The sequence below is a fragment of the Gracilinanus agilis genome, chromosome 1 (assembly GCF_016433145.1).
Source record: "Gracilinanus agilis isolate LMUSP501 chromosome 1, AgileGrace, whole genome shotgun sequence".
NCBI classification, from domain to species: domain Eukaryota; kingdom Metazoa; phylum Chordata; class Mammalia; order Didelphimorphia; family Didelphidae; genus Gracilinanus; species Gracilinanus agilis.
In genome coordinates, this window is record NC_058130.1 from 700,874,304 (window position 1) to 700,943,070 (window position 68,767).

At 38.8% G+C, this 68,767-nt stretch overlaps 1 protein-coding gene across 1 annotated transcript; it reads right to left on the minus strand.

Annotated features, from left to right (window-relative positions):
* Positions 1–36,574: 36,574 nt before the first annotated feature.
* On the minus strand, positions 36,575–43,882 carry LOC123231986 (lymphocyte antigen 6H-like). The gene is made up of 3 exons (XM_044658311.1): positions 43,831–43,882; positions 43,319–43,435; positions 36,575–38,315 (listed from the first exon to the last, which is right to left on the minus strand). Exons 1-3 carry the CDS (start codon positions 43,880–43,882, stop codon positions 38,080–38,082), a joined length of 405 nt encoding a protein of 134 aa, XP_044514246.1. The 3' UTR covers positions 36,575–38,079.
* Positions 43,883–68,767: the final 24,885 nt, after the last annotated feature.

Genomic DNA, 68,767 nt, shown 5'->3' on the forward strand with positions numbered 1-68,767 from the left:
GAAAAGTAAGGACTTAGAAGAGGACATATTAGCTGTCTTCACACATTTAAAGGACTGACATTGGGAAGAGTTGTTGGACCTGTTCTCTTTGGTCTCAAAGGACAGAACTCAAAACACTGGGTGGAAGAGGAAAGGAAGCAGATTTGAGCTTGATAAAAGAAAAAAAATTCTAACAATTAGAGCTATCTTAAAGCAGAATGAGCTTCTTCAAAGAACAATGTATTTCCCATGCCTGGGAGTTTTACAACATAAAGGATGCATTGCTATTTTCATGTTATTGAGAAATTTCAACTCGGATAGGGATCAGAACAGATGACCTCTGGGGTCTTTTTTGACTCTTTTATTTTAATGTATTCATTTGTTAGTTTGATCCATTAAAGTTTCCAGGTACCTCCCTTCTTCCCTCCTCTCCCCCAACAAGAGAAGGCATCATTTGACAAAAAGATGTATATATATATATATATATATATATATATATATATATATATATATATATAAAACTATCTTCCTTGTTTCTATTTATCAGTTCTTTCTAGGAGATTCTGTGATTCTGAGGGGAGGTTGAGAGTTTAGGCCTTTGGATTCCTGAAGCCAGTCTACTGTCCCCTGCCATTGACACCACCCTGACAGAGTCCCTCATCACCTCACATGTGAATTCTTGCAATAGCGTGCTGGTTGGTCTCTGCCACAAGTCTTTTCCTGTCAAGTCTATCCTCCACTAAGCTGTCAAAGTGATCTTCCCAAACATGCAGCTTTGGCCATGTCACCCCCTTATTCAACTTCACCAATCTTCCACCTCCAGGGTCAAATGTAAAATCATCTGTTTAGCATTCAAAGCCCTTCATAATCTGGTCCCTTCCTGTCTTTCCAGTCACTTTATTCCCCATGTACTATGGTACTGGCCTCCCTGCCATTCCCCATATACCACATTCTATCTCCTGCGTTCAGGTATTTTCAGCACCTGAACCCCATGCCTAGAACTCTCTTCCTCTTCATTTCTACCTGTTGACTTCATTCAAGTCTTGCCTAAAGATTCATCTTTTCCAAGAAACCTTTCCTGGTCCTCTTTAATCTTTATGCTTCTCCTTTGAAATTAGCTCCAATTTAACCAGTCTATATCTTGTTCACACTTGGTTGGTTTGCATGTTATTTCCCCCATCATTCAACTGTGAGGTCCTTAAGAACAAAGAATGTCTCTGTTTGGTTTTTTTACCTTTCTTTATATCTCCATAGCTTAGCACAGTGCCTTGAACACAATGGGCATTAATAAATATTAGCTAACTGACTGACTACTCATTCCTAAAGCCTTGATCATATTGACCTGTGTGGTTGACAAGTAAAATATGTAGGTTTTACTAATTCTTATGCTCAAATCTATCATTTCCTGCCCCTGACTTTTTTCTCTTTTTTTTCTTTTCTATAAGAACCAATTCCCCAATTCAATAAGGTCTCTCTCTTCTATTTAGCAATTTAAGAACCCACCTCTTACTCCACCCACTCCTCTACCTAGAAGAAGCTTTCTCAAACTAAGAAGATAAGGGCCAATTTCCCTTGAACCTACCTTTGCCTGATCCCATGACTCCATCTTATTACTTGGCCCATGGAGATGCCTCTTACCATCTTTGCTTCTGGGTTATTATTTTTATGCCCTCAAAGTTCATGAAGAAGAAGGGAAGGACCCAAATCTGTGTCTTTATTTGTACAGTCCAAAGAAAAGATTGAGGGGAATTCAAAAAAGAAGTTGGTGAGGAGAATGAAGGAATTCAGTTTCAGGGAACAATTCTTCTACTGACTGTTTGACCCTGGAAAAATCCCTTTTCCTCTCTGGTTTCAGTTTTACAATCTGCCCTATGAGAAGGTTGTCTTAGGTATCACTATCTGCTTCCTATCTGCCTTTCCAAAATTAATTTCACATTACTTTCCTTCAAAAACTCTGTTTCTGTAAAATTTGACTATTATCTGATCCCTACCCAAAACATTCCATCTCTATGCCTTTGAATAAACTGTCTCCCACATCTAGAATGAATTCCTTCCTCCCAGCCACTACAGAGAATCTTCAGATTCCTTTAAAGCTTGCTTTTTGTGCAACTTCCTATGGGAAGACTTCCCTTATTTCCCTAGTTGCTAGTCTCCTCACCCTTATCCTAAAATTATCATGTATGTGATTTTTACACTTTGTATCTGTCCTTTACAATATTAACTCCTTGAAAGCATGGACAACTTTTGGCTTTGTCTCAGGAACTGAACACATTGTCTGGCACATAGATGGTACTTGATAAGTGGTTACTGGATAGAATTAGAACCAGCCTAAACAATGCAACGACAATAACGATAACATCTCATTTCCACATGACTTCAAGGTTTACAAAGTATTTCCCTCACAATAGTCCTCAGAAAAACAATCTAAAAATAGTAAATAATCCAAAATTCAACAAACATTTATTAGGCACCTATTATATACAGGAACACTACGTTAGGTGCTGGGGATGCAAACACAAAAATGAAATATCTCTGCTCTCAAAGAGCTTACATTTTCACAATTAACACCACAAATAATCTTAGAATACAAGAATCTCAGTGTTAGAAGAGACTTGAGGGAGTATCTAGTCCTATGCATATATACCTCAATAGGAATCGATGCCATTTTTAAAAATCCTTATCTTCTGTCTTAAAGCTGATACTAAGTATTAGTTCCAAGGCAGAAGAGTAGTAAAGACTGAGCAATTGGGATTACGCAGCTAGGGAATATCTGAAGCCAAATTTGAATCCAGGATTTCCTATCTCCATGCTTGGCTCTCTATCTACTGAGCCAACCAGCTGCCCCTGCACCTTCTTTGATAAGTGTTAAAAAGAAGATGGGGATGAGAGGACACACACCCACCCACTCAGACCTCTGTGTGAGTGTTACTGGTAGAAGGGCTATACCTTGTTGTATTGCTTTCTTGAGACCTCAAATTCCTTGAATGATTGTAATTATCATAGCCAAGCTTGTAGGCAGGTATGACATGAATTCTGCCATGGTGAATGCCAAATACTTGTAGGAATCATATATAGTTAGGAGTTTTAGACAGTATTCAGGAATCACACAGAAACAAAGCTGAAATATTCCTTGCATTGCTGAGTATATGAACAAGGATAAGGTGGTAAAAATGAAAGTAGCTCTAGCAATCCCATAGTTCTTATACCCTTTAGGTCTTTGTTCCCTTATGGCTCAGCCAAAAACTGTTAAAAAGAAGATGGGGATGAGAGGACACACACACACTCAGATCTCTATGTGTTACTGGTAGAAGGGCTATGCCTCTCCCCACCTGACAGGCTCTGCTGGACTGAGCCTGCCAGCTGTCTCCTTTCAACAGCTGCCCAGGCAGGGAACCACTGAGAAGTTGTGTGTATTGTCAATTTCTCTAGTTCCTCAAACCTGGCGTTGGTTTGAATGTTGATATGGGCTATTTGTGCGCTGATTGGATAATGCTATGAGTCTGACTACATGACTATCTTCCCCTTCCCAATGGCTTTAGATGTATTCACCACTCTGGAAAGGAACTTTAATCTTTGACTTGGTATCAAAAAACTATTTTTAATTCTGGCTTAATAGGGTTAGGAACAAGAGAAAGGATGGAGGATCTGGGAATGCTATTGCCAATTATCTAAATAGATGATTGAAGCTATAGAGGTTGCTGCATCAGATAGAAGCTGGAGATTCTTCACCCTCTCACTAACTCTGGCTTGACCTGGCTGGAGCCAAGCCAAAGAATAGGGAAAGCTGTTGATGATCTTGAATGACAGTGGTACTGCTCTCTCTCAGCCCTATTGATGGTAGATATAATAGCTCTCTACATCTCTCAGGCAAGAAAGTTGAATTGCAGATATAGGGCTTACCCTCCCTCTCTTGAACCTCCCACCACCCAAGATTGCTCAAGAATGAGCTTTCTTGTGCTATGCATGATGGGTATTTATAGGGTTGGCTCCAACTGACTTTTGGCCCTGGCTCACAGCACCTAGGTACATTCCAAGGTCTCCAACTGATGATCTTGTCACTCAAAGTGATGTCCATCTTGTCCCAGAAATTCTTTTATCCTAGAGAGGAGGCAGGTGGGCTGTCGTAGGGTCACAGGAGTCACTCTAATCCTAGGACAGACAACAAGTCATCGGAGCAGAACTAGGTAGCCCTTTAGTCTCACCCAGCTTCCTACTATCACATGGCCCAGGATCAGGTTTCTGATAAGAGACCTGAGGGATAGGGTAATACTCTCTGACAATCTCAAATTTATAGTCACAGAGTTAAAAGAAACTAGAGATTATCCACCTTACTTAGGACAACCAAAAATATTAGAGCTAGAAATTACCTCAAAACACAGAACAGCTAGAGATTCCAGTGGGCACTTCTTGGGAAAAAGGCAGAAAGAAGAGGAAGAAAGAGGGAACATAATTAAGAAAAGGAAGAAGGGGGGCAGCTGGGTAGCTCAGTGGATTGAGAATCAGGCCTAGAGACAGGAGGTCCTAGGTTCAAATCCAGCCTCAGACACTTCCCAGCTGTGTGACCCTGGGCAAATCACTTGACCCCCATTGCCCACCCTTACCACTCTTCCACCTAGGAGCCAATACACAGAAGTTAAGGGTTTAAAAAATAATAATAAAATAAAAAACCTCTAAAAAAAAAAAAGGAAGAAGGTATCCAAGATGGCCAGTCTGGCAAAACCAATTCTTCTATGCGCAGCTGGTCACTATAAGTCAGAGAGGGAGTCAAGGACAAGAGTAAAAATGGGAGAATTCCTGAAGGGAAATAGGCTTGTCAGGTAAGGATCTTAAACTTTGGTCTAGCCCTACTTCCTAGGAGGCTGAGGACTAGAGAAATGCCAGTCTGCATTTCTCTGTCTGCACATCTGCTGTGACTGCCCCACACCTACAGTGGTGGGCACAGGAAGGCAAGAAGAGCTAGAGGGTCAAAAAGTCAGAGATTTTTTTCATAACTAGGGATCCCCAAAGAATAGAAAAATTACTCTTGGTCCTTACCAATCATTCATAAATAATGAATAATTAAAACAATCTGGATAAACTCCAAACAGCGGCTAATTCAGCCTCTGACTCAATTTCCTCATCTGTAAAATAATAATAGCACCTTCCTCCAGGGGTTGTTGTTAGAATCAAATGTGATATCATATATAAAGTGTTTTGAAAACCTTAAAGTGTTTTATAAATGCTAGCTATCATCTTTTCCAGAAATATACAAATTTCTTACATCTTTCAGGGATTCTTATTCCTTATCCTCTTTGACTCAGTTTATATAAGATATCAGAACTGGAAGGACTATTAGATATTTATTCAAATCCCTTCATTTTACAAATGGAAAAACCTTGAGGCCCAGAGATGCCTTGTCCAAAGGCACATCTCTACTGCATTACAAGTCTAATGTTATTTCCACTACATCAGGTTGCCTTTCAATATCCTAGATAAGTGTGCTCTGTTCATTTAAAGACCCTGACACACCACACCAAACCCATGTTCTCATCCCCATCATCATACCCAATTCCTCAGTCTCAATCTTCTTAGTTTCTCTGTAAGAATATACGTTCCAATTTGTAATCCCAACCTCAGCCTCTCTTCCTGCCCCTTTTCTGAAGAGGAAGCGTGGAATAGTGTTAAAATTGGATTTGGAATCAAAAAAAGACCTAGGCACTTAGCCTCTCTGGAGCTCAGTTTTGTGATAATTAAATTAAGTCTACACTGCCCATCTTTAGATTTAATCACCAAAGGTGAGAGCACCTTCCAATTCTGGGAGGCCCTAATCCACTGTGTGCTAGAGTGAGTAACAATCAGAATCAACGGACCACCCCCTATGCTGGGAAAGCATCTGTTGTGATTGGACATGAAGGCTAAGGGAAGGCACTGGAAGTGATATATATGTGGCCCTTCCAAAGAGGGAGTGGAGTGAGTGAGGCGGCTTCTGTTTGGTGAGGGAGCTTTGCTGGTCCATGACAGACACTGTTCCACGTGGTGAGTTTAAAGACTGAATCTTCCTGAACTTCTATTAAGAAACTTCCTTTTATAGACTCTGTGAAGGAAGTTTGCTCCATTCACCTCCCCAGCCTCAGGTCCTTTAACCCTCTGCTGAGGGTTAAGATCTACCTGGATTAATTAGTGAGATTCTTATCTCTGTACTTTCTTCTTATGTAAATAAATTTCCATAAAAGTCAATTTTGATTTGAGATTATTCTGAATTGAGGATTGATAATAGTTCAATCCTCTGGCGACCATCTTTAATATATTGAACCCATAAAACCCCTTTTTCCCCCTTACAGTTTCCATATCTTTGAGGGCTGGACTAAGGTCTAGATATTCTAAGTCCTGTTTTCTAATTCCTATTCCAACTCTGACCCATGACTCTGAGGAGTCAGCCCTCAAACCTAGGTTATCTGATGGAAAGGGCTGATAACCTCTGTGCCCAGCTGCCAAATCACTAGCTTCCCCTGGCACCCCCCCACTTCCCACTTCAGTTGAATCCAGATTAGATTTCAGAAAGCCAGTGAAAGGGTAGAAGGAAGAAAATTAGGCCCCTGTTGCTCCCATCCCCAGAAAAGAGCTCAGGGAGTATCCACTACCTTCTCTCTTTATCAAGTTCTTCACTTCCCTTCTCTCACTCCAGGATCTCTCTCCTCAGGATCTCTCTCCTCCTCCCTACTCTTTTCACTCTCCAGACTCGATCCACTACCTCTCCCACTGTAAGAAGAAAGTCTCTCCCAAGCAAACTGAAAGTTACTGGTGGGGAAGTGGGAGTGGACAGTTAGGTGACTCAGTGGTCTGAGAGGTGGACCTAGAGTTGGGGGGTGACCTGGGTTCAAATCTGGCTTCAGACGCTTCCTAGCAGTATAACCCTGGGCAAGTCACTTTTCACTCCCACTGCCTAACCCTTACTGCTTTCCTACCCTAGAAGCAATACATAGTATGGAGTCTAAGACAGAAGGTAAGAATGGTTTTTGGGTTTTTTGGTAATCACTCCCCTTTAGCCCCAGCCCTCAAGAACACCAGTAACCACCACCACCCACCCCGCAGCCCCCAAAATCTAAGTCCATTCTCCCTGTGGCACCCATAGACTTGGCTGTTCCTTCTCCGGCCAAAGCTCCTCCACACAAGTCCATGCCGACCCCACCCTTTAATCCAGGGCCCCGCCCCCGTCCACCCGACCACCCTGCCCCAATCTCCCCAGGCTAAGCAAACTCGTTTTCTGTCTCCATAAAAAGCGGTGGCCTCACTCCCGATCTCTCAATTGTGCCAGAATGGGTCACCTGGCTCAGCAAGGTGCTCAGGAAACTCAACCAGCCTGAGAAAGAACTAGCAGTGGCAGCCTGAGGTGGTTCGGGGTCCCTCCCGATTAAGAGAGGGGGCGGGGCCACTGGACACCTGGGCGCTGGGTGGGACTTGGGAATAGGCGTCGGAGGGAAAGTAGGAGGAGGCTAAGAGGAATGAGGTCGAAAAGAGGGTGGAGGTGGACTGGAGAAAGGAGAATCTCCAAGTATCTGGAAGGAAGAGCCAGGGAAGAGGATGCTGAAAAATGAAGGAGACAGAAGTCCAAGTGTGTTTTCTGGAGTGGGGAGTGGGGAGTGGAATGTGACAACTGGAGGGCTCTGGTGGCACCAAGAGACTCAGCCCATTCTTAGGCTGTCTCAGGACAGGAAGGGATTCTTGCTGAGACAAAAGAAGCGAGGAGAAAAGATCTTTCAGAGTTTGTCCCGCCATGCCAGCCACGTATTCCTGGGCCAGCAGAGCCAGGCTGGGAAGGGCAGCCAAAGCCCTGAGCCAGCCACTCAGAGCAAATTGCCCAAGATGGCAGCAGGTGGGGAGACAAAGACACAAGGCCCTCTAGCATTGCTAGCCCACATCAAAGAAGGCGGTGTTCTCTGTGAGCAAATCAGAATTGCAGTAATTCAAAAGAATGGAGAGATGTGCAAATTTAGAGACATCTCCATCCCAAAAATCCAAAGAGTTTATTTGTGCCTTGTGGTAGAGCCTTCTGAGCTTATATTGGTCTGATCAGTCACAGCAGATCACAACATAGAGATACTATTTTTGTCCTCTTCCAGTAATAATAATAATAACAACAACAATAACAATAATAGCTTTATCAAAGCTGTTGCATAGTTTAGTAACTTTCTAGGGATAGGGTTTATATTGTATTCCAGAAGAGCAGAAACAATTCACAGCTTCACAGAGTATCATTGTACCTGTCTTCCCACAATCCCTCCAGCATTTGATATTTTCCTCTTTTATCATCTTAGCTATCTAAACATCTTAGCTTAAGGTAGAACCTCAAAGTTCCTCTGTTGCATTTCTCTAATTATTAATGATTTCATCTATTTTTTTATGATCATTGATAACTTGGATTTCATTTCTTGAGAATTTCCCATTTATATTCTTTGACCAATTATTTATTGGGGAGTGACTCTTAGTCTCATAAATCTAAATCCATCTTCTACATGTGTCTCAAATATGAGCCCTTTATCAGAGAAATTTTCTTCAAAAATTTTTCTCAGTTATGTTTCACTTCTTATTTTAACTACATTAAATTTGTTTTGCAAAAATTCTTCAATTTCACTTAGTAAAAAGTGCTCAATTTGCAGAGCCAGAAGAACATTGTACACAGAGACTGATACACTGTGATAAAATCAAAACTAATGGACTTCTGTACTAGCAGCAATGCAATGACCCAGGACAATTCTGAGGGACTTATGGAAAAGAACACTACCTACATTCAGAGGAAGAACTACAGGAGTGGAAACACAGAAGAAAAACAACTGCTTGAAAACATGGGTTGATACGGACATGATTGGGGATGCAGACTAAACGACCACACCAGTGCAACTATCAATAATATAGAAATAGGTCTTGATTGATGACACATTTTAAAACCAGTGGAAATGCACATAGGCTGGGGGGAGGGGGTTTGGTAGGGGTGAAGGGGAGAGTAAGAACATCAATCATGTAACCATGGAGAATTTTTCTAAAAAATAAAAATTTTGAAAAAATTGCTCATTTTGTCGTCTTTGATATCCTATCACTTGCTTGATCATGAATGTTGCTCCTATCCATTACTGCAAAATATTATTTCTTCCTTTCTCCTCTAATTTACTAATCATGTATCCTTTTATATCTGTCATATATCCATTTGGAGCTTATCTTTAGAGACAGTGTGAAATGTTAGTCTAAATCTATTTTCTTCCAAGTTAATCTCTGGTTTTCCCAGTAGTTTTGTTTGTTTGTTTGGTTGGTTGGTTGGTTGGTTGGTTGTCAGATAATGAGTTCTTCCTCCAGTAACTAGACTCTTTGGGTTTATCAAACATTATGATAATGTGAATATTTACTGTACCCAATCTGTTCTATTGATTGACTTCTTTCTTAACCAATAACAATTCACTTTTTTAAAACCCCTACCTTCTGTCTTAGAATATCCATTCTAAGTGTTGGTTCCAAGGCAGAAGAATGGTACAGGTTGGATAATTGGGTTTCAATGGCTTGTCCAGGGTCACACAACTAGGAAGTATCTGAGGTCATATTTGAACCTAGAACCTCTCACCTCCTGATCTGACTCTCTATTCACTGAGTCACCTAGCAGCTCTTTTTCTAATAATTCATTTTTATTATTGCCACTTCATACTACAATTTGAGATCAGACCACCTTCCTCCTTACCATTTTTAAAAAATCATTTTCCTTTAGATTCTTGACCTTTTGTTCTCTCTATGAATTTTTGTTACTATTTTTTCCTTCCTCCCACATATGAAGTTTATATAGCAATAAAAACCCTGAGTTCTCCTCAGCAAAGAAAAAAAAATAATAACCCAAATTACTTGAGCATCTTTGGCTTCATTCTCATGCAGTAATACTCTTTTTTAAACTTTTTAAAATTTAATTAATTAATTAATTAGTTTAGGATATTTTTCTGTGGTTACATGATTTGTATTCTTTCCTTCTCCTCTCTCCCCCCTCCCATAGCCAATGAGCAATCAACTAGAGTTTACATGTATCATTGATCAAGACCTATTTCCATATTATTAATTATTTGCAATAGAGTAATCAATCACCTCCCCATCAAACCATGTGATCTTTCTTCTGTGTTTCTACTCCCACAGTTCTTTCTCTGGATGTAGACAACATTCTTTCTCATATGTCCCTCAAAATTGTCCTGGATCATTCCATCGTTGCTAGTAGAGAAGTCTGTTATGTTCAATTGTACCACAGTGTATCAGTCTCTGTGTACAACGTTCTCCTGGCCCTGCTCCTTTCACTCTGCATCAATTCCTGGAGGTCCTTCCAGCTCACATGGAATTCCTGCAGTTCATCATTCCTTTTAGCACAATAGTATTCCATCACCAACAGATACCACAATTTGTTCAGCCATTCTCCAATCAAAGGGCATCTCCTCATTTTCCAATTTTTTGCCACCACAAGAACATGTCTATAAATATTTTTGTACAAGTCTTTTTCTTTATTATCTGTTTGGGATACAAACCCAGCAGTGGTATGGCTGGGTCAAAAGGCAGGCAGTCATTGAAAGCCCTTTGGGTATAGTTCCAAATTGCCTTCCAGAATGGTTGGAGCATTTCACAACTCCAACAGCAGTGCAATAATAGCGTCCCAGTTTTGCCACATCCTTTCCAACATTTATTACTTTCCTTTGCTGTTATATTAGCCAATCTACTAGGTATGAGGTGGTACCTCAGAGTTGTTTTGATTTGCATTTCTCTAATTATAAGAGATTTAGAACACTTTTTCATGTGTTTGTTGATAGTTTTGATTTCTTTATCTGAAAACTGCCTATTCATGTCCCTTGCCCACTTATCAATTGGAGAATGGCTTGATTTTTTCTGTACAATTGATTTAGTTCCTTATATATCTGAGAAATTAGACCTTTGTCAGAGTTTTTGTTATAAAGATTGTTTCCCAATTTGTCACTTCCCTTCTAATTTTGGATGCATTGATTTTGTTTGTACAAAAACTTTTTAATTTAATGTAATCAAGATTATTCATTTTGCATTTTGTGATATTCTCTATTTCTAGCTTGGTCTTAAATTCTTTGCTTTCCCATAGATCTGACAGGTATACTATTCTATGTTCATCTAATTTACTTCTTTATATTTAAATCATTTACCCATTCAGAATTTATCTTGGTATAGGGTGTGAGATGTTGATCTATACCTAATCTCTCCCATACTAGCTTCCAGTTTTCCCAGCAGTTTTTGTCAAACAGTGGGTTCTCATCCCAAAAGCTGGGGTCTTTGGGTTTATTGTATGCTATCTTGCTGAGGTCATTTACCCCAAGTCTATTCCATTGATGTTCCCTTCTGTCTCAGTAATACTCTTAAAACATGTGTCCACAGCCATTCAATATATGCTAGGATAAAGCATAGCTGCTTTTAACCAATCTCCTGCTCCTCCCTGCCCCATCTTGTTTTCCCATTACTCAAGAAGCCCATATCCCAGGACTGCATCTCTCAGTGCTAATGCAATGTTCCATTGGCCAAGAAGTGATTTTATACCTGGTCCCCTATCTTTCCACTACAATTTTCCCTTCCTACTCCCTTTCAAGATGATGAAAGAGTACAGGCTCTGGAGTCAGAGGCTCTAGGTTCAAATACTGCCTCTGATAATTACTAACTATGTGATGCTGGACAGATCAATTACCTTTTTATAGCCTCAGTTTCCTTATCTGTAAAATTAGGAAGAGGATGGATTCATTGGTCTCTGAGATACCTTCTACCCCTAGATCTGTGATCTTATGATCTAACCTTGGAGCATTTGACCATCTCATTTGGTAAAGGGACTCTGGTTTCTAAAATATGCTATTGATCTCCATTGACTCAAAATCTAAGTCTCTGAGTCTTAAGTATCACATGGGGTGGGGAGTAGCAAAAAGGGGTGCCCTGGATTGTGGTTTGTCCTGAAAACTAAGACACATGGAATATATATGAGACTTAATATGATCTTGCAGGTAATTATTATCTGGCTGAGAGGGAATAGTGTGCTAGGTGGAGTGTCAGGAAGACATGAGTTCAAATCCTGCTTGAAACATGTATTATCACTGTGACACTGAGCAAATCACAGTCTTTGTTTTCTCACCTGTAAAACAGAGATAACATCTACCTCACAAGATGTTTGTGAGGATCAAGCAATAATTATGCAACAATATCCAATTAATATTTTGTCCATGCGTATGTGCACACAATTTAATGCAAATATTGCTGGGTTTCATTTTAATTCGACAAACATTTATTAAATATAAGCTTCTATCATTTGCCAGACCCTGGGTGAGGCACTGGGAAAACAAAGATTCCTATCCATCTACCTGTGGGTTTTTCTTCTTTAAATATTTCCCTCGTTTCCTGAATATATATGTTCCTGATACTTACTCATGCATATCCTCTCCAAATAGACAGTAAGAGTAATCACTATTTTCATCTGAATGCATTCAGCATAAGTCTCCTACATCTTCAACATCAGTTGCCATCTTGGAATGGTAGCTATAAAATCAGAAACCGAAGAGAGAAATTGAAACAACTCCTGCCCTCAAGAAGCATACATTCTACTGGGGTGAGAGGTGGCATTGTAAGCCATACATAACATACAAAGCAATAAAAAGCCACATGAAGGTGAGAGAAGCTACTAACTGCTAAGGAATCAAGAAAAAGCTTTATGAAAGATGTGGAACCCGAGCTAGGTTCTGAAGGAATCTAGGAGGTGTTTAGACAGAAAGATGAGGAAAAGCTGTATTCCAGATTGGAAAGGATCATTTATGGCAAGGCACAGAGTTACGAAGATAGATCAGGTAGGTAGGCCAATGTGTAGAGAATAGCCTAGAGGCTAGATCAACTGAGAGAATTCAGGAAGAAAAATAATATAAATGAGATGGGAAAGGTAAGAATCAGTCAAGGCTATGCTAGAGCTACTTCTTACTAGCTGGTAAGAGCTAATTCTTAAGTTTTCAGTGTGAACATTTTCGCCTCAGAAATTGACAAATATTACAAATCAGGACTTGACTTTGTATAAATCAGAAATTCTTGTACCCTGGACTTCATTCCCCAGAAGCCCTTCAGTATTTCCCAGAATTCCTTTTGATCTCTCCACCACGCTGGGTGGTCACGTTTTGTATATTGTTTGCTGTGAGGGCTTTCTCCTCCTTTTTTCCTCCCACATGTTGGGGCTGAGGAAGGTGGCTTTTTGCTCTAGCTTTTTTATGTTAGTTATTAATAAATCTTATTAAATATAATACTTGGAATATTGGATATTAATTTTGAAACTCACAAACTTCTTGTTTTGTGGATCATCTATATTGAAGAAAGTGATGAGGAAAATGTTAATAAAGCAGATCAAAAGTACAGAATTTACACTTTTTTTTATAATGCTGATTGCTAAACATTTATCAGCACACCCCTGGAGGGAATCATTTTATGGGAAGCTTTAAAAATGTTAGATTGATAGTTTTTGTTTTATCCTAGAGATGATAAGGGGCCAGTTAAGTCTTATGAGCATGGGGCAGGTATGGTCAGATATAAGTTTTTTGTTTTGTTTTTTAACCCTTGTACTTCGGTGTATTGTCTCATAGGTGGAAGATTAGTAAGGGTGGGCAATGGGGGTCAAGTGACTTGCCCAGGGTCACACAGCTGGGAAGTGGCTGAGGCCGGGTTTGGACCTAGGACCTCCTGTCTCTAGGCCTGCAGATATAAGTTTTAAGCATATTTACTTGGTACCTATGTAGGAGGTAAATTAAATTGTAATCAGGGAAACCAAGGAGAAATTCCAAGCATGTACAGTTACATTAACCCAGAATTGAGGTGATGAGAGTTTAAACTAGGCTACAGGCTATTTCACTGAAGAGCAAGGATCAGATATAAAAGACATCAGAGGGGGCAGCTGGGTAGCTCAGTGGATTGAGAGCCAGGCCTAGAGACGGGAGGTCCTAGGTTCAAATCCAGCCTCAGACACTTCCCAGCTGTGTGACCCTGGGCAAGTCACTTGACCCCCATGGCCCACCCTTACCACTCTTCTACCTTGGAGCCAATACACAGTATTGACTCCAAGACGGAAGGTAAGGGTTTAAAAAAAAAAAAAAGACATCAGAGAGGTAGAATCAATAACACATGACATATGACTGCATATGGGGAAGGTAGGTTGCCTCTTAATAGAGTAGCCAACTGGAGTGGTATGAAATATATCTTAACCACTAGGTGGTGATATAACTACATGCAAAATAACTATCTCTCCACCAGTTTGACCCTCATCCCTACAAGCTGCCCGGGTGGCCCCAGGTTCTCTATAGATCTAGGAATGTAACAGTGAATAAAGTAAGAAGTGATCCAAATAAGAAATATCCTTAATTTCTTTTCTGAGTCCCCACTTTCACACATTTGAAAACTTCCCTTCTCATTCATAGCTCCTCGTTTATAGAATTCAATCATTTACTTGTGGTTTTTTTTTTACTTAGTAGCCACAAGATTTATTAGAATGATGCTGTCGTTCCATCATTTCATTTGTGTCTCACTCTTTATGACCCCTTTTGGGCATTTTCTTGGCAAAGATACTGGAGTGGTTTACTGTTTCCTTCTCCAGCTTATTTTACAGATGAAGAACTGAGGCAAACAGGGTTAAGTGACTTGCCCAGGGTCACACAACTAATAATTGTCTGAGGCAGATTTGAACTCAGGAAAGTCTTCCTGATTCTAAGCCCAGTGCTCTATCCACTTCACCACCTAGTTGCCCAGTTGGAACAAAAAGGTAACACAAATGGCAGCATAGCAAACCCAAAAATATGGAAAAGAATTGTTTGAATAGTAAACTTTAATGAAACTGCTGTGTAGAACTGACTTTCCTTTCCCTTCTACCTCCTCCCAACCAACAGAAAGGCAAGGATATGGCAAGTGGAAGAACTTACCAAGATCCCTTTAGCAGCCATGTGAGGAAATAAGTAATGGGAAGGGAAAAGAGGAGTAAAGGCATTTGGTAGGTTTGGGAAAGCAAGTTCTCTAAGGGAAACAGGGAGAACAATGCTTATATCATCTTTCCTGGGTGATAGATAGGCTTCTCTGAACTCTTATCTCATTAGCCATGAAATTGCTCTAGTTGGTTCCAACCCCATTCTTCTTACATTCATCCCTGTATGGGCCCCACAATTCTTCACAATCAATGTGGCTCCATCAACACCGAGTAGTTGAGATCCACCATAAGTCTATATTCACAGCTCTTCATTGGTTCCAGTTCTTAGTTTGTTCTTCATTTCTGGGAAAAAAAAATCCCCTTTTAATACTTCATTCTCTACTATCCCAAGTCACTTTAAACCCTCATTATTCTGTGATACACACAAGCCTCCAGATGATGTGAAGATTTCATCTCTAAAGGGGCCCTTTGTATCTTTTTCCCTTTTATTGGTTTTTTTTTGTTTTATCTTTATTTTTTAATTACAAATTTACACATAAGTTTTCTAAAGCTATATGATTCACGTTGTCTCCATCCCTTCTTACCTCCCCCTTCCCAGAGTTGACAAGCAATTCAATCTAGGTTATACATGTTTCCTATTTCCATATTATTCATTTTTGTTAAGTGAATAATCTTATAAACCCAAAACCCCAAATCATATACTCATCCAAATCATTTGCCTTCCAACTCCAACAGTTCTTTCTCTGGAAATGGATAGCATTCTTTGTCATAAGGCCCTCAGAATTGTTCTGGATCATTGTACTGCTGTTAGTAGCAAAGTTTATCACATTCGATCATCTCACAATATTTCAGTTATTGTATTTTTCTCCTGGTTCTGCTTATTTCACTCTGCATTGGTTCACATAGGTCTTTCCAGTTCTTTTTTAAATCATCCAATTCATCATTCTTTATAACACAATAGTATTCCATCACCATCATATACCACAATTTGTTCAGCCATTCCCCAATTGAGGAACATCCTTTAGTTTCCAATTCTTTGCCACCACAAAAAGAACCGTTATAAATATTTTTGTACACACAGATCCTTTCCCATTTTTTTTGTGTCTCTTTGGGATACAGAGTCAGTAGTAGTATTACTGGATCAAAAGGTATGCATTTTTATAGTCCTATTGGGATAATTCAAAATTGCCCTCCAGAACTGTTGAACCAATTCCTAACTCCCCAGCAATACATTAGTGTCCCAATTTTGCCATATCCCCTCCAACATTTATCATTTTTCTTTACTGTCATATTTGCCAAACTGTTATGTTTTATGTTGAACTCAGGAAAGTCTTCCTGATTATTTTAATTTGCATATTTCTAATCAGGAGAGATTTAGAACATTTTTCATATGATTATTGATAGCTTTGATTTTTTCATCTATAAACTGCCTATTTATAGCCTTTGGCCATTTATCAATTGAGGAATGACTTGAATTCTTATAAATTTAACGTAGTTCTTTATATATTTGAGAAATGAGACCTTTATAAGAGAATTTTGTTACAAAAAAATTTCCCAGTTTGGTGCTTCCCTTCTAATTTTGGTTACACTGGTTTTGTCTGTACAAAAACTTTTAAATTTAAATATAATCAAATTATTCATTTTATATCTTGTAATGTTCTCTATCTCTTGTTTGGTCTTCTGATTTCTTCCCTTCTCCATAGATCTGACAAGCAAACTATTCTATGTTTCCCTAATTTACTTATAATATCACTTTTTATGTTTAAATCATATACCCATTTTGACCTTATCTTGCTATAGATATTGATCTAAATCCAATTTTTTACTATTCTGTTTTCCAATTTTCCCAGAAGTTTTTGTCAAATAGTGAGTTCTTATACCAAAAGCTAAGATCTTTGGGTTTCTCAAACAATTGATTGCTGAGGTCATTCACAACCTCGTCTATTCCATTGGTCCATCCTTCTATTTCTTAGAAGCACCAGATTGTTTTAATTATCACTACTTTTTAGTACAGTTTAAGATCTGGTTCTACTAAGCCATCATCCTTCACATTTTTTTTATTAGTTCCTTTGATATTCTTGACCTTTTGTTCTTCCTGATGAACTTTGTTATTATTTTTTTAGTACTATAAAATAAAAATCTCTAAAATGATAGTTTGATAGGTATGACACTGAATAAGTAAATTAATTTAGGTGGCATTGTTATTTTTTTATTAGCTTGGCCTATGCATGAGCAATTAATATTTTTCCAATTGTTTAGATCTAATTTTATTTGTGTGAAAAGTGTTTTGTAATTGTGTTCATTCTTTTTCCCTTTTAAAAGAAAGAGCAGATTTTTAAGATAGCATGAGGTTGTGGGGAAAAGGTGTCAGGAGGTGGGTTCAAACCTCAACTTGGCAAGTCATTTAACCTCGCCCTGGGCCACATTTTTCTTATCTATAAAATGAAGGCATTGGTCCCTTTTAGATCTAAATCTGAGATCTTATGTCTGAATATAAGGAATATATTGGATCAAATATATCCCAAACAACTGAGAAGTTCCGCAATGAAAAAGGCTGCCTTGCGAAGTATTGAGTTTCTTGTTGTGAGACGTGAGATGTATTTAATGTAAGGCTAGATGACTACTATTAGAGGATATTATAAAGGGTTTTTCTCACACCTAGCTAAGAGATTAGCCATGATAAGATCCAAAATCCCTTCTATCTATGAGCATCTATGAATGAGTTCATAGGGGACCTAGCTTTCTAGTGGTACACCAAAAGTGCTTCCTTTTCTCAGACCTTTTCTTACTCAGTCTCTGATGCAGGCAATGCCTCAGAGTTGCTGGAGAAGGTAGACCCTTTTGTTGTTGTAGCCAAGAATCACAGGCTTTCAGAGTCAAAAGGAACCTCAGCTGTCACTGAGTTCAAAACTAAGCAGGAAAAACCCTCCACATATAACTCTCCAGGGATAGAGAGCCTAAGTCCCCAGAGATATCCCATTCCATCTGCACTTGTGCCAGCTTGTTAGACTTTCTTCCTTACATCAAGCCTAGCTCAACCTCTTTGTTCCTGGTTCAGCCCTCTGGAGCCAAGTAGAACAAATTTAATCCTTTTGATCCTTTAAATCTAACCCCTCAAATACTTGTAGAGAGGTATCGTGTTCACCCATGTCTTCTCTTCTCAAAGCTATACACAGCAAGTTTCTTTTACCGATCTTATATGTGTAACGTGAGCTTCTCTAGTCTCTCCCACAGAGAATATGGATACTGTTACTGCATCTTTAAGAAGCAATCGAATAATGAAAGATTGTCGATTTAACCTTCATTCTGCAGAGACTGTTCTATATCATGGTTGGAGAAAGACTGTGAGAAGAGAGAGAAACAATTTATTCCCTGAGAGCAGTTAACTGAATTTGACCCTTACATTATGATTGAATGAGAAAAGGATTCTGGAGAGACTTTGGCTACTATCCTGAGAACCAAATATTAGGATTGTACTCCAGAAATGAGAAATCAAAAAAAGCAGTGAACATTAAAAATGACTGGCTATGGGGCAGCTAGGTAACACAGTGGCTAGAGCACTGGCCCTGAATTTGGGAGGATTTGGGTTCAAATTTGACCTCAGATACTTCCTAGCTGTGTGACCTTGGGCAAGTCCCATAACCCTAATTGCCTAGTGCTTGTCTTAGAACTTATACTAAGACAGAAGGCAACAGTTTTTTAAAAAGAAAAGAAGCAGCTGCCTAGAATCAATCTTCTGAAATGTTATAAGTAATTATTTATGCCTTTGTTTCATTATTGTTACATGTTAATAAAATGTATAAATGATAACTTTGATTTTTATTTAAACCTAGGAATTCAAAGTTTTGATATATAGAAAGAGATATCAACTATCTATTAGAAAAGGTTAATTCAATTTATCATTATTTGTTGTTTTTGTTACTAGACTCGCCATTGCCGCTTCCAGGCTTTCCCTCTATCTCCTTCATTCAGTAATTTCTCTCCCTCTGAGTTGTCACCCAATTCATCAGACAAAATTCTGGAACTGTTATCTATTGATTTCCAGGATTCTTCCCCTCTTTTCTTAAAAAATTCAGTGCTTGGCTCAGTCTTTCTTTTCTCTTCAATTACTACCTTCATACTAGAGAACTTCAACATACATACACTTATACTCCCTCAAACACCCTAACCACCCAGTTCCTCAATTTACTCATTTCCTATAACCTTCTCCTCCACCCCACCTCAGATACTCAGAGGTAGTCAGTCATACCTTTGATCTTGGCATTACCCACAAATGTTTCATTTCCATGCTCATGAATTGTAAAACTGTCTTATCCAGTCACAATTCTCATCTTACCCTATTGGGTATCTCAAAATGAATGTCCTATAGACATCTTAAACTCAACATATTCAAAAATGAATTCTTTATCTTTCTCATCCTCTTCTGGAAGAGAATAAGAGATTATAAAATGAAAGGGTGATATTAAAGCACATTCCCAGAAGCCAGTTAGGTGGCCCAGTGGATAGAGAACCAAGCCTGGAGATGGCAGGTCCTGGGTTCAAATGTGACCTCAGATACTTCTTAGTTGTGCAACCCTGGGCAAGTCATTTAGTCCCCCCATTGCCTACTGCTTTTCTGCCTTGTATGATGGATTTTGTCTGGGGAAAATAGGCATCTTGGCAATGATTCAGCAATAATTATACTTCCCAGGACTGTATTCCATTTCTGGAGATATAGATAACTCTAACCAGGGCATTTCTAAAGGTTGCTTGTCATTTACCTTTATTGAAAAAGAAAAAGAAAAAACAGAGAAGGTAACCAAGGACTCAAACTTCTCAGGCAAGTGCATGTTCTCACTTCCATGTGCCATTAGCTACCATTGCCAAAGGGAATGGGGAAAGGGATAGAAAACTTTTCCCAAATCCTTACTGGAAATCCAAGAGAGAAGTGCTAGGAAAAATCCAAATAAGGATGTTCTAAAAAATCCTTAAAAAATGTCTCTTTTCAGTTCTTCTAATATTCATCAAGTAAGCAGCAACTCCTGATTCTGAGACCAATTATCTTCAATGAATCCCTCATCCCAAGGATTGGAGAAGAGCAAATCTCCCAATTTCCAGGAATAGAAGAGAATAAATTCTGGAGCCTATTAACTACTGAGTTTGGTTGCAATTTATGACAAAATTCTAGAATTTTTTTTATTTATTTGTTTCTTACATTTAAAAATCTAGTTAACTCCCTCACCTCCCCCATTAGAGAAAATATCATTTGACAAAGATATATATTCATACAAATTATGTTTTCCTTATTCTTATTTATCACTTCTTTCTCTGGAGGTGAACAGACATGAGTCATTCTCCAAATAGCATTTCTGTTGCTGTACATATCTCTTGTTTCTTTGCATTTCATTCTCAATAATTTCATGTAGGCCTTTCCATGTTTTTCCAAAACTAACCTGTTAGTCATTTCTATGGTGCATATTATATGCCACAACTTTTTTAGCCATTCCCCAATTGATGGACATCCCTCCAATTTCTAGTTCTTTGCCACCACAAAGAGAACTATAGAACATATAATTTCTTTTCATTTTCTTTGATCACTTCAGGAAATAAACTAATAGTGATATTGCTGGGTCCAAAGGTATACACACTTTTATAATTATTTGAGCATAACTCCAGATTGATCTCCACAATGGTTGGATCAACTGATAGTTCCAACAACAATGTATTTCCACATCCCCTCCAACATCTATCATTTGGCTCTTTTATCATTTTAGCCAATCTGATGATGTGAGATGATATCTGAGTTGTTTCCATTTGCATTTCTCTAATCAATAATAATTTAGAGCATTTTAGAGTATATATATTTATATGTAGCCCTTATTTCATTATATAAAATGATCTGTTCATATCTTTGAAACATTTATCAATTGGGGAATGGCTAATATTTTATATATTTTTGTCAAAGTTCTCTATATATTTTATATATGAGACTTCTATCCAAGAAACGCTAAAAAAATTCCCTACTTAATGCTTTCCTTCTGGCTATATCTGTTTTATTTGTACAAAAACTTTTCAACTTAATGTATTCAAAATTATCCATTTTATATATCAAAATCCTTTTTATCTCTTAAATATTCATAAATTCTCCTCCTATCTATAAACCTAATAGGTAATGTGTTCCCTGTTCTTCCAATTTGCTTTTATGCCAAGATCATGTGTCCAATTTGATCTTATCTTGATAAATTATTTGAGATATTGATCTGCATCTAGTTTCTGCCAGACTGCTTTCCAGTTTTCCTAAAAATTTTTACCAAATAGCATATTCTCATCCCAAAAACTTACATCCTTACTTTAGCCAAACACAAGGTTACTAAAATCTTTTACAATTATTTGTTGTGTCTGTTGCATTCCACTGATCTACTTTCCTAGTTCTTTGGCAGTACTACATAGTTTTGATAATTACTAATTTATAATATAGTTCAAAATATGGTACTCCTAGACGATGTTCCTTTATATTTTTCATAAATTCCTCTGATATTCTTGATCTTTTGTTTTTTAAATGAAACTTATTTTTTTTAGTTCATTAAAATAATTTTTGGATAATTTAATTGGGATGGCATTGAATAAATAGATTAGTTCAAGTAGGATCATCATTTTAATTATATTAGCTCTGCCCACCCATAAGTAATTAATATTTCTCCAGTTATTTAACCTGTCTTTATACAAAAAGCGTTTCATAATTATGTTCATATAGTTTCTCAGTTTGTTTTGGCAATTATATTCCTAGAGATTTTTTTCTACCTATGAGTAGTTTAAATGGGTTATCTCTTACTATCTTTTCTTGTAGGACATTGTTGATCCTAACTAGAATGTATTACTAAAGGGATAGTTAATAAACATATAGAAAAGGAAGCAATGGTGACAAAGAGCTGGCATGGTTTCATCATAAATCAGCCAAATCAGACTAAAATTATTCCTCTTTTTTTAGACAAGGTTATTAATCTGGTAGAACAGGGAATAAATGTAGTGATAGTTTTCCAGGCTTTTAACAAAGTGTTAAAGTAAGCGAAAGAAACAAACATTTACTAAGTACCTACTATGTGCCAGGCACTGACTCAGAGGAGGTTAAGTGACTTTCCCAGGATCACATAGTAAGTGTCTGCCTCCAAGCCCAGAGTTCTTTTTTTTTTATTTGAAATTTTTATTTAATTAACTAATTGCAGGAAGCCTTCAAAGCCATGACATTTAGCACAGCTAGTCACCAGCTCTGACAATCCAGCACAGCAGGTTGTCAGGAGGATGGAAATTCCACACTCAGTTTACCCTATGTGATTCTTTTTACAGTGACATTCACTTGCATTGAAACTACTGCAATCAGTATCCTTATTCAGCCCCAGGGAGATACAGGTTCATGGCAAGAACAACCACAGTCACAGACTACCCACTATCCCAAAATAAACCCCTATATGAAACCCCAGAGTATAGAAAACTTTCCCTAGAATCAGCCTAGCAAAAAACCAGCAGTTAGTGAGTTAATGCAAGTTTCTAAATTCCCCAGCAAGAAAGTACCTGGCCTGGGTTTGTTCCCAAACTCCCACAGACCAAGGAAACAGTGAAACACAAGGAAAACAGGGTAATGACAAATTAGCACAGAATCACCCTTCCAGAACTGCATTCTTATTAACCCTGTAGCAGAAAGAACAGCAAACATACTTTAAAAACAAAAATAGAGAAATATGAAAGAACATAATGGGAACAAAATTTGGACCAGACTGATATAACTGTGTCTTATTTGATGTAATCAACCAACCTATCTCCTTGATTGATGATAGGTATGAATAGTATAACGTAACGATATACATGATTTAATTAGTTAAAATATAATTAACTATTATGCTTAGCTAGGAAATGATGTTTTCGTACCTTATGGATGGCTGAAAATATTAAGTTCCAACTAAGCCATTCCATAATGAATAATTCTTGACAAGCTTGCTTCTTTGTTTAACCACAGTAAGATAATTAGTAAATGCCAATCATATGATGTTTCAAAAGTTAATATGTGATTTTGAATGTATGGGAAAATCAAAACCTGTATGAGATCATAAAGAAAAAAGGGTTATAAAAATAAAAATCAGCAGATAGCAAGAGAGAACAGCCTCTGCAATTCCACTTGCACTCTGGCTCGTTTTCATTTCATTTCATTTTCACCACGCCATCCCACCTCCAGAGACCCTCCCAATCGAAGAGTAGGCTCTTCGCAACTAATTCAGAATATTTTTCCATGATTACGTGATTCCCATTCTTTTCTTCCCCTCCTCCCATTCCCCTCCCATAGCCAACAAGTAGTTCCACTGGGTTTTACATGTGTCATTGATCAAGACCTATTTCCATATTATTAATATTTGCTTTAGGGTGATCGTTTAGAGTCTACATCCCCAATCATATCCCCATGTGATCAGGCAGTTGTTTTTCTTCTGTGTTTCTACTCCCACAGTTCTTCCTCTGGATGTGGATAGCTTTCTTTCTCATAAGTCCCTCAGAATTGTCCTGGATCATTGCATTGCTGCTAGTAGAGAAGTCCATTACATTCAATTGTGCCACAGTGTTGTTTTTAAGGTTCTGGTTCTGCTCCTTTCACTCTGCATCAGTTCCTGGAGGTCATTCCAGTTCACATGGAATTCCTCTAGTTCAGGGGTCGGCAACGTATGGCTCTCAAGCCAGATAAGCCATATCTGGCTCTTTTAAGGGCCAGATATGGCTCTTTCTGCAGGAGCCATAAAGTCAATTTTTTTTCAGGTGCTGTTACAGGAGCGCCCACTGTGAGCACTGTACGGCTCTTGAGAAATTACATTTTAAAAAATGTGGCCTTTATGGGTATCATGGCCAAAAAGGTTGCCGACCCCTGCTATAAAGAAACTTGTAGTAGCCCAGATCTTTTGAAATGAAGACATTCTTAGTCCTCTCCCACAGAAGTGGGTATAGACTCCTCTGATTGGCTGCTAAGGAGGATGGACTGTCTTTAAAACTGGAAAGGTAGAGAATTGGAGGGGGGGGATTTGTTTTTCTGGCTCAGGCCCTTTCCTGTTCATTTTTTACTGCTTTGTCCATAAGGTGAAAATCACAATTTCGCCCACAGCAAGGGTACCATGAACTTAGCCAGGGAGAAGGAAAGGACTCCCCTGCTCCTTCTTTTATCATACCTCCAACAAATATTAGGGAAAGCAAATATTTACAACATAAAAAGAGATAACAGAAAACTATAGTATGCTGAAGAGAACTATACACAATAATCCAACATTAATATTAAATTTAAATACTCAAAATGCCTTAACATCAAAATTCATAAAGGAAAAATTAGTTGCATTTCAAGAAGAAATAGAGAGTAATATAGTACTAGCAGAAACTTTAATGTCCCTCTCTTCATTTTGAACAAATCTAACAGAAATATAATCAAAAGGGAATATGTAGATTTTAGCAAAATGCAGGAAATTTTTGAGCAAAAAGATGTATGGTGTCTTCCCCATGAGACTGCTAAAGAATATAGGTATTTCTCATTACCTTATAGAATATTATAAATATTGGTTATATATTAAGCACAGAGAAATTTCAATAAATGTAAAAGGATAGAAATTGTAAACACACCCTATGCAGATCATATATGTATATATAAAGTCATGTAAAACATATTTCCATTTTAGCCATGTTGTGAAAAAATAAAGAAAAATATGCTTCAAAATCTGTACTGAAAGTCCATGGTTCTCTATATAGAGGAAGATAGCATTTTTCATCATGAATCTTTTGGAATTGTGATGGATCATTGTATTGATCAGAGCAGCTCTTTCATAATTGATTATTGTTAAGATGTGGCTATTACTGTGTACAATGTTCTCCTGGGTCTCCTTACTTCACTTTGCTTCAGCTCATATAAGTGTTCCCAGGTTCTTCTGAAACCATCTTATTCATCATTGTTTACACCATTCCAATCATATATATAATATAACTTGTTCAGCTGTTCCCTAATTAATGAACATGGCGTCACTTTCTAAATCTTTGACACCACAAAAAGAACTGCTATAAATATTTTTGTACATGCAGCATCTTTTCTTTTTTCTTTGATCCCTTTGAGGTACAGACCTAGTAAGTTTTACTGAATCAAAGTGTATGAACAGTTCTATAGCCCTTTGGGCATAGTTCCAAATTGTTTTCCAGAATGACTGGACCATTTCAAAGCTCCACCAAAGTGCATTAATTAGTATAACTATTTTTCCACATCCTAGACAACACTTTTCTCTGCTGTTATCTAAGCCAGTCTAATGGATGTGAAGTGGTACCTCAGAGTTGTTTTAATTTGCATTTCTTTAATTATTCATGCTTTAGAGTTTTTTTCCCATATGACTATCAATAGTTTTGATTTCTTCCTCTAGAAAACTGGGTTCGGTATATACATTTTTAAAAATTAAAAGTCAACAAATAATTTAACCTAAAATAAGTATAAAAGAGGATATATCAAAACTAAAAAGAGAAATACATAAAGTAGAAGTCAAAATGTCTATAGAATGTTCAAATTAAAAGTTTATTCTTTGAAAAGACTAACACAACTGTTAAACCTTTAGACAACCTGGTTGGCAGAAAATCAAAATTTAAAAATAAGCAGGGTTAAATCACAACAAAATCAACAGAAATAAAAATAATTATAAGAACATACTTTGAACACTTACATGTTACCAAAACTGAGAACACAAAAGAAATGGTCAATATTTTTAAAATATAAAATGCCAAAAATAATTTTAAAATCAAATAGATTTAAAAAAAAAACAACCTCAGAAAAGAAAAGAAAATGAGCTATTAAGAAACTATCAAAAGTGGGGATGGGAATGCCTGCCCTTTGATCCAGCCATACCATTGCTGGGTTTGTACCCCAAAGACATCATAGATAAACAGACTTGTACGAAAATATTTATAGCTGCGCTTTTTGTGGTGGCAACAAATTGGAAAAGGAGGGTATGTCCTTCAATTGGGGAACGGCTGAACAAACTGCGGTATATGTGGGTGATGGAATACTATTGTGCTAAAAGGAATAATAAACTGGAGGAGTTCCAGGCGAACTGGAGAGACCTCCAGGAACAGATGCAGAGCGAAAGGAGCAGAGCCAGAAGAACATTGTACACAGAGACTGATATACTATGGTAAAATTGAATGTAATGGGCTTCTGTACCAGCAGCAATACAATGACCCAAGACAATTCTGAGGGATTTTTCGTATGACGCTACCCACATTCAAAGGAAGGACTGCAGGAGAGGAAACATATAAGAAAAACAACTGCTTGAACATATGGGTCGGGGTGGACATGATTGAGGGTGTGGACTCGAAACTACCACACCAATGCAACTACCAACAATTTGGAAATTGGTCTTGATCAAGGACACATGACAAAACTAGTGGAAATGTGCATCAGCCATGGGTGGGGGGAATGCGGGGGGGTGAAGGGGAAAGGAGGAGCATGAATCATGTAACCATGTTAAAAATGAATATTAATAAATGTTTGAAAAAAAAAGTGGGGATGGGAGTGGGAGGTGAAAAACTCTTGGTCCTAAAAGATACAAAGGAAAAATCTATAGAACTTTTAGAAAATAATTTGTACCAATACTATACAAATTATTCCCCAAAACTGAGAAAGAAAGCATTCCATCAGGTTCTTTTTATGAGACAAATATAATCCTAATACCTAAAATATGGAAGAACACAGCACAGAAGGAGAACTATAAACCAATAACATTAATAAATATTTAACAACAAATTTTAAATAAAATCCCATTGGACTACAACAATTCATCCAAAAAATTATTCATTACAACTAAATTATTCACTATAACTAATTGGATTTAGGAAAGGAATGGTTCAACATTAGGAAAACAATTGACATTAATCAATCAACCTTAAACAATCATATTAAAAACAAAATCATCCAAAAGGACATATTCACTCAAGAGACACAGAAAAAGCCTCTGGCAACATACATTCATTTTTAATTTTTAAAAAACTGACCAAGTATAGGCATGAGGAAACATGTTTAATATCATAAAATGTATCTATCTAAACAAAACCAAAAGAAAGCATCATAAGCAATGTGGATGGAAGCTTTCCCAATAAAAGAGAAGTAAAGCAAAGATGCCATATCTTGCCAGTATTATTTGATATAGTTATAAAAATCTCAGCAACAGAAATAAGACAAGAGGAAGAAGCTAGACTCGTAAAAATGGGTAAACATTAAATTAAAACTCTCTATATTTACTGTTGACATAAGAGTTTACTTGGAAAAGCCAAAGAAATCAGCAAGATACCAACTAAAATAATAATTTCAACAGCATTGCAGACTACAAAAGAATCCTTTAAAAGTCAATAGCATTTGTATAATAGTAACAAATTCTAAGAGATAATACTAGAAAGAAACATTGCATTCAACATAACTACAAAATATTTAAGAATCAATCTACCAGAGCACACAAATACTTGACAAGGCTTCATTACAAAGTACATCTTAAAATAATAAAGATCAACTTAACTAGCTGGAGGAATGTTCAGTGCATATAGCTGGGTCAGGCCAATATCATAAAAATGATACTATTACTAAAGTTAATACACAGTTTTAATACCGCTATAAAAATAATAGTAATAATAAATAATCATAGCTAACACCTAGCACTTACAATGTGCCAGACATTGTGCTAATCACTTTACAATTATTATTTCATTTAGTCCTCAATACAGCCCTGCAGAGAAGTTGCTATTATTATCTCTATTTTATACATAAGGAAATTGAGACAAACCGAGCTTAAATGACTTGCCCAGGATCACACAGCTATATAAATATATGAGGCTGAATTTGAACTCCGATTTTCCTGACTCCAAGTCCAGTGCTTCATCCATTGTGCCACCAAACTGCCCCAACCATGCCATCCATGGGATACTAAAACAACAGAGTATAGATGGATATACTCCAGATGCCTGCTCTCTGAAAATTGCTGAGTGCAGTCCAACCAGATTAATTGGGAAATGTCTAAGAAAATATATAAAAATACAATACAACTTACATAGTGTTCATTTATAGTTCTTTAAGCCAATATATGACCTGTAGGTATTCAGTTTGACACCATTGTACTACAGATCTCCTTAAAATAAAATTAAAATTCATCTGAAGAAACAAAAGATTTAGAATATCAAGGGAAATAATGAAAAAAGTCAGAAATAAAGGGAAAAGAACACTTCTATACCTCCGACTATATTTTAAATCAGCAGTCATCAAAACCATTTGCTATTCATTCAAAAACAGAGAAATAAATCAATGAAACAGACTGGACAAGAGAGAACAAAAAAAAATGGACCTCAATATTCTAATGATTCATAAATTGGAAAACAGAAATTACTTAAGAAAGAATTCTTTATTTAATAAGAAAAGTTGGTGGGAAAACTAAAAAGCCAGAAAATCTTAAGGATCAGGAACCCCTTTATTAAACATTTACAAAATAAGAAGTGAGCGCAGAGCTTATCAGTGGAGATGAAGTTACTTGTTTTTAGCATCTTATGTTATGTGTTGAATTATTCCAGTACCTGCTTTGTTCTCCATAATTTTCTTCATGCAAACCTCTATACTCCACAATTTGAAACCTAAGTGATACATAATAAATTCTGCTATCCAGCATGAGACATTCTAATCACTCAAATATTCCAGGGGCAGTTTGGGAGGCATAAGCCTAGAGTCAGGAGGTCCAACAACTTACATTCTATTCCATAATAAATTCAAAGAGGAAAAACAACCTTAGTGTTAAATATTATACAGTAAAAAATTAGAAGAAAAGTAAATAATATGTCCTTCCCAACCCTCAAGAGATTTTATTTGCATTCTTACCCAAATAAGAGACAGACGCAATTACAAATGACAAGAGAAAACTTCGATTATATAAAATTGAAAAGTTGCTGTACAAATTACTGAAAAAGGATTAGAAGAGAAGCAGAAGGGAAGGCGAATGAGAAAAAACTTTTTATCAGGTTTCTCAGAAAGGGCTTGGTACCCAAGATATAGCAATGAATAATTTATAGGCTTTAATAGCTTAAAACTGCACTAAGACTTTGGGGATGCCAAAAATTTATAGACATGTATAGACACAAATGGAAAAGGAAATTGCAAACCACTCCAGTATCTTTGCCAAGAAAACCTCAAATAGGGTCACAAAGGGTCAGATAAGCCTGAAATGACTGAAGAACAACAAAACAGATAAATATTTTGGGATATATACATACATATAATTATATACATATCTGCATATAAATGTATAAGTGTATGTATATAACCAAACACTATTCCCCAAAAGATAAATGTGAAGAAACAGTTTTTAAAAGAAGAATCACAATTAACAACCATGTGAAAGAATCCAAATCACTTATAAAAGAAGTACAAATTAAATGAACACTGAGGTTTCATATCATATCCTGCAAATTGAAAATGATAACCAAGGACAGAAATTGTCAATACTGGATAGGTTGTGCATTGCTGGCAACACTGTAAATCACTATAATTATTTTGGAAAGTAATTTGGAACTACATAAATAAAATTGCTAAAATGTCTATATTCTTTGACTCCAAGATTCCACTACTAAATTGAAATCATTGATAAGGAAAAAAGTCTTCTATACCCCAAATGATTTATAGCAACATTTTTTTTGTTTGATAACAAAAGAAATTGAAGAAGTCAAAACAAAATTGTTACCTATTGCCTGGGGAATGGTTAAACAAATTTGGGGACAAAAATATAAGTAATATTTCTATGCCATAAAAAGGTCATGGAAAACTTATGAATTCATATAGGGTCAGCTAGGTAGTAGAGGATAAAACAACAGAGTGGGAGGATCTGGATTCAAATCTGAATTTAGATACTACCTAGCTGTGAGACCCTAGACAAGTCCCTTAATACCAATTGCCTAGTCCTTGATGTTCTTCTGTCTTAGAATTGATACTAAAGGGATTGCTAGGTGATTCAGTGGATGGAGAGCCAGGCCTAGAGATGGGAGATACTGAATTCAACTCTGGCCTTAGAAATTTCATAGCTGTGTGCCCCTAGGCAAGTCACATGACTCCATTGCTTACCTCTCTTCTGCCTTGGAACCAGTACTTAGCATTGATTCCAAGATGGAAGGCAATTTATTAAATAAATAAACAAACAGGCAAATAAATAAATAAATTAGCGGATGGATGGATGGATGGATGGAGGATGGATGGATGGATGGATGGATGGATAGATAAATAAATGAAGGGATTGATACTAAGACAGAAGGTAAGAGTTTTTTGTTGTTATTTTTTTATAAAAGAAAGAAAGAACTGATACAGATCAAAGTAAGAAGAGGCAAGAAATGTTATATTATATATATGCAATGACTACAACAATGTTGTTTGTTGAAAAGTGAAAGTTGAAAAATTATAAAGAAGCATAACTTCGAAGGAGAAAAATGAGAAGAAACTTTCACCCCATTCCTTTTCACTGAGGTGGTGGGGAGGATGTTCATGGGTGTCGTACATGGAATATATCTTCAGACTTGTTTGATTTCTTGATCCATTTTGATTCATTTTTTCTCTTCTACCATTTTCTTCTTTTTTTCCTTAATAAAATATTAGTCATATGGGCTATCACTCTAGGAAGGGAAGGGCAAGAAATACTGAGAGAAATTCTGGTGATATAAAAACAAAAACAAAAAAATACAATTTTATAAAAAGAAGTAGAGCATCTGTGTTTTCAACCCTGAGGTCTGAGGGAGGAATTCAAAGCAGAAAATCAGCCTTTGAGCTTCAAACTGTTATTTGATATAAGATAGATATTTTTATCTTAAATGGAAAGGTCCCACCACTCCCCATTCCCACCCCTACCCCACCCCATCCCCATGCCTTGCAGGATGGAGGCAGAGTTGGAGGGCTCAGGATTGGAGTTGGGAGGGGGGGAGATAGGCTACTGGAAAAATCAATTTCAAGACTTTTTTTTTTAAACCCTTACCTTCCATCTTAGAATCAATAATGGGTATTGGTTCTAAGGTAAAGGCTAGGCAATGGGGGTTAAGTGACTAGTCTAGGATCACACAGCTAGGAAGTATCTAAGGCCACATTTGAACCCAGGGCCTCCCATCTCTGGACCTGGCTCTCAATCTACTAAGCCACCCAGCTGCCTCTCAATTTCAAGACTTTGAGGAATTGACTCCAAAGGCAGACTTCATTTGGAATCAGGAAGCCCTGGCTGTGAATCCCCCTTCAGACACCTCCTAGCTATATGATTCTGAGTAAACCTTTTAACTTCTCGATTTCTTCATCCATAAGATTAAGAGGTTTGTTCTTAACAGCCTCTAAGACAGCTTTTCACATTTGAAATCTCTCCTCCTGAAAGCCAGTCCATAGAAAGTATGTCATTTACTCAAGGTCACCTAGCTAGTAGCAGTGTCAAGATTTGAACCTCTGCTTTTTTCACCACACCCAGCTATTATATGTGAGTGAAGGCTCTCAGCTCTGGAAGACAGAGATGCCAAAGAGCTTAAGGAGACTGGGCACATAGCCAGATTCCTAGATCACCAGATAGAATGTGATAAAGCCCATGAAAGTAAGAGGGACAGACGTGAGGCCATAGGGTCTCAGATGTCATCTATGTCTGAAATATCTTAGGTTTGTTAGTTTCTCTTTTTTTTTGTATTCTCCTTTTTAATCTCATTCTCATTTATTGTTCTCATTTCAGAAACCTACACAGTGTATCAATATGGTTTCTATAACCTTTGGGGACTAACCCAAATTGAGCTTCTGGGAAAGGCATTGCCATAGTCAAGCCAATGGGCACAGAGAGGGATGCTGGGAAAGCCCAGGAGTCACAGCATTCCAAGGCAAACTTCCTGCCCATGCTGTACCTCAGTCTTCCTTCTCTTAAGATTTCAGCAGAGGAAAAGATATCAGCAAAGACCCAGAGGAAGAATAGTCTGTGGAAGATCCCATAGCAGCAAGAAAAAGTTCATTTTCACTAGGGATTAGAGAACAGAAGAAGGAATAGGTGAAATGATGCTAGAAGATCTCACTTGAAAATAAGTCTAGCATGGGACAGCTGGGTAGCTCAGTGGATTGAGAGCCAGGTCCAGAGATGGGAGGCCCTGGGTTCAAATGTGGCCTCTGACACTTCCTAGCTGTGTAACTCTGGGCAAGTCACTTGACCCCCATTGCCTAGCCTTTACTACTCTTCTGCCTTGGAACCTATACACAATATTGATTTTAAGATGGAAGATAAAGGTTTAAAAAAAAATAAAACTGCAAAACAAGAGAAAAGGAGAAGGCTAGGAGGGAGACATCCTGGGGTATAGGGAGGAGGTGGGGAGGAGAAGATATCCTTGGCTGGCTGCTGGGAGCCATCAAATCCATCCTGTCTGACATGATCACAGGTGGGGACCAAGGGCTGCAAAGCGACCCTTAGGAAGGATGGAAAACACCCACTCAGACTCCCCTGTCTGACTCCTCTCTAACTGACACACCCTATTATTGAAATCATAATGATCAATAACACTACTCAGCCCCAGGGAAATACAGAAGAATAGCTGGGGGCTACCTAGAGCCTCTACAGACTCCCAGGAAAGTCCCACCCTTATATGTATAATACAGAAATTCTCCTAAAAGTCACCTCACAATAAACCAGAAAATAGTGAGTTAATGTTAAAGATTTAAAAACCTCAACAAAACTGCACTTGGATTTTTCACTCCCATTTACAGGAGCTGGCATAATAACAGGCTAAGCCTGTTTCAAAGCCTCTCCTGATCCCTAATCCAGAATGTTAACATAGGAAGGAGAATGGATGAAAAATAAAGAAGTTGTTCCTTGAAAGGACTGGTATGTCCCACCCCACATATCTTTGAAAAATATTGAAAGCTACTGGATAATGAAAAGTTGTTAGTAACAAAGTTAATATATGACTTATTCATTATCTCTAAGAAAAGTTGTATGTTGAAAATGAAATTCCATGCCAACCATATGTGTGACCTTTAAAGTATATAAAATAAAGACAGCTCAAACCAGATTAGAGCAGTCTCTGTGAAGCCTGTCTGAAACTCTGACTGTTCTCATTCTTGTTTACACCGATGCCATCATCCTTCCAAGAAGACCCCTTTCCTGTGGGAGCAGGCCTCCCACAGCTAGCAAGAAGGCCCTGGCTGAAGATCTGATCTTTAATTATAAATCCTTTCCCATCCCTGTTCCCAGCTGACACAATCAAAAATCTAGAGAGTCCTCTTCCTCATCCTTGAACAACAGGAACCAGGTGAGACCCCAGGCTGAGATTAAGGGAAATCCTGATGGGGCTCTAATATTATGAGATTTATTAGGAAAGAAGGAGAAAAGGGAAATTTGGAATTATGGGAGAGTCTGGGTTTGGGTAAGAAGCTTTCAGATTTAGAGGAAAATGCTCAATTTGGGGGAGAAATTCCAAGAATGAGGACAATGACCCTAGAAGAAGGAGAGTCCTCAAGACTAAAGGAAAAGGTCATGATATAGGCTGGCAGAAGAGAAGAAGATTATCAAGTTTAGGAGGAGGGTCTCCTGCCCATCCCCCAGACAGGGCACGAAGAGTCCATTCAGAGGTAGGAGGAGGAGTATGGGGGAAATGGAGGATAGAGGAGCTTGAGAAAACAAGAGTCCACAACTAGTTGAGGAAGTAAGAGAATAGGGTAGATCTCAACTATCCATATTGTATATTATACCTATGAGTTGTGTGTTCAGTGGTATAGTGGATTGATCTCTGAATCTAGTCAGGAATACTTGAATTCAAATCCTGCCTCAGACACTTACTAGGTATGGGACCCTGGATAAGTTGTGTCACCTCTGACTTCTTCAGTTTCCTAAACTATAAAATGGAGATCATAATAGCATCTACTTTCCAGGGTTGTTGTTAGGGTCAAATGAGATGCTATTGGTAGAGTGCTTAAGATAATGTCTGCCACATAGTAGATACTTAAAATGCTTGTCCCCTTCTTCCCTCAGCAAGTTTTATGTTTATGAATACAGAGTTAATAATATTACCTGAAATTTTTGTAGTACCTTAAAAGTTTACAAAGGAAGTGTCTTCCTTCCTCCAGCCACCTTGGAGGGGAAGGCACTATTTTGGTGGAGGGCTCCATTTAACCATTTTGTATTTATTCCTTTTATATTTAATGCTGTTTTTATTTGTTTTAAAATCTCTTACATTAGACTATCAGTTCCTTATGTGGAATTCATTTTCTTTATTTGTATCCTCAGCATCTAGCATTTAGCAAATGTTTGTTTGATGAATGCTTTCCTTCCAAAAGCTTGCAAAACTTTTGTTGTTTTCTTTCTGGGATTTCAGCTTGTCTTTTAGTAAATGCTGGAATTAGTTGTTAAAATAAAAAATGATTCAACAATTTAAAAAAAAAAGTTTACAAAGGAGTTACGAATAGAATGTTAGGTAGAGTCAATATTATTATACCCATTTCACAGATGAGATAACAGAGGTTCTGAGCAAAGATCATGTGATTAATGAGGGGCAAAGACAGGATTCAAACTTCAAGTCCAGCAGAGCATTTCCTTGTTGTTGTTTACATATTCAGAGTTAATAAGTTGATTTTGGGAGCAGAAAGAACTTGTTTTTTTGTGTGTGAATGGACTCTGGAAACTATTATTGTATAGCTGGTGAGATGCATGTTTACAAGTAATTATACAATTAATCCTGTGGTTTTATAGTCAGGAAGTTGCACATTTCTGAGCTCAGTGGGAAGGTCCTTGTTTGTGAATGTGCTTTGTGAAGTCATGCCTGGGGCTTTTATTCGGTCTGGTATCACTTTGGGATTTTCTGATTGTCTCAGGGTTGCAGTCCCGGAGAACACCAGACCACTGTCTATCTGTTACCCCCTAGATTACAAAAGTGGACTTATCATCTGCAAGGAACTAGGTCAGACTTACAGAAGAAAGTTTTCTTAAAAGAAGAAGAGGAAAAACCCAGAATCTGGAAGGAATGGGTGAAGAAACTAGGAAAGAAGGGAGAGTTTACATATATCTCCAGATATCTGGAGAAAAATATATAAATGATATTTAAAATCTTGACTCTGAGGGCTCTCTGGAGAATCCTCAGCTCAAATACCCCAGAATTTCCTGTCTTTGGCCTGAATCCCAGGAAGGAAAAGAGGGTGGGGATGTGGTCAGTGGAAAAATATAAGGGAGGAAGGGTTCTGTTTTTTAAAATAAATGTTATTTAAAAACCATCAACACAAAACTTCACATACATAAACCTGCCCCACCTCAAAAAAAAAAATGTGAAATCTTAAACTGGAACCATTCACAGTTTAATAAAAATACACAAATTAATTTTCACACAAAGGTCAAGCTCATCCTTTCTGTTTATAGCTCCTCTCTTCCTGTGTTTTCTGTATTTATTCCAGATGTTGTAATTGTTATTATTATTACCATTTGTAGAGTTGGAGAAAGCAGTTAAGATTGCTTGGATTGTATTTCCTTAGTTTTGCCTCACCCTAGCTCCTTGGTGTCCACCGATGATTGTCTGTCAGTCAGTCTTAAGTTCTGGTGGTCATGCCCAAGCAAAGAGATATCCTTGATGGTCCAGTGCTGCTGGTCCACAAACTACTGATCATTCAGATCTGCCCAAATCCCCCATTCCTTGGGGACTCACTAGAGATGGAGTTGAACTCAATAGAGAAATAGTAAGAGAGTCTACAAGAGGCAAAGCCATCCATAAAACTAAGCATCGGATCAATTTAATGTCTAAATCTTCACAAGGAGACACCCATTTCCAGAGATAATAGTAAAAGGAAAGATGATCACTGAGAATATCACCCCTTGAAAAGTCAGTGACCTTTTCATGGCTTCAATGGGTCCAAGCTTGGCACATTACTAATTTCTGCCCATTCTATTAAAGTTCATATCTCCAAGGAAGATACAAAGCTCAGCAAGACCACCACCCTCCAAACCTCCCGGGGGATTTGGCACTTCTGCATGTTAATAGTGTGGGATAGTTTGAGCAAATCAATGAGCCAAGTTAATCATTTCTACCAAAGAGATACTTATGGTTAGGACAGCTTCCTGAGATGCCCTGTATAGTGCTCTTCAATTGAGGAATGGCTAAAACAAATTGTTGCATAGGAATGGGATGGTATACTACTGTGCTATAAGAAACAACACACATAAAGAATTCAGAAAGGCATGGGAAAATTAATATGAACTGAAGCAAAGTGAATTGAAAAGAACCAAGAAAACAAGATACACAGTGACTACAACCATATGAAAAAAAATACAACCCTCAAAATACACCAAGAGCCCATAAAATGAACCCTGTATAATTAGAATAATCAAGATTGGCCCTAAGAAGAGATGTGAAAATGCCTTTCTCCCTTCTCTGGAGTGGTGGGGGATTATGGGCTTGAAGCATTGCATTAATTATCAAATGTGTTTGATGTATTGAACTCCTGAATTGCCTTTTTTGTCTTTTTCCCTTCTTTCTTCTTTGTTACTGATGATGACTCCTTGGGTATGATGGGGGAGGAAGAGGAACACATTTGGAAGTGAAGATGTTTAAAATATATGCAGATATATATTTTAAAAAATGAAAACCCTAAAAATTACATAGGGACAAGAGTTTCTCTGATAAGATTTTATTAAGCCAGTAAGGGGCTGGTGGCAACTACAAAGAATAACAATTCACATTTCCATAATGATTTCAAATTTATAAAGAGACTTTCCTCCCCAGGTCCCTGTGAGCTCAATAGTGCATTTATAGATAAAGAAAGTGAAGAACAGAAGGAATTAATTTTCCCAGTTTTACATAATTTGGAAGAAATAAAGCCAGGATTCAACCTATCCATGTCTTCCTCTAAGTCCTGGACTATTTCTATTACAGTTATTTATCTAATTCTTCTCCCATCCCACCACCCACCAAAAAAGATTGACAGTAGGGCACTCTCCTGAATTAAAGAATAACTTTGAGAGTAGAACTAGAAATTAGCAGTTGATGTCTTCCTCCTTTTTTCTTCAGGGTCATCCCCCCTAGAAAAGGAGACAGGAAGTACAAAGGATTGGGTGGGAGGAAAGGGGAAAGACTAGATATAAAGAATGTATGGAAACATTGCCACCAACCTGACAGAACTGCTTTTTGATTGGACGGTGAACATCAACATTACTATTGTGATGATGCTATTAATGGTATTACTAATCCATTATCATTAAATATTGACAGTAATAATTAATCATTATTTAATGTTATTAATGGTAATATTATTATCATCATGATGCCCTTTCATAGGGGCATTTTTCTCCCTACAAAGAGACTTGGGAATGTTGAGGGAAAGATACAGTAAACCAAGTGAGCATTCATCATTTCAAGAATGGCACTGTAGAAAACAATAGATATAAGGAATCTTAAGAAACCTGTGAAGACATAGTAACATATGGAAAGTAAAGTAAGCAATACAAGAACAATAAACACAATAACAACAATATCATCAAATGGAAATCATTTTTAAATGAAACCAAGCACTGTATATTATAATGATTAATTGTACCTGAGAAGAGATGAGAAAATGCATCTCCTTGCTTTCACTGGAGAAGGGGACTCTGGGTACAAAGCATTGCTTAGTCTGATAAATGTGATTCATTGTGTTGGATGATTTTGCTGAAATGCTTTTGTTTCTTTTAGCTTTTGGTATAAGAGATGGTTCGCTCAGGGGAGAATGGAATGGATACATTTAGAAAAGGATGCAATATAAAAATAAAAGGCCTAAATGAAACTAAGAAAAGAAAGACATCCAGAGAAACAGGCCTCTGAGGGCTCTCCACACATACCCCTAAAAGGGGTTAAGTGCTCAATCATTCCCGGGTAGCTCCCACTGGTAACAAACAAGATCATGCAGAAGCGTTGATAACTCCAAGGAATAGTAAATGTTTGTGTCTGAGCATCTATAGTATGTAGATATGTTTCTATCATGCATCCTTACACATGTATATATGTCTACTAGAATTGACAAAGTTCTATTAAATTCTACATGCAATTGGTCAGGATCGGGGAAGGGAAAGTGCAAGGAGGAAGTTGCTTATATGTTCCTGAGGCTTAAGAGAAACCACAAGGCAGGAATCACAAGGAAGTGACTGAAGTTCTCACAGCCCAGCCCAGAGGAAGGCAGGTCCAAGGCTAAGCAGGAGTGCCCCTATCAGTGCCAAGGGGCTGCCACTGATCCCATCTGCCCCATTACACAGTTCCTTTGAACAACAGGAATAACCCACTTCAATTAAAGTTGGAGGGATCTCTGCATGGGCCTTTTCCAAGAATTCCTTGAAAAAATTTACACAGGAACTAGTACATCCTTTGAAGTATATCTTTTTATCTGCTGGTCCTGTAGAAAATAGAAGAAAATGGCATTCAAGGCATAAACCACTTTATATATATAAACCACAGAAATTCCTTCTTCCTTCCCTATTCTACATCCACTTCCTATTTCAGCCAAAGAAGTCTCCTTACCACCTCCTACACATCATAGGCTCACTGATGCTTTTCCCTCCATTGTTTAGGTTGCTATTCTTCTCTCTTAATTTGAATCTAAGGTCCTGGAGACTCACCTCTTTCAGGAAGATTTCCCTGAATACTCTAACCCACAAAGATTGTTCCATCCCCCGAATTCTCACTACACCTCTTACTTCTCCCCATTCATCACCTCTCACTTAGACTACCAGCTAATAATCTTCGAAATGACTTCCCTGCCTCCAGTCTCTCCCCTTCTCCTACTGGTCTTTCACCCAGCTACCACATTTATAAGCCTAAAGCAGAGGTCAGTGTCACTCTCAGACTCATGAAGCTCAGTCTTGACCCTCAAATAACACAATTCTTCTGTTTGATTCTGAAAGTCCTTTTCCATCTATGTCGGGCTTCAACCTAGCTTTACAGGCTCATTACACACTTCTCCCCTTACTACATTCTACTTTCCACCAAACTGACCTATTCACTCTCTTCCGTATATATAATTATATCTTCTGTCACCATGTCTCTCTCTGCACAGACTAACCCTCCTACCGAGAGTGTACTCCTTCTTTACCCCTGTCAACATGGATTTTTAGATGACTCACTTTACTCTCACTTTTGAGAAACCCCAGTACTAAGCGCGCCAATTTTGGTTTGGATGTTAAGTACCTTTTTATTTTGGAAGCTTCTCTACTGGATAAAAGTTTCCTCTCCGAAAGCCCAGCTCCTGAGTTTGACCTTTGCATTTGATTTGTTATAGCTGACTGTTCCCTAATGCCATAGCTGCTGAATGTTAAGAGGTTTATATATCTGTTTATGTTTAGTCTTTGTAAGCTTCCCAAAAGGGTATAAGAAACTCTCAGGTTCAGTATCTTTTTTGGAGTTGGCACTAAGAGCTGTGTCTTCTCCCAGGGATACAGTTCCCAGAGCCTTTGGCTCTCTGTGGTATTTAGCTCATGACTCTGTGTGGTAGCCAGAATAATAAACCTATCCCTTTTTCCTGATTAAAGAGTGTGATTTCTAACTACTTGGAAATTTTGTATTTATTTCCATGTTAACATCCCCCAATTCATGAGATCTCTGAGTTCCTTTAGATTAAGTTCAGATCCCACTTTTTACAGGAAGCCGCCACTAATTGCTAGTGCCTTCCCCTCCTATATATTACTTCGTACTAACTTTGAAGATATAGATAATTTTTTTTCTGAACATGCTATTCTCTCTGAATAGGATATAAACTCCTTAAAGGCAGGAACTTTTTTCTTTTTTTCTGTTTTGTTTTGTTCTGTTTTGTTTTCTGTCCTTGTGTTTCCAACATGTATCATAATACATGGTATATAGTAGGTGCCTAATAAGTGCTTGTTGAAGAAATGCTGCATAAATATATCCTTTGTGTAGCATTTAGTCCCAGCATTATGAGTGCAGAGCTGGAATGAAACTGAGGTCATATAATCTAAGTCCCTCATTTGACAGATGAAAGGATACATATCCTTTCATCTGTCAAAAGAGAATAATAATTTATATGGTGCCTATGATGCATGTACCAGGCACTGTGCTAAGTGATTTTTACAAATATTAATCTTGTTCAATCTTTACAACAATTATACAAGGGAGATGCTATTATTACTCCCCTCTCCCATCTTACAGTTGAGAAATTTCAGACAAGCAGAAGTCAAACAATTTTCCAAGGGTCCCATGGTAATGATCTGAGGCTGAATTTGAATTCAGGGCTTCCTGACACCAAGGTTTAAAAATGGGATGAACAATTCTTTCACTAACTATCTAAATTCAGTTGGGCTCCCTATCTACCCAGGGGCTGGTGAAATAACATGGAAAGCAGAAGTGGTCATTCCAGAGCCAAAGAAGACCCACTTCGGGCCCAAGTTGCCATTGATACCCAAATCTCCACAGTGCAGCTTCTGCCTTGAAAAAAGCCAGTTCCAGGAACTTACCCAGAGCCTGCAGCTCAGACCCCACCCCACCCCCCCACTGGTCTTCCTGCTCTCTGCTTCCCAGCAGTTTGTTCAAAGGACCCAGTCCCTAGTTGCTGTTATTCAAATGGCCCAATCCCATCTTTTGCTTTTTATGGAAATCTCCTTCTCAAGGTCATCCCTATTACCCCAGAACCATATAAAAGGCCACAGGGAGCTCCCCTCAGTGAGTCAGTTAATCAATAGGCTTCCTGCTCCACTTGCCAGTTCCTTTACTCAATAAAATGATGACTGACTCTCTGACCTCCCTTCTTTTATTCTTATCAGTTAATCCTTATCAAGGCCCATCACTCAATCCACAGCACCACCAGCTGCCTCAATGAGGCAATGAGCAGGACAGAAAAAGATTAAGAAATTAAAGCCATTTGCCCAGAATCACACCGTGGTAAACAGCAGAGGCTACTCCAACTTCAAATCCTAGAACACTGGTGTTAGAGAGGACCTTAGAACATAGGCCCACAAAGTTCTTTTGTTATTTCTGTTTATTCAGCTAGAGAAAAGTGTCAGGTGGCAAACAGGGCTTCTCATGGTCAGAATCAGAGAAATTTCTGGGAATGGTGAAAAAGGTGGCAGAGAGATCAGCGTGGGCTCAGTTAAAACAAAGTATGGAGTTCACTGAAGGGTCCTTGGAACCCAAGAAGGAAATGCCTTCCTCCTCCAAGGAGCAATGATGGAGAGAAACAGCACTGGGTTTGGGGTTGAAAGATTTTTGTTTAAGTCTTACTAACTTCAGCAGATTACTTCATCTCTCTGGGTTGCAGTTTCTTTCTCAGTAAAAATGAGGAATCATTAGTGGCATTTGGACTTCTTAAAAAGAAACTCTAATCCTAATGGATATCAAAAGAGTTTGGAAACATTTAACAGTCAAATTCATGGGAAAGTATGAGATCTGGACTCTACAAAGTTCTTCCTCCCTCGTTTTTTGGGGGGAGGGGGTCCCTTACATTCTGACTTAGTATGGATTCTAAGACAGAAGAAGGGCAAGGGCTAGGCAATTAAGGTTAAGTGACTTGCCCAGGGTCACGAAGCTAGGAAGGCCAGATTTGAACCCAAGTTGTCCCAAATCCAGGACTGGTACTCTTTCTACTGTGCTACCTAGCTGCCCCTCCCTCATACTCTTGATTCCCTCACAGGAAAGCTTTACAGGTGAGAAAATAGAAGCCCAGGGAAGGTGGGTATTTTGCCCAAAGTCATTCTTGTAGCAGCTGGCAGAGGGTACCCCAAATTACAATCCTAGAATGCCAGGGCTAGAGGGAACTTTAGAACATAAAAATACATACCCATTAGGAATGAAAGAAGGTTCATTGAAGGAGGCATCACAAAGGTGATGCAGTGACTAGAGGGCTACATTTGGAGTCAGGAATACCTAAGTTTGAATCTTATATGAGATACTTACGAGCTGCATGACTCTAGGCAAATCAATTAACTTCAGTTTATTCTAGTTTCCTCAAAGATAATTATAGCACTTACAGCTCCCAGTATTGTTGTGAGGATCAAATATTTATAAAGTACTTTGCAAATCTTAAAGTGCGATACACTTGCTTTTTTTTTATTTGTTGCTCAGTCATGTCTGACTCTTCATGACCCCATTTGGGGTTTTCTTGGCAAAGATACTGGAGTGATTTACCATTTCCTAATCCAGCTCCTTTCTACAGATGAGGAAATTGAAGCACTTGCCCAGCTAGGAAGTATCTTGGGTCAGATTTGAACTCAGGTCTTCCTGACGCCAGGCACAGTTGTTCTATCACTAGATCACTTAACTACCTTGTATATAAATTCTTACTATTATGATTATTACACCAAGTTCAGGGTCTCAGTCCCAATTGTCTGCCAATGAATTTCTACAGAAGTATTAAAGACAAGAGCCTAATGTAAGCCCCTCCCCATTCCTCCCTTAGAAACAATTGTTTCCTCTGCATTGGGGAGCTGTCCATTTGAAGTTTCTGTATTAGAAGCCAGAAGTTAAGGCTGGTGTCATGTAGTCACACATAAAGATATACTGATGTCCACCAGCACTCAAGTCCTATAGGCAACTGTCTTTGACTCTGTGAAATGCAAACTCTCCCCAAAGTGGGGAAAGTAGAGTAGTGAAATGATCTGCCTGAACCCAGACCACCTCTCTTCATCTGTCCACTGAAATCTAGAATCCACTGGTATCAATTCATGTCTCTGAATTCTATCTCCTAACTCCTCTGCTCAGTACCTGTATCTCTGGTAACTGATTCCTTTATCTAGATGGTCAACCTCGTACTTCTGGAGGACTCCATCAGCAAGGACATCCCAGATGGGACCCTTCTTATTTGTTATCCCAACCATTCTTGAAGCCTCAGCCTGTGCCACCCAGTACCACCAATCTAAAGAGGATAGCTCTCTAAGAATGGAAGAGAAACAAAGGGCGTATGGTTGTTGCAAGCATCATTAGGCTTAGATGAATTCAAGAGACCTAGGTTTGGGTTCTGGCTCCTCTGTTCCATTTACTAGATGTGTGCCTTAGAGCAAATCACCTCTCATCTCTGAGCTTGAGTTTCCTCATGTGTAATATGAGAGGGTTGGATGAGGTCATCTAACCCAATTGGGTCTCTTCCAGCTCTGAAATTCAATATTCTGTGTTCACTCCCCTTCTCTAAAAAAATGAAGGGGTTGAACTCAAATATACTAAAGTCTCTTTAACTCTAACACTGTGTGATTCTGTGAATTTCAAGTACAAACTCAGCTGGACAGGGAACAGAGGGACTGACCTGGCACTGGTCAAACAATTCTCATTGCATGAGCAATGGAGGAGATTCGAGCTAGCACTAAGCCCTTTTGAATCCCTTCCACTCTAGCCCCCAAATTCTAAATTGCCCAGGGAGCCTGGGGTCTGAAACAATAGCTGGGGCCTGGCAGGACTTACCATTTTTATCTTCAGCTTCCAAATTCCCACAGAAAGTTGAAGACCCCGGGCACTGAGTAGTGTTGCACTGACTGACTTGCTTTACTCCTGTACAGTTGTAGCACTTAATACTGTAAGCTATAGAGAGGAAATCACTTTGGTTAGATGGGCTAAGGAGGGATACCCAGAGCTGCAACATAAAGACCTGTGAGCCCCACCCTATGCCATCCCTGGCTGAGACAAAGCTGTGGAGGAAGCAGCGGGCTCCTTTCCCCACAGCTGAGACCTCAAGGGTCAGAGTCCTGGGGAGAGGGAGATCCTCCCACAGCAGCCCTGGAATTCTCCCCTCCACTTTATCCCCATCTCCCGTAGAGACACAATTTACCCAACTTACAAAAAGAATTCACCAAGCCCACAACCACAGCTCTTCAAGCCCCAAAACATAGAAATAATATCCCCAAGGCCTAAGGCTTTCACTCTTCCCAGTTCTAATTTTCCCTCCCCCACCTCTATCACAGGTCCCAAGGTCTGACCTGGCCCAACACAAAGCAGGGTGCTCAGCAGGACTGGGAGAAGGATCCTCATGGTTCTTGGCTGTCTCAGCTTGGGGAGAAACAAGATAAGAGTACTCAACAATCTCCTTAAGGATTTACCCTAACAAGTCCATCCTTCTTATGGCGTAGGCTATTCCCTTTCCTCTCCCCCACCTGATTTTTTTTAAACCCTTAACTTCTGTGCATTGGCTCCTTGGTGGAAGAATGGTAAGGGTGGGCAATGAGGGTCAAGTGACTTGCCCAGGGTCACACAGCTGGGAAGTATCTGAGACTGGATTTGAACCTAGGACCTCCCATCTCTAGGCCTGACTCTCAATCCACTGAGCTACCCAGCTGCCTCCTCCCAATTTATCTTTTAATCCCACCAATTATATCCCTCACCACTACCAGATCTGTTATGATGCCCATGTCCCTCTTGGCACCTCTTATTATGGAGGCAAAGAGAAATCATTGGAGTTGGCTGAGTATGAGCATGACATGATTGGACTTATACTTTCAGAACCTCAATCGTGTGAGGAATGGATTATCGAGGAGATGGTAGAGGCAGGGAGATCAGTTGCTACTACAAAGGTCCAGGTAAAGATGAATGAGAGAGAGAGGAGGAAGTCAGGATAACAATGAATTTGTGAACCCAAATGGCTGATAGTGCCCTCAACAGAAATAAGGCTGTTCAGGGGGAAAAATGGGGTTTAGGGAGATAAATGTCCCTAATTTAGAACATATTAATTAAATTGATAAGGACATCCAAGTAAATATGAAATATATTCAAAGTAATTTAGAGGAGTGCTACTGGGTTAGGGAAGGTGGGGTGGGAAGAAAGGCACTCCAAGCAAAGATCCAGGATGCTCTGTTCCGTCCTCTTCCTCCTCCTACCATGAACAGGCTGGCCCTCCAGCTCCGACCCAGGCTCACCATATCTAAGGTCCATCACACTGCCCTTGGGTCATCTCCCTGACAAACTGAGATGCACCTTCACCATCTCTCATTTCAACATTCCCCATACCCATCTGGTAACAGTAATCAACTCAACAGGGCAGTACTCAAACACCATCCCTAGGAAGAGTGTGTCAATTAATGTCCTATGACACCACACACCTTCCTGTGACTTCCCTATGCCCAACTCCACTCTCCGATCACCATTCCAGTCCATATATAAGTGTGGTCTCCCCCTATTAAGAGTATAAACTTAGCGCTGTGCCTGGGATATAGCAGGTACTTAATAAAGGCATGTCTTCCTTTTTGTATATTTTCCTATCAGTTAGCACTGTCCTGGCAATCAGCACAGTTCCTGGCACATAGCACTTATGTTTACTGGCCACTAATAACAGAGTAAGTGGGGAATACAAAATGTAAGAAAATTATAAAGGTGGGATGGGAAAGGTTAGGAAGTTTTAAAAGCCAGACACTTAGTAAAAGCTTGCATTCATTCATTCATTCCTAGATATACCACTAGAACTGAGTCTAGCTAAGACAGAAGTGAGGAGGGAATCGGATTCCCTGCTACCTTCCCTTTGGATATTCCTAGCACAGCATACACATTTCCACTCTCCAATATTCACATACCTTCAGACCTCAACTTCCCCCAATATCCTACCATTTACACTCCTTTCTGTATGGGGTGGTGATGGGGAAGGGAGGGGGGGACAGGAAAGTTTATTAATGACTTTCAGTAAATTGAAAGATGCCTTAGAGATCACCTAGTCTAATTCTATCATTTTACAAAAACCCAGAAAGTCTGGGAGAAGTTAGTTGGCCCAAAATCAGCTAGATCTCAGCCCAAGGGTCTTTTATTTTCCAAAAGCAGGGCCTTTTCCAAGATAGACTTCTCCAGACTCCTGGCTCAAATTGTCATACTTGGCCCCCTCCTCCACCTACATCTGTCATCACTTCTACCTGGGGTGTGGATCTGGGCTGAAAAATGAATTTCTGAGAGACACTTCCTTCTTCCACAGAGAAGTAAGTGGAATCTTATAAGATCATAGATTGAGGATTGGAAGGGACCTCAAAGACCACCCAGCCTCATCCTCTCATTTTCCAGATTTAGCAGCTAAGGCCAAAGGAGCAGTTACTTGCTTACGGTTACACTAGTAGTAAGGACTAGGAAAAGAATTGGAAGCCAGGTATCCTGATCCCCCAGTAAGAGGGGAAGGATGAAGCCCAGCTTTCTCACTTGGAAGGTCTCCACCCCACCTCCACCGGTGTCCCACTCTAGGGTACCATTCCTTCTCCCTCCTATGGGCTCCTGCCCAGCAGCAGTTCTGGAACCCCCTCACCTGCGGAGCAGCCTTGTCTGGCCGAGTCAGTCTCTGAGAACGACTTGGCCCAGTGCAGTTCGGAATCTGCCTTCCTCCTCTGATGCCACCCTGGCTCCGGGCAACTGGTTTCTGCTAAACCTGAGAGTGACACTTGTACAGGAGCCCAACTCCGCCCCTCCCAGGCCAAGCACAATGACGCCTCCTTCCAGTCCTTTCCCTTCTTCCCCTCCTCCTCCCATCCCCCCTGCACCTCCATCCCCAGCCAGCCCTAGGCGGCTGCGCCTGGGGTGCTGCTTTCCAGACTTCTCCCAACTCCTCGTGACCCTGGGCACCTTGGGCTCCCTGGGTTCCACCCAGCCCGCAGATTCTAGTGGAGTTATCTTGGCCGGCTTAATGTACCTGCTGCCTCCGCCGGGCACACACCCAGTCTCGACTCCAGATTCCCACGAGATCCAAGACTCAGGACCAGTCTTGGCCAGTCTTGGCCCCAGTCCCAGTTCAGGCTCAGAGGAGCAAAGCCCCCTACCCTTGATCCAGTCCCAGGCTCCCTCCGAGAAACAGAATCGCTGCCCCTGCCCCAATCCCAAACTCAGAGGAATTGACCCCCTGCTCAGATGTCGACTCAGACCCCAGGCGCAGCCCCCCGCCCTGCTCCATCCACCACCTAGCCCAGCCCAGCTTGGCCCCAGCAGGAGAAAGGCAGAAACGGTGGAATAGGGGAGGGGAAGATGTGAGGGGGCAGAAGGCGAGGCGGATTTCGTGCCTTTAAGCTTTGCGCTTTGAACCTAAAATGGGTTGGAACGTGGATTGGGAGTGAGTGGAGGCCCGGGATATGGCTTCAATTAGCCTGCTTTCTGAAGCCTTCCCAGAGCAGGACTGTTTGTCCATTTTGGACTTGAGAGACTGAGTCAGCTTGATATTAAATGAGTGCTGGGAAACTGGCGGGGGCAGGGAGGAGGTTGTTATGCGAAAATGCTCTAAGCCTGGAGAGATGAAGGGAGGGGCTCCAGTACTAGCGGGGCGGGGGGAGCGGGAATTAGGGTCCTGCCTCCACCAGAGGGATCGGATTCTAGACTTGGAGGGTGCTGCTCGTTCTGGGGCCGGGGAATTCCAAACTCATGGCTAATAACCTGTTAGTGGCCTGTTTTGGTTTTTTCCAAGCTAGACTATTCCCTTCCTTGCTTAGGAACTTAAAAACACACTACTGAACTGGGGGAGGGGGATTTAGGAAACAAGGGAAGGAAGGACTGTGGTGTGGTAGAAACATCCGAAGATCTGTGTTTCAGGCTCCACTTGCCACTAAACCCTTTTGTAAGGTGGGCTTTAAGCACAGAGTCCTCTTCCCAGGTCTGAGTAAAATCATCTGCTCTTCCCTCTCTAAATGCAATGATCCCAAGAGCCTGGGTCAGCATCAGCACCAGGGTGTGCCAACCTAAGGAACCATGGGGTGATCTCAAGAAGAGGTTCAGTGGGGGCTGAAGAAAAGCTGTCTATAGTGGGGGGGGGGGGGAAGAAAGGGGAAAGGTCTCAGGCTGCCTACCCACTCCCTTGCCCAGGGCTAGCTGCCTCTTGAAATTCCGGGCAATTCTACAAATATTTATTAAACATCTGCCATAACTTGCAAGGAACTAGACTAGCTGCTGGAGGCAGAGAGACAAAAGAAACCAATCGAGTCCACAAGGAGCTTAAGTTCTTCTGGTGGAGGTGGGGCTGGGGAAGAGGAGAAGGAAAACTATTCTAGGTATTTTTAAAATAAAATTGCAATAAATATAAATAAATATATAACTATATACATACAAATCACATAATTTTTATATATAGGAAATACATTTATATCATATGTAATATGTTATTCCCCCTCGTATATATAATTTAGAGAATGCAACCCAGTTTGACCATCTTGAATTTGTGACTAGGAGGAGCCTGGAATAAAGTGAGAAAGGTAAGTGGAGCCAAATGCAGTGGCCTTAAATGCTAACTAAATTAAGGATTTTGTATATTACCATATGGCCAACAGGAAGCAACTGAAAGGTGGTTGGAGTTTGGGGTTAATTTTGTTTTGTTTTTTTTTTCTGCTTACATAAATATGCCTTTTTTTTTTAAGAGGGAGGGTATGGAGAACTGACATTTTATATCAAATTCACACATCTTCTCATGCTTCACTATTTTGCCATTAGATCTGAGGTCTATATAAATGTATCTGAGTGCCTTGGTTAGTATAAGGAAGGCCTCTCAATGTGTGTGTTGTAGTAAAATAGCAGCAAAATACCAAAACAAAAGTCTGTTTGCTAACAAAAAAGAGAGATGAGGGGGAGAGAGGAAGGATGAGAGAGGAGAGGAAGGGTGGGGGGAGGAAGGGAGGGAGGGAAGGGAGAGAGAGAGACAAAGGAAACAAATAGAGATATGGAGACAAAGAATGAGAAAGAGGGAGAATGAGAGAGAGAGAAGAAAAAGAGACAGATGGAGAGACAGAGAGAATGAGAAAGAGAGGAAGAGAGACAGAAAGAGGGCCTGGGGGAGATAGAGACAAAGACAGAGAAAGAAAGAGAGAGCTAACAGACCATTCAGTTCTGGCTGGCCAATGTTCACTGCCATGCTGCTGGACATTGCTTGTGCTCAACTCTGGTGAATGTTCCCATTCTTGTCTGCTTTCAGTTCCTGCAGGCTCAACTTCTGTTCCTATTCCTTTTGGTGTTGGCGCTTTATTTTCACCATGGATCATCTGTCTATTGCTACCCCCATGAAGATAAAAGGCAAAAGAAATATTTCCTTCAGATAATACGGACACCACAAGATCATGTATGAGGAGGAAAGAATATGGAACTGAGCAGAGATAAGTATAAGTTCAAATGAGAGTGAAAATGGGGGTTCAGTGCAAGAATAGAAACAAAGTAGGAGAGGGCAACTAGTTAGGAAACTTGGTGGGCAGCTACATGATGGATAAGAGAAAGTGAGTGAATCCTGGAAAGACTAAGGAAGGAGACAAAGAAAGTAGATGAGTGGGTTCATAGCAGTGGGAGTGGGGAGTAAAAGAGGGAATTGAGGGGCTAGTGAATATGAACTGGCATGAGAAGATGCTATAAATTCTGGAACACTACAGGAATTAAATATGTTGGAATTAAAGCTGCCCAGAATATGATAACCACTACATAAATGTTAGCTATTATTAGATAGATAGATACAAATTTAAACCATCCAGAGAAATTTTGCTATCACTGCTGACTTATTAGTTATTCTGAATAGAGTAGTTAAATATTTTCTTCTGTGTAGTCTGAGGCATGATAATAAAAATTATTAACTCCTAATATGAGTTTAGTTGATTATTCATCATGTTTTCTGGAAGAAAAAAAAACACGAAAATTTCCAGTGGAATAAATATTACATTTAATTCTTTCAAGACATATTTCAGGAAGTTCCAGTAACAAATTCTGGTAAAACCAACTTCTTATACATACACACACAAGCATTCGTGAACATACATCCATACATGCACATGGTTTTTTTAATGGTTTAAAAAAAATTTTTTTAAATATGAAGGTCAGCTAGGTGACTCAGTGGATAGAGTATCAGGCCTGGAGTCAGAAGGCTCTAGATTCAAATTTGACTTCAGACATTTCCTAGCTGTGTGACCCTGGGCAAGTCACTTAACCAACATTGCCTAGCCCATACCCCTCTTCTGCCTTGAAATCAATACTTAGTATCCATTCTAAGACAGAAAGTAAGGGTTTAAAAAAATATATGGGACACACTTTCAGCAATAACTTCATCACAGTTCTGATGACTCAATCTAAAAGGAAATGATAGTTTTCTCATATAAAGATGATTCTTATCTACACTAATTCTTATTAGAACAAAAAATGTTAGGCTGGATTTGGTGAGGTTTGAGTTGTCACACAAATGAATTAGATTCATTAGATCCCATCAGCCTTTTCTGTACCCATCTCCAAGGCCACCTCATTAAGCTTAATTGATTTAATTCAAAGGCATTTAAGGCTATGGTGGCATAGTAGATAGAGTGCAGGACTTGACTAAGTTCAAATCTGGCCTCAGATACTTACTACCTGTGTGACACTGGCCAAGTCACTTAACCCTGTTTGCTGCAGTTTTCACGTCTCTAAAATGAACTGGAGAAGGAAATAGCGAAGCACTGCAGTATCTCTGCCAAGTATACTACCAAAATGGGGTCACAAAGAGTCAGACACAAAACTAAGAAACAACTGAATGACCACAACAATGGAATATTATCTCACCCTAAGATATGACAAGAAGAAGAGATTCAGAAAAACCTAGGAGGATTTGTTCAACTTTTGGAGGATAAAGTGAGAATTGGTAGAACAATTTATATGATGATCACAACATGGTATAAAGACAACTGAGAAAGAATGTAAAACTCCAATCAATGCAATGGCTAAATATGATTCCAGAAGAGTAATGATGAATCATTCTTCCCCCATCTTGGCAGAGGGGTAATGAACTAAAAGTATAGAATGAGTTGTTCATTTTCAGAAACAGTCAAAGTATGGATTTATTTTGTGGGACTTTTTGTATTTGTAATGATGAAAAGACTTTGTATATGTGTGTATATGGGGAACAAGTGGGAGTTCATGAGGAAAAGTAAGAAAAGAGTATTGTTTTTAGTTCTAAGGGAGCAAGAGCCCTGAGGATCAGTATGAATCACAATTCCAAGGAATTGGACCAAGAGGTCCTAGATGAGTAAGGACCAGAGTGTAGACTAGTAGGACAGTGACTATACCTCTTCCCAGATCACACCACCTTGGGAGCTCTGAAAAATTTCAAACCCCAGAACTAACTCTGAAAATAGGAATGCAATAAAGCCTGAAGTGTGAGCAGAACCGAACTTTAACATAATTCAAAATCAAGAAACAGGGTGGAAAAATGAGCAAACAATAGAAAAAGAACCTGACCATAAATATCAATTAGCAGAGAAGATCAAGAAACTCAAAAGAAGACAATGAAATCTAAATAGCTACAAGTAAAGGCCTGGGGCTAGGGGTGAGGGGAAATTGGACACAAGCCCAACAAGAATTTCCAGGAGAACATAAAAATTTGTTTTTGAAATTACATAAGAATGGTAGAAGAAAAATTAGGTAAAGAAATGAAAACCAAAAAAAAAAAAAAAAAGAATATTATGAAATGGCGATTAATGGCTTGGTAAAAGGGGCACAAAATATACTGAAGAAAATAACACCTTCAAAAACAGAATTTGCATAATAGAAAAAGAAGTACAAAGCTAACTAAAGAAAACAATTTCCTAAAAATTAGAATTAGGCTAATGACTCCATGTGATATCAAGAAACAATAAAAACAAAGTTAAAAGACTGAACAAATAGAAGAAAATGTGAAATATCTCTTCATAAAAACAACTGACCTGAAAAATCAATTAAGGAGACAAAATTATTGCATAGGGGAGTGGATGGCCAGGTAGGTGGCTAAATGGATAGAGAGCCAGGCCTAGAAACAAGAAGTCCTAGGTTCAAATGTGGCTTCAGATACTTCCTAGCTATGTAACCCCTGGGTGAGGCACTTAACCTCCATTGCCTAGCCCTTACCACTCATGTCTTGGAACCAATACTAGGTAGAATCAATATAGTATTGATTCTAAGATGGAAGGTAAGAGTTTAAAAAAAAAGAGTTATTACACTAGGGGAAGCTAGGTGGCTCAGTGAATGGAGTACCAGGCCTGGGGATAAGAAGTCTGGGGTACAAATCTGGCCTTAGATATTTCTACCTGTGTGACCCTAGGCAAGTCACTTACCCCTAATTGTTTAGTCCTTACTACTCTTCTGCCTTAGAACCAATACTTAGTATCAATTCTAAAACAGAAGGTAAGAGTTAATAAAATTATTATTATTATTATTATTATTATTACACTATCTGAAAGCCACAATAAAAAGAAAAGCCTAAGCATCATTTTTCAAGAAATTATCAAAGGGGGCAGCTGGATAGTTAAGTGGATTGAGAGCCAGGCCTAGAGATGGGAGGTCCTTGTTCAAATCTGGCCTCAGACACTTCCTAACTGTGTGACCCTGGGCAAGTCACTTGACCTCCATTGCCTACCCTTACCACTCTTCTGCCTTGGAGCCAATACACAGTATTGACTTCAATATGGAAGGTAAGGGTTTAAAAAAATAAATAAAATAAAATTATCAAGGAAAACTATCCTGATATCCTAGAACCAGACAGAAAAATAGAAATGGAAAGCATTCACTGATCACCTTTTGAAAGAGATTCCAAAATGAAAACTCTCAGAAATATTATAGCCAAATTCTAGCTTTCTGATCAAAGAGAAAATACTTCAAAATCATTCAAATACTATAAAGCAAATGCTATAGAAAAATATGAGTTCACACAAGGCTTGGCAGCTACCACATTAAAGGACTAGAGGGCTTGGAATATGATATTCTAGAAAGCAAAAGAGCTGAAATTACAACCAAGAATAATTTATCCAGCAAAATTAAATCTAATCCTGAAAGGGAAAAAAATGGGTATTCAATGAAATGGAGGACTTTCGAGTACTTCTGATTAAAAGACCAGAGTTGATAGAAAATTTGATTTTTAAATACAAGATCTAAGAGAAGCATACAAAGGTAAACGTAAAAGAGAAATCATAAAAGACTCAAGCATGAAGAGAGAATTGAACTCTCTTAGTTTATTTTTAAATGTAATCAATCATCAACATTTAATTTAATCAAATCAAGAATTTGAAGTACCCCTACTTAGTACTTAGCTAATCATTAAGTAAGAGTATTCACAAATCACTTACTAAAGTAAGCTCACACCTCCAAAGGCCACTGCCTCCATCTCCCAGGCAGTGCTAGGCAAATTAGGAAGCTATGATTAGTTCCTGTCAAGTGGGGGAGCAATAGGAAGTGACATCGAGAAAACTGCCAAGGATTCAGGCATTCATTCTGCACTGGTGAGCCATGTTGAAAGAAGACTCTTGGAGGCAGTCACTTTTCCTGGACTCATCCTGGGATGGAGCTTTCTGTGCTGGAGAGGCTTGCTGGGTGAGTGACTGAAGCTGAAGGAAGAGATTTCTGGCTGAAGATGGCACCGGGACTTCCACATGGAAATCAGGACTTGAAGAAGCCCTTGCTGGGTGCTGAGCTAGACTTCACTGGAGCAGCACTTAGGGTGGCAGGCTAGACAATTCTCTAACTCCTTCCTATATTTCCCACTTTAATACCTTTAATACCTCTACCTTGTTATAAATATAAGCTGCTAATAGTTTTTCTGACTTAAGGGTTAATATTTTATAAATGATGACCACAATTTTAAAACTTTCATATTTAGTCAAACCTAATTTTAAATCTTACACAAGGTTATACTGTTTACCTTTCTATATGGGAAGATAATACGTCTAACTTCTAAAAACTTCATTGGAGCAATTAGAAGAATTCTACATAGAAATAAGGTATAGAAATGAGTTGATTATAGTGGGACGGCATAAAAAAATGGATAGGCAAATATGAGGAATGCCCTAGGAGAAGGGGGTTGGGAGAGGAGAAATTGGAAAAATTATCTCACATAAAAGAGGTGTTCAAGAAAAATCTTTTATAGCGGAGGTGGAAATGGTAGGAGAGGGGGAAGGGGATGTGCAGCACTTGAACCTCACTCACATCCAAATTGAGTCAAAGAGGGGAAAATATCTGTACATACTAAATTAGTAATAAAAATTTATCTTACCCAATAGGAAAGTAGGGAAGAAAGAGGATAAGAGAAGGGGTTATAAAAAGGAGGGCAGATTACAAAAGGCAGTGATCAGAAGAAAAGGAAATTTAGAGGAGAGTCAGGATTTAATAGAAAAGAATAAATAGAAAAAATAGGATGGAGGGAAATGTGCAGTTAGAAATCATAACTGTGACTGTGAATAGGATGGTCTCACTTGGAAAATAGAAGCAAATAGCAGAATGGATTAGAAACTAGAAAAAATGCAAAAGAAACACATGAAACAAAGAGAGATACACAGAGTTAAATGGAAGAAAATGTGAACTATGTCATCAGAAAAACAACTGACCTGGAAAATAGATTGAGGAGAGATAATCTAAGAATGATTTCACTATATGAAAGCCAAGATCAAAGAAAAATTTTAGACATAGAGACTGGAGAGGAATATATTATGCTTCAGCTGAAGTGAAAAAGGCATGATTGAAGCCTTCCCAGTAAGATTAGGGGTGTAGCAAAGATGTCCATTAACACCACTATTATTCAGTATTGTGTTATAAATGTTAACTATCCATACAAGGCAAGAAAAAGAAATTGAAGGAATAAAAATAGGCAACAAGGAAATAAAACAATCAATTTTTGCAGATGATATGATGGTACACTTAAAGAACTCTAGAGAATCAACTAAAAACAAAAAATTAACAATTAACAACCACTAAATCTACACCCCTTCTTTCTGAGAACCCACTGCTTGCAAAGCCTGGTGGTGAAACCATGAGTCAAAAAGGGAGACAATGGGACTCAAGATTTACATGATCTATTCTATTGCAAATATTAATAATATGGAAATAGGTCTTGATCAATGATACATGTAAAATCAAGTCGAATTCCTCATTGGCTACAGGAGGGGGAAGGGAAGAAGGGAGGGGAAAATATGAATCACATACCCCTGGGAAAACATTGTTAATTCATTAATTAATTTTTAAAATAAAGTTAAAAAAAAGATTTACATGATCTGATACAGATTAAAGGGAACAAAACTAAGAGATCAATTTATACAAAAGCAATAATTCTGTAAAGACAAATGACTTTGAAAGACTTGGGAACTCTGATCAACACTATAGAACCAACCAGAGTTCTAAAGAATTCATGATGAAATATGCTATCCACTTCTAGACAGAAATGTGATGGTCTCAAGGTACATGTATTGAAGCTTCTCTTTTTGTTTGATTTTGGCAGGGAGACATGACTAAAAAAGGAATTTGTTTTGCTTGACTACTTCATTGTGTAGTTTCAAATCCATGGAACAAGATTCCCCTCCCAGGATAAGCTCATCACTTCTAAACACCATCATGCTGCAAATAGAAGTCTTGATTAATACCAACTTCCTCAGCTTCCTTTCCCCTCTGTTTGGAAGGGCTGAATAGCAAAGTACTAAACTCCCAATCCCTTCCTTTTGTTAGAATTAAAATTCTCTAGAGACTGTATATTACAATTATTTATTAGATAGTGAAAGTGGGTTGGAGAGAATAAAGGCACATAATCACATGGCCTGGCTAACTGGAATTTGCCGCCCACCAGCTTGTGATCAGCTAACATTGCCTAAAACCCTCTTGTTAGTGGGAACCCACTGTTTTCCAAAGAATTCTCATTCTATCCTTTGATGGCTTTGATGGTTGGCCAGTATTTTCTTTATATTGAGCCAAAATCGGAATCTCTTCAACTTTCCTCTTTTGCTCCTAGTACTGTCCTCAGTGCCTAAGCATCTCATTCTTATGGTCTATTCAACATGGCAGCTCTCCAAATCCTTGGCAACATTATCCCTCTCCTCTTTATCTTCTACCTCAAAGCCAAATATCCCCAATTCCTTCAACCAGTTCTAAATAGAATCATGATCTTTTACCATTAGTGTCACCCTCTTCAGGATATGTTCCCAGATTATCGATGTCCCTCCAACAATATGGCACCATTATCAGGTATGGTCTGACCTGAATCCCCTCTAAAACAACTCAACTCTTGCTCATCCTAAAAAACACACAAAGACTCAGCCTTGAGCTGGGCCTGAGGATGTCCTGCCAGGATTAGCCTCCTATCCCAAGGCTTGTTTCTAGTGGCAATTAGAGAGAGATCAAGGAGAGTAAACAAGTCATGGGATTCCTGAGGCTCACGATAACAGGAATCTTTTGATGTCCTTCAGTAGGGGGGAAGGGAAGAAATAAATAAAACTTGATCCTTGGTGGAAGACCAGTTCATATCTGAAAAAAGCTCTTTAAGACAGTCATAGTTGGTGGATGTTAAAGATGTGAGAAAACTGAGGAAACTGAGGGAATTAGGATAGCAAGTGATTAATTGTGGGAATTGAGTGAACCACATTGAATCCATTTTGTGCCTCAATTCTGGAGATCACTTAATCCCCTTCCTATTAATTTATGAGTCTAGTCTAAATTCTGGCTTATGAAAAAAGTTTATTCAATGACATAAACTGAGAGAAAACTTTATTGCATTGTTTGAACCTAATGTAACCAAGAAACTAGACCACTCTGTGCTGTTTAGAGACTCTTAAACCAAAGACCTAGGTTGGTGATGGCAAATCTATGACACGCGTGTCCATTTTCAATGACATGCAACCTCATGCAGCCACATACAGAGAAGCATGGGGCCGTGTGCTGAGGATGAAACATTTGCTGTAGTGTAGTGTAGATAGACACTCTATGCACTATAGATGACAATTCTACCTATATTAATTTATCTATTTTGGTTTATTAAATACAGTTATATATTACAATTGTACATTTTTGTTATTTAAACTATAAATATCGCGAAATTATGGGGTTTTTTTTCTCGAAGTTATGCTCGGTTTTTTGACAAATTTTGACACACCAAGCTCAAAAGGTTGCCCACCACTGACCTAGGTTATCCGGACCAAAAACAGTCATATCTTAAAACTGGCATAAGGAATTTTCTCATAATTGTACACCTCAAGCAAGCTACATGATATCTCTCAAAATTGGCCCCATACTGATTACTTATCATTTCCAAGGTCCTTTGATTATATAGAGATACATGGGAGGAGTGGGACACCTCTTTTTCTACACTGTAGCAATTGTACTTGTTCACTCTCCCCTTCCCACCTTGGAAAGTCTCTAAGCTTCCATCTAATTAGAAATCAAATTGCCTAATGTTGCGGTATTCCTTTTAATTTTTTATTTGAGTAATTTTTTTATGTATAAAAAAGTCTGTGTCTCCATGTATTCAGGGTCAGCACAGGGTGAGGAAGGAGCCTGGCTCCAATTGTGAAGCAACTGGCAGGCATTGCTTAATAAATCAGAAGAGCAAGCCTTTGTTTCATCAGTCATTTCATCGTTTGCTCATCACAAGGAAAACCTAGATTGTTGCCCATTCCAGCTGCAGGCTTCTTAGCCAGACCCTACCTTGGAAGTAAATAACTCCTTCAGGAATTTTCACGCAGTGCCTGAAATTCTACCTGCTGACACACTCCTTTTATTAAGGTAACACCTCCCTGAAGAGAGAGTCTGGGAATATCAAATACAAACCTGCTCCTGAAATGTGTTGATGCCTCAGACTTGGCAAAGAAGGAAAAGAAATAAGGACACAGGAAAGCCACTTTCAAAACAATTCGGCAAACCGGGCAGGTAAAAGGGAGCCTTTTCTGTCAGTTGGGAAGTCATGAGGTTTAGAAGAAAGGCACTTCTCCCCCCTGACAGAGTGGACCAAAATAGGCAGCCTCAGGGGCCCAGAAGGAGGCCAAAGGGCTTCTCATCCTTGGTCATGGTTGAACCAAGACAGGCAGCAGGTGAAATCCCAAGGGAATTGTTTATCATCGAGTAGAGGGCACCACTCCTCTTTCAGAAAAAGGTTGGAGACTGGGGGAGATGCAAGCATGGAATGAAAGAGAAAGTAAAACATCAGATGGTCAAATGGGAGACCCCACATCATCATTCCTCTTCCCTCAGAAAGGTAGTGATTAAGCAAAGAAGGGTTCAGCTGGAGATGGAAGTCCAACCTGAACAGTTAGAAAACAAAGTCCCATTCTCCATGGTCGTTTGGCAATTTTCCTTGTTAGAAACCGCCGAGGCTGCAAAAATACTGTCCTCAACACCCTCCTTCCCTTGCCCCACCCTTGAAAAAAATCGATTCAGTTCTGGAAGAAAAGAAAAAGAAACAAGCCAAAAGAGGAATTGGAGCAATGGACCAGCATGAGTGACTGCACTAATTAAAAGAAGGGGGGCTGGGGAGCAGCTGGGTGGCTCAGTGGATTGAGAGCCATACCTAGAGACAGGAGGTCCTAGGTTCAGATCCGGCCTCAGACACTTCCCAGCTGTGTGACCCTGGGCAAGTCACTTGACTCCCATTGCCTAGCCCTTACCACTCTTCTGCCTTGGAGCCAATACACAGTATTGACTCCAAGTCGGAAGGTAAGGGTTTAAAAAAAAAAAGAAGAAGAAGAAGGGGGGTTGGAACCCAGGTGAAGCCAGTCCTAATTCCACAGAAGCTATTAAAGTGAGGGGCACAGATAGGTAATCTATGAATCCTCAAAGCAGAAGCATATTAATTTTCAGTCTAGTCCTAGAGGGATGCATTCATAATTAAAGGAAGAATAGTCCAAAAATGAGTAACTGCGAAAATATGGCCCTCCCAAAAGACTGAAATACTAAAGATTTCAAGGGGGGGAAGCAGTAAAACAAAATCTTGGCAAAAGATTTCAAGAGGAAAAAATATTCAATCTTTTCAAAAAGTCTACCCAGGGGGCAGTTGGGTAGCTCAGTGGTTTGAGAATCAGGCCTAGAGACAGGAGGTCCTAGGTTCAAATCCAGCCTCAGACACTTCCCAGCTGTGTGACCCTGGGCAAGTCACTTGACCCCCATTGCCCACCCTTACCACTCTTCCTCCTAGGAACCAATACACAGAAGTTAAGGGTTAAAAAAAAAAGTCTACCCAGATTTCTATTATTAACGTGAATTTAAGCCAGGAACGTAAGGATGGTTCAATACTAGAAAAACAACAGCCAAAAATCATATTAAAAACAAAAATACTTCAAATCCCATGATTATATCAATAGATACAGAAAAAGCCTCTGACAAAGTATGTTAATTTTTTTTAACTACAAAGTATAGGTATAGAGAGAGCTTTGTTTTAATATTTTAAAGTATATTTATTTAAAACCCAAAGGTGTCATGATATGTAATGAAGAAACACTAGAAGGTTTTCCAATAAATAAAAGAGTTAAGTAAAAATGATCTCATTCTCTGATATTTGGCATTGTTCTAGAATGCCAGGAATAATTTTAAGTTAAAAAGAGAGAGAGAGAAATTAAAAACAAATGCAGGCAAAGAAGAGGAAAAATAATCCTGTTCTTTTGCTAATAATATAATAGTTTACTTAGTAAAATTCTAAGATATCAACAAAGAAACTGAGATTAATAGCTCCAGTAATGTTGCACATACACATGTCAATGTGGATTTCTGGATAACTCAGTTTACTTATTTTGATTTGAATGTTAAGCACCTTTTTATTTTGGAGGCTTCTCTAGTGGATGAAAGTTTTCCTCTCATGTAGCCCAGTTTGACATTTGGATTTAATTTGTTACAGCTGACTGTTCCCTAATACCATAGCTATTAACTGCAAAGAGGTTTAAACACCTGTTTATGGTTAGTCTTTGTAAGCTTCCCAAAAGGGTATAAGAGACTCTCAGGTTCAGTATCTTCTTGGAGTTGGCATCTAACATGGTATCTTCTCCCAGGAAGGAGTTGGCACTAAGAGCTGTGTCTTCTCCCGGGGGGGAATTGGTACTTAGTGTGAATTTTAAAATTAATATTCAATAACTAAATATTACATTTTATAAAGTTTTATTAATAATAAACTAACATAAAAAAACTCAAAGGGAAAGGTACTAAACTCACTTATCCTGCTCCCAGGAGCAAAAGAGAAAGAGGGAGGAGTTACAGCCAAATATAAAACAATAATGTGACCACGCAAACATGGATGCAGGAGAGATTAAAGGGAATTTGGGGAAAAGTAAGGACTTATGGGGGATGAAGTCCAAAGTTCAAAATCTCCATTTATATATGCCCCCCTGTGATCCTTTGGGAGACCGGTGTTCCCAATGGATCATAAAAACATAATCAACTTATAAATTGCAATAATTTGTGGATAAAAGAAAAAAAGAACAAAATCAATGATTGCTACATTAACAAAAGGTCAATTTGGGGGCAGTCCCCATTGGCATAAAAGTATACATTCAAAACAAACGCTTTCAACACCCCCAAAGTTCAAATTCACATCCCAAAGTTCAATTCTGGATCTTTCTGATGCTGTGTGTGGTCTCTGCAGGCATCTTCATGGCACCTTCTCCAAACAGGTTCGTTGTCTGGATTCTGGAAGGTAGCAAATTTCTTATCCTAAAATTTCCTAAATTCAAATCAAAGTTCACAACAATAACAAAGTCCCCCCTGAGGAAAAAAAAACAAACAAGGATCACTCAGGGATACATGGCTGAGTTATAAGGTATATGAATCAATTGCAAAAGAAATCAAAAATATTTTTAAAATCCACATAAAAGAGAAAAAATAACTTGTAGATGAAATAGAAAATGTCAAAGTCTTATGTCTAAAAAAATCTAAGTAAAGGAAAAATAAAACTATAACAGGTCCTTGAATCAGGGCCCAATTAAAGCGATTTAAGTAATTATGCACTTACCCAATCAGTAGCCAGGACTACAGAAAGTTAGCCACACTTATAAAAGACAGAAAAGGGACTAAATTATAAGAGCCAGAATGCTTGGATAGAATGTGGTTCAGAGAAAGTCCTGCGTAAGGGCCTCAACCTCGAGCCCCAAACAAGTTCAAGTCCTCTTGTCTTGACTCAAATTAAGGATGAACATGATGAATACATAGAAACATTGAAAAGCTTATATACACTGATGCAAAATGATGAAAAATTGAACCAACAAAACAATACACACAATAACTACAACAATACAAATGGATAGAACAACAACAAATGCTGAAAATTATAATGACCAACATTGCCTCCAAAGAAGAGAAATGATAAAACACTTCTACCATTACTTGCAATTATGGGAAACTATGGGCGTGAAATACAACCTATAATATCAGAATTTGTTGGATCTGTTAATTATTTATGAAGATCATTTTTTAAATTTTTTTCTTCTTTTTGTAAAAAATGCTTATTAAGTAGCTCAGTGGAAAAGAGCTGGGCCCTGGGTTCAAATTTGGCCTCAGACATTTCCTAGCTGTATGATCTTGGGCAAGTCACTTAACTCCAATTGTCTTAGCCTTTACCATTCTTCTGCCTTGAAACTAAGTGGAATAAAAATGAAGAGGAATGCCCCACTCACTTAAATAAAAATTAAAGTAAAAATAAAGTTTAAAAAGTTAAAAGTTAAAGTAAAAGAGACAGTTGTTTAATCCTTTCATGAAAAGGGTGCTTCAATGGAATAAAAAAAATCAATTCTAAGATGGAAGGTAAGAGGGTTGTTTTTTTTAATTGCTTATTTAAAAGGATGACTCTCTGGAAAGGGTAGGGGCAAGAACACAGTAGAAAATATATAAAAACAAATCAACAAAAATTATATATATGTAAATATATATACATATATATTTAAAAATAGGGCATTCAATGAGATTATTATGTAGGTTTTTCATCTACTTAGTGCTATACTTTTTTCATCTTTTCATCTTCTCCTTTGTGCTGTACTTTGTCCCTCAAGGGTCATATTTTCTGAAAAGCCAGGATAAAGTTTGAGATCATTCTTCCTGTTAGTGGTCATTTTCTCCCTCTTATACATATAGTTCCCATAATACAGCCAGCACCAACTGAGGGGCCCAGGAGCTCTTAACTTCTTGTACTCCAAAAGTTTCCTGCAAGGCTAAAAATATCCTTCTCGAGATCACTGTTTAGTAATCTATACTCAGGTAATTGAACACAAAGAAGAAAAGCAGGGAGGACCCTGAGATCCAGAATCAGTACTCAGAGAAGTACTCCCTCCTGTAGCCATGTATGAGCCTCCACCATTTCTGCAAGGAGAGTCAAATAAAGAATTCCTTTCTTCTCTTTCATAAGAAGTCTGAGAGAGAGGTAGACAGTCAGAGACAGAGAAAAATAGAAAAAGAGAAAAAAGAAGGGGGGAGAGATAGAGACAAAGAGACAGAGGGACCAAGGGAGCATGCATAAAATGTAAATATTAAAATTAAAATATAATAGCTATTATATTTTATAAATTATTAATTTGTGTAATTAAACATATAAATTATTAATAATAAATAAAGTAAGAAACTACCTAAACCAACCCTGGTTGCAAAAAAAGAGAGTAAGTGGGAAGGGCTACAGAACTTATAAACAATTACATGAAGATGCAAACATACACAAAGGGAAAAGCATTCTGAGTAATGTTGTTTTAGGGGTTCAAGATTTTCTGACTATACAACACACACAGAGTAACACAGAGGGACAGAATGAGCACCAATAGGGAGAATCACTTCTTGTAAGGTCTTCTGGTCAGGGGTTCTTCCTGGCTCAGTAGTCAATTCTCTTTCTTTGATGGAGTCATCTTCCAGTGCTGAAGTCATGGGGCAGTCAGGGTTTCTCTACTGAAGGATTCACATCCCTCCTTTTCGGAAGAGCTAAGATGGTGTTAAGCTCTTTTAGTGGAAAAAAAAAATCCTCAACTGTGTGAACTGCAGAGTTTTTCCCTTGTCTGGCCTCTGATGACTTTAATCTATGTCTGTATCAACAGTTCCCCTACGCATGAAATGTGTAGAACTTTCCCAAGTTGGCTCGTCTAGCTGGTCTCTAAAGGATGTCCGCCTCTTAAGTAGAAGTTGCCAGCCCTACTGCTTCCAAGCAAGACTCTCACGTGAAATGATTCCCCTCCATGTTAGGGTGAGAAAGTATTGATCAACATTTCTGTTAACTATACCACAATTAGGCAACACACAATTGTCTCATGGTCATTAAATAGCTCTAGGTATAATGATTTTACACCTTTCAATCCCAAAGTCATTATGTCACTCATAAGTAAATCAGATTTTGGGAAACAGAATGCATCAGCCAACTTTTACTCTGGGTCATTGTGTTTTCTCTATGGGGCTCCTACTTCTGTGTTTTACACATAAATATCTATTTCTAACCCTTCCTGATAATACTATTGTTCAAAACAGAAAGGAGCACTGCCTTACATTGTGTTTAATCTAAATTTCTAAGGTATTCTTCAGGTCTAATAATCTAATGTCACATGAAATGTCTAATGAAATACCCAAGATGTGTTTTATCATTTTAGCACAGGATAAATACTTTTAACTGCTTTTAATTTGAGAAGCAGTGGTAGTTTACTTTAAGTAGAACTGTTGCCTTAATCGTCTTGCTCATTGTTATTTTTATATAATAACCATTGTTAATTATATGTGTATATTATGGATTTGAATTTTGTATTATGTTTTATTACTACAAATATATATTTATTCAGAAATAAAGCACTAAAATGAAACTCCATGTGTTGGTAATACCTGTTGGTTTGCATTTTTTTAAAAATCCTTACCTTTTGTCTTAGAATCAATACTGTGTATTGGTTCTGTGGAAAATATAGGTAAAGGTAATGGAGACGCCAGGGATGTTATAATAAATAAAACTAAGTGATTGTGGGTATACACACTGGGGTTTAGGAGAGACTGGACCAGGATGGAAAGACCAGAGTTTACTGGATTAACAGGAATGGCAGTTGGTATTAACTGTCACACAGCTTCCCCTAGGCCAGAGTCTAGAAACAAGCAGGCAAGATAAAAGGGATTAACTGGTTTTAATTATGTACAACTAAAAGGTGGGATAGGGATTTCTACTCTAAAACCTTAAAACCTAATGACAAAAACCACAGGGAAAGGGGAGGATTTCCCTACACTAACTTTGTAATCTAAACAGAGAGGGACCAAGGAGCAGTAATGGAGTCTCTGGGTGACTGCCTCAGACCTGGTCCTGCCAGGCTTGAGCAGCACAGCTAAGGGCTGATGTGGCTTTGGGGTTCTCACTGTAATCCACCGATGATCTCTGGATGCCAAGAGCCAAGGTGGTCTCAGGTACCAAGTTGAGAGGGTGTGCTTGAGACACTGTCCACCAGATCCCAAACTTCTCCTCTTCCCTTGGTACTGCACTGTAAATCTTGTCCTTTTTGCTAGATGCCACCACCACACAGGATCCCAGGGAAATCAGGATGCAGGTTGTCCTTTACTCTGAGATCTCCCAGGGCTAACCACAGTTTGTGCTAACCCCTAATGGAGTTCCTCTCAGAGCACAAGTCACTTCTTCCTGCTCCTTCATTCCATCTTGGAATTCCCAGCTCCAGATCCTTCCTGCTAGATACACCTTAATTCTTAATTACTAACTAATCTAATCTTCCTCACAACAGTTCTAAGGCAAAAGAATGGTAAGGGCTAGGTAATGGGGGGGGGGGGGGGTTAAATGACTTGCCCAGGGTCACACAGCTAGAATGTATCTGAGATTTGAACCCAGGACCTCCTGTCTTTGGGCCTGGCTCTCAATCAACTGAGCCAGCCAGCTGCCCCAAGGTTTGCATATTTTTAACCATTAATTGAAAGTAATTTAATTATGTAAATCATTTAATCATTTATTGAAATTATTAGTGAAAAATTAATCATTGAAGGAAAAATGCCCATTCTAATGTATTGTCTAAGTCTGATAAGTAGGTAGGTGGCCCAGTGAATATATTACTGCATCTAGAATTAGGAAGACCTGAGTTCAAATGTGCCCTCAGAAACTTAGCTGTGTGATCCTTTGGCAAGTTGTTCAATATCTGTCTGACCCGGGTGCCTCATTTGTAAAATGGGAATTATAGTACCTATCTCACAGAATTGGAAGAATAAAATGAGATCATATTTGTGATGCACTATATAAACCTTAAAGCACTATATCAATTCTAAATGTTAACTATTGATACTCTAGGATTATAAATTGTGTAGTTTTATAAGTGACATAATGGGTACAATCATTTCAGTAGCAGGAAGAATAGAGCTTTTCCTGTGGTATGGAGGGATAGAGGGAGATTGTGGCATGGGATTCTGGGTTTCACTTAAGGACCCCAAATCCAGAAGTCTTTCAGGTCAAGCTGAAAGCAGAAATTCCTTTCCTTCCTCAAATCCTTGTTATGCTGAAGAGAAGGTGACTTTGGGCTTCAGAGACTCATAAGAAAAGACCCCTGAGGGAAATATTCTCTTTGGTTTTTCCACTAGATTCCAAGATAGACACTGATACCATCCAGTTGTATCTAGGACTTCCCCCACTCTTGCCCAGCCTCCTTCTTTTACCTCATCCTTTGTCACGTAGACCCCCTGGTATTTTGTAAGACTATAAAAAGCCCAGAACACATCTCCAATGGGAGGCAGTCTATGCTGTCCTCCCAGCCACTTCAACATGAATTCCAAATTAATAAATTCCTCTTTTTATTTCTAAACTAAGTTATGGAGTCTTGCATTCTTGCAAAGGGTACATACCTGTCCCAAGCCTCAGGGATTCACCTCAAGCCCCCCACAACAGTGAGATTTAAAGAATGTGTCAGATTCAAATAAGCAGAAAAGAATTGGGGGAAGTATTTCAGGTACAGGTATAGTCTAAGGAATGTGATGAAGAACGAGATGATTCTGGCACATGCAGGAAGGAGTAAATGACTAGCCTGCCACCTGAAGTGGAGGTGTTGGTGTTGGGAGTTATGATTAACATTTGGGAGATAAGGGGTAAAAAGAATGTTGTCAGACTCTGGAAGTCTTGAATACCAGGTTCCTCTTTTCTCTCCCACAAGGACCCCTGTGATATTTAAAAAAAAAAAAAGTCCCTTTTATTCCCATGATTTTAAGAAGTTCTTTGAGGAAATGTTAAAAAAAAAAAAAAGTTCAGAAGGTTTTGTATCCTGCTGTATCAGAAACCTATGTAATGGAGTGGATAGAGTTAGAGGCAGCACCTGGACCCCATTAGAAGGGTTCCTGCTCATTCTTAAGAAATATCTTTCTCTTGGTATGACTATGAGGGTTCTGAGCCCCATCCCGTCCTTTTGTCTCATCTTCTTCTTTAGCCCCAATCCATGAATTTTGTTAACTGGATTTTTGGGAGCACCAAGTTTGCCCCTGTGCCTTGGGAACTTGTCTTTAGAAGTCCCAAACTGACTTTGTCTTAGACTGAACAATGTACCACCAAGCATCCATTAAGTATCCTGAAGAGGAGTGATAGAAATGCTCAAGTCCTCAATCACCCTTTTTGTCTTAGAGGTTTCCCCCATTGTAGCAGAGATCCATTCCCAGGAAGACTAGCCTCTGGCTACAGCCTCTTTCCCAAACCTGCTTGCAGCCTGTCAGTGTATGTTTGCTGTACTTAAGTCCCCAGAAAGTATATAAGACCCCCATGTTCTATAATTCTTTGGAAAATCATCTTTGGCAGTGAATTTCCCAGAGACACTGACCCCAGAGTCCCAGAACTTTTGCCTCTATGTGGTATTTAGCACTTGACTCTATGTGGTGGCCAAATAGTCAAAACTTATCTCTCATCTTGATTAAAGGTTTGGTTTTTATGACTACTGTAGTAGTTCTGTGTTTTTACAAGTTGACAACCTTAAGCAGGGCATTGGGAGGGAAAACAGCCAGAGTGAGCCTTGGGAATTCCAGAGAGGAGATATAATTTCCCCTCTTTCCTCTATTCATCTGAGGCAGCTAGGTGGATTTGTGGATAGAACTCAAACTCTAATACCAAAAAGACCTAAGTTCAAATATGACCTAGATACTAAATGTATGACCCTGGGTAAATCACTTAACATCTGCCTACCTCTGTTTTCTCAACTGTACAATGGGACTAATAATAGTGTCTACCTCCCAGAATCATTGTAAGAATCTGTCAACGTGGAATCTAAGAAGACCCCAAGTTTTAGGGTTAGCTTGTAAGCTGGAGACTCCAAGTTCATCCCTGTTCCAGTGAGAGTTCACCCTGTGGGAAATTTCAGACTAAGCTAGTCTCAGACTGAACTATTGACCTTAAAGTAAATACTAAGTCTTAGTAGTCTTAGTAGTCTCCCCCATTGTATCAGAGATCCTTCCCCAGAAGACCAATGGCTGGGCAGGGACCATCCTTTTAGTGTCCATTGTAAGTAGTCCATTCCCTGACCCTCTAGCCCAGTGGGTCCCAAAGTGGGCGCTACCGCCCCCTGGTGGGTGCTGCAGTGATCCAGGGAGGTGGTGATGGCCACAAGTGCATTTATCTTTCCTATTAATTGCTATTAAAATTCTTTAAAAATTAATTTCCAGGGGGTTAAGTAATATTTTTTCTGGAAAGGGGGTGGTAGGCCAAAAAAGTTTGGGAACCACTGCTCTAGCCTCGGTTATGGTTCCTTTCCCAAGCCTGTCAGTGTCTACTGTTTCCCAAACAGTATATAAGTCCCCCAGTTTCTTTTATCTTTTGGAGCTTTCAATCTCATGTGGTTAGCATTCCCTGGGATCCATGGCCAGGATAGCCAGTCTTGGGGTTTGTGGCATGCAACCCTGTGTGGAGGCCTGAGAGAAAATTACCGAACTCCTCTCCTTAATTAAAGATGTGGTTTTTCTGACTGTTTAATAGTTGTTTTTTCCAGTTTAACAAATCAAATAAAATAATATTTTTAAACTGAAATTAGTATAAATCCTGTCTTACTGTAGATACTTCATAAATGTTGGTTTCCTTCCTGCCTTTCTCCTCTCTCTCAAAGGATCACCTCCATTTTATTTTATTAGTTTTACTGGCATGTATATATGATGTGGAACCCTAGGTTTACCTTGTACCCCCAAATTATAGAAGTGTTTCAGGCAAAACTGTAAGCAGGAAAATTCCTTTGCTTCCTTGCATTCTTAATGCTAAAGAAAAGGTCTGTCTGAACTCCAAAGGCTAATGATAAGAAAGACCCTTGAGAGAATCATCCTCCATGGATCTTCCTTTAAGTTTTGAGATGGACACAGAGATACACCTCCACCCTCTGCTTTGATACCATCCAGTTGTATCTAAGACATCTATCTGTCCCCTAAACTAGGAGGGTCACCCCTATGTCTTCAAGCTAACTCTGGTCAGATGACACACCCACACCGACACTCTCACCCACCCCACCCCGGTGCCTGGCACCTGGTGCCTGAGTGCATACTCCCTTGAAGTCACCATGTATCACCTGTTGTAAAGAGTATAAACACCCCAGAATTGATGTCCTCAAGGAGGCAGCTTTCCATTTATGCTGTCCTTCCAGCCACATTCAACATGAATTCCAAATGAATAAATTTCTCTGTTTATTTCTAAGCTAAGTTATGGAGTCTCAATTGGATTTTTCTTTCTTTTTATCAGATCAGCTAATAGTTCCTCCATTTATTAGTGTTTTTCAAATAAATAGGTCAGGGTCAGAGTTTTACTTATTAATTCAATGTGGTTTTTTTTGTTTTGTTTTTGTTTGTTTGTTTGTTTTTGCTTTCCATTACATTTAACTCTTCCTTGATTTTCAGAATTTTCAGAATATTTTCAGAATAATTTTGAGTTGAGTTGGGATTTTGTTAATTTGTTGCTTTTCAGGTTTGGTTTGGTTTTTTTTATCACATGCCCAGATTATTGTTCTATTCTTTGTGACTTGTTAAATGAAAGTGTTCAGATTGGGCAACTAGATGGACCAGTGAATTCAGAGCCAGGCCCAGAGACACAGGATGTCCTAGATTTAAATCTAGACTCAGGCACTTCCTAGCTATGCCACCCTGGGCAAATCACTTAACTCCCATTGCCTAGCCCTTACTGCTCTTCTGTCTTAGAACCAATATACACTATTAATTTTAAAATGGAAGGGAAAGAGAAAGAAAGAAAGAAAGAAAGAAAGAAAGAAAGAAAGAAAGAAAGAAAGAAAGAAAGAAAGAAAGAAAGAAAGAAAGAAAGAAAGAAAGAAA

Bases quoted from the DNA above. Each gene is read 5' to 3' on its own strand.
- LOC123231986 (XM_044658311.1), bottom strand. From the start codon at position 43,882: ATGAGGATCCTTCTCCCAGTCCTGCTGAGCACCCTGCTTTGTGTTGGG. The intron at 43,436-43,830 runs GTCAGACCTTGG...TCCTCTCTATAG, and splicing joins CCTGCTTTGTGTTGGGCCAG to CTTACAGTATTAAGTGCTAC. The intron at 38,316-43,318 runs GTAAGTCCTGCC...TATTTTCTACAG, and splicing joins GGAAGCTGAAGATAAAAATG to GACCAGCAGATAAAAAGATA.